Here is a 72,089-nt window from a genome sequence, read left to right on the forward strand (position 1 = left end):
TCTGCATCAGTCCTAGTTTGTGGTGGGTCTGCATTAGTCCTAGCTTGTGGTGAGTCTGCATCAGTCCTAGCTTGTGGTGAGTCTGCATCAGTCCTAGTTTGTGGTGAGACTGCATCAGTCCTAGTCTGTGGGGGGTCTGCATCATTCCTAGCTTGTGCTAGGTCTGCATCAGTCCTACCTTGTAGTGAGTCTGCATCAGTCCTACCTTGTGGTGAGTCTGCATCATTCCCAGCTTGTGGTGGGTCTGCATCAGTCCTAGCTTGTTGTGGGTCTGCATCAGTCCTAGCTTGTGGTGCATGTGCACCAGTCCTAGCTTGTGGTTGGTCTGCATCAGTTCTAGCTTGTGTTGGGTCTGCATCAGTTCTATCTTGTGGGGGATCTTCATCAGTCCTAGCTTGTGCTGGGTCTGCATCAGTCCTAGCTTGTGCTGGGTCTGCATCAATCCTGGCTTGTGGTGGGTCTGCATCAGTCCTAGCTTGTGCTGGGTCTACATCAGTCCTAGCTTGTGGTGCATGTACATCAGTCCTAGCTTGTGTTTGGTCCTAGCGTGTGGTAAGTCTGCATCAGCATTTGATACATCTGTGGCTGCAGAATCTATTTCCGTAAAAGATTGAAGGGCCATATACCTGTGGTCTGGAAGCCATTATTTGCCTTTAGCATCATTGATGGGCACCTCCAAACAACTATGCCAACTCATAGAAGGATACCCTTGTAGCATCCACCATCAGGATCCATTTATCGATTCCTTGTTGAAGTTGAAGGTGGACATCGTGATGTCATTATCTCTAGCAAGGATGGGAGTGTGTAGTGTCTATACGACTGTTGTGTCCATCTAGCATTTATTCGTTTTTCATGGTTTTGCAAATTCTATGAATACGTGAAGCCAGGTAATATCCAACTCTTCCAATCGAGACAGCTGGAGCACTTTTCATAAGGGTATGTGGAATCCTTTTTCATGGAAATACCATCATGGAAAGAATGCTCTTACACTGCCACTTTGAGGAGATTACAATAGATGTCTACAGATGGCTTGTTGAACTCTATGGCTCTCACCATGCTAGCGGCGTCTGGTTAGGGCCAGTTGCGGATTTTGATCCAATTCATCCACTCCGATCCAGCTTTTGTGGTTTCTCTGTTGAAGGCATGACCCAGACCATTTTTCTTAGCCAGTTCCCTGACCTTTGTAGTGTTTAGGCCGTAAAACGTGTCCTCTTTGTGTAGTATGTGAGTGACGAGTTTAGTTTCTAAAATATAAGTCTAACAATTGAATTTCAAACAATAACAAACTGACTTTGAGGTAAGTCATTAAAAGTAAATCTAGAGTAAACATCAGTGAAGGAATTGCATCGGATTTCAAGTCACACCTCGTCTTAATGCTGCAATTGACAGGAAAGTCAACAACTTCAGCTCACAAATCAAGTCTCCCTGGTTTTCGCACTGTTTAAGCTTATCATTTCAAGAGATTCTTCTCCAAGGCTGATGAAACTGAGGTGCTTGTGTTTGACATATACCAGGTTTCAAGCTGCTTGAAGAAGTTTCTGTTTTTAGAGAAGTGGTAAGGTGGGGATCTGTGTATCGGGCATGCAAAAGTTCAATGTGTCGCCCGTCAACCACTGTTGCCCATATGGAGCAAAGTTGGCAGTATAAATTGATTACCCAAATAAATACAGATACTGTCTTGCAGATCTCATTCAGGCTGTTGCTAATTCTGTTTAACTTTCTTTGATTCGTCTTGATAAGCAAGTCAATATGTCGTCGAATCTGTCGTCCCAACAGCAACATGCATGAAGCAATGCTTCAGTGGAATTTGGAGTAGTTTTATACTTGTAGGGAAATCTCGTAAGTTTAGTTTCTATGGTACCTTCCGACATCGGCATTATTCCGGGTTTTATAAATTACACTAGACAAATTGGCCTAGAAATCATCTTAGAAAAGTCAACGTATAACCTGAACCAAGTGGTCTGTGGTCATTCTCATGGGAGGAGTGGTGCTACAGAAGAACCAAGTGGTCTGTGGTCATTCTCATGGGAGGAGTGGTGCTACAGAAGAACCAAGTGGTCTGTGGTCATTCTCATGGGAGGAGTGGTGCTACAGAAGAACCAAGTGGTCTGTGGTCATTCTCATGGGAGGAGTGGTGCTACAGAAGAACCAAGTGGTCTGTGGTCATTCTCATGGGAGGAGTGGTGCTACAGAAGAACCAAGTGGTCTGTGGTCATTCTCATGGGAGGAGTGGTGCTACAGAAGAACCAAGTGGTCTGTGGTCATTCTCATGGGAGGAGTGGTGCTACAGAAGAACCAAGTGGTCTGTGGTCATTCTCATGGGAGGAGTGGTGCTACAGAAGAACCAAGTGGTCTGTGGTCATTTTCATGGGAGGAGTGGTGCTTCAGAAGAACCAAGTGGTCTGTGGTCATTCTCATGTGAGGAGTGGTGCTACAGAAGAACCAAGTGGTCTGTGGTCATTCTCATGGGAGGAGTGGTGCTACAGAACCAAGTGGTCTGTGGTCATTCTCATGTGAGGAGTGGTGCTACAGAAGAACCAAGTGGTCTGTGGTCATTCTCATGGGAGGAGCGGTGCTACAGAAGAACCAAGTGGTCTGTGGTCATTCTCATTGGAGGAGAGGTGCTACAGAAGAACCAAGTGGTCTGTGGTCATTCTCATTGGAGGAGTGGTGCTACAGAAGAACCAAGTGGTCTGTGGTCATTCTCATGGGAGGAGTGGTGCAACAGAAGAACCAAGTGGTCTGTGGTCATTCTCATAGGAGGAGTGATGCTACAGAAGAACCAAGTGGTCTGTGGTCATTCTCATGGGAGGAGTGGTGCTACAGGACGGACGTTTCTGTTTTCGTGGCAAACGCGCATCACGTTTTAATTTTTTCTCCCAATTGAGAATGAATGTTAGGCCCCTGCAAGCTGCAAGCTATACCTAGACGTGAAGAGAGAATCTATTCTGTAACTTGCTTTCTCTTGATCACCAAACACATCCACCACGAAGACTCAGTTAGTATCTTTTCTTGTAAAAAGGTCGTATGTCACGTATTGACTTTGTTGGCCATCTGTGGTGGAGACTGTGGGTTTGTCACTGGCGATTCATTAACATTTTCTATCAGAAAAACAACATCTGGACTGGGTTGGGTTGTTGGAGAAGGTCTGCATCGCCTTGCTCTGATCCCGGTCCGTATATCAGGTCATAATCATACGGAGAAAGGGTGACAGCATATCACTAAACTTAAGGGGGTGCCATTTATAAAGGGCTTGTGATCACGTACTGTTGTCACATGTCTACCAAACAGGAATACATGAAAACTTTTCATCCCAGACAGGGGGGACAGAGAGATTGTGTACTGTTGTTGGGGACAGGGACATGATGTACTGTGGTCATGGGACAGGGAGATGGTGTAGTGTGGTCATGGGACAGGAACATGGTGTACTGAAGTCGGGGACAGGGACATGGTGTATTCTTGTTATGGGACAGGGAGAATGGTGTAGTAAAGTCATGGGACAGGGACATGGTGTACTGTGGTCGGGGACAGGGACATGGTGTAGTGTGGTCATGGGACAGGGACATGGTGTACTGTGGTCGGGGACATGGACATGGTGTTGTGTGGTCATGGGACAGGGACATAGTGTACTGTGGTCATGGGACAGGGACATGCATATGGTGTACAGTGGTTATGGGACATGGGCATGGTGTAGTGTTGTCACGGGATAGGGAGAATGGTGTAGTGTGGTCATGGGACAGGGACATGGTGTAGTGTGGTCATGGGACAGGGACATGATGTACTGTTGTCATGGGACATAGACATCGTGTAGTGTGGTCATGGGGCAGGGACATGGTGTAGTGTGGTCATGGGTGCAGGGAGAATGGTGTAGTGTGGTCATGGGACAGGGACATGATGTACTGTGGTCGATGGCAGGGACATGGTATAGTGTCGTCATGGGACATGGACATGGTGTAGTGTGATCATCGGACATGGACATGGTGTAGTGTGGTCATGGGACAGGGGCATGGTTTACAGTGGACGGAGACAGGGGCATGGTGTACAGTGGTCATGGGTCAGGTACATGGTGTACAGTGGTCATGGGACAGGGACATTGTGTACTGTGGTTATGGGACAGGGACATTGTGAAGTGTGGTCATGGGACAGGGACATGGTGTACAGTGGTCGGGGACAGGGACATGGTGTAATGTGGTCATGGGACATGGACATGGTGTAGTGTGGTTTGGGACAGGGAGAATGGTGTAGTGTGGTCATGGGACAGGGACATGGTGTAGTGTGGTCATGGGACAGGGACATGATGTACTGTTGTCATGGGACATAGACATCGTGTAGTGTGGTCATGGGGCAGGGACATGGTGTAGTGTGGTCATGGGGCATGGACATAGTGTAGTGTGGTCATGGGACAGGGACATGGTGTAGTGTGGTCATTAGACAGGGACATGGTGTAGTGTGGGCATGGGGCATGGACATGGTGTAGTGTGGTCATGGGACAGGGACATGGTGTAGTGTGGTCATGGGACAGGGATATGGTGTAGTGTGGTCATGGGACAGGGAGAATGGTGTAGTGTTGTCATGGGACAGGGACATGATGGACTGTGGGCGGGGACAGGGAGAATGGTGTAGTGTGGTCATGGGACAGGGACATGGTGTATTGGGGTCATGGGACAGGGACATGGTGTAGTGTGGTCATGGGATAGGGACATGGTGTAGTGTGGTCATTAGACAGGGACATGGTGTAGTGTGGTCATGGGACATGGACATGGTGTAGTGTGGTCATGGGACAGGGACATGGTGTAGTGTGGTCAAGGGACAGGGACATGGTGTAGTGTGGTCATGGGACAGGGAGAATGGTGTAGTGTTGTCATGGGACAGGGAGAATAGTGTAGTGTGGTCATGGGACAGGGACATGGTGAACTGTGATCATGGTACGGGGACATGGTGTAGTGTGGTCATGGGACAGGGAGAATTGTGTAGTGTGGTCATGGGACTTGGACATGGTGTCGTGTGGTCATGGGACAGGGACATGGTGTAGTGTGGTCATGGGACAGGGAGAATGGTGTAGTGTTGTCATCGGACAGGGAGAAGAATAGTGTAGTGTGGTCATCGGACAGGGAGAAGAATAGTGTAGTGTGGTCATGGGACAGGGACATGGTGAACTATGATCATGGTACGGGGACATGGTGTAGTGTGGTCATGGGACAGGGAGAATGGTGTAGTGTGGTCATGGGACATGGACATGGTGTCGTGTGGTCATGGGACAGGGACATGGTGTAGTGTGGTGATGGGACAGGGACATGGTGTAGTGTGGTGATGGGACAGGGACATGGTGTAGTGTGGTCATGGGACAGGGACATGGTGTAGTGTGGTCATGGGACATGGACATGGTGTAGTGTGATCATGGGACATGGACATGGTGTAGTGTGGTCATGGGACAGGGACATGATGTACTGTGGGCGGGGACAGGGACATGGTGTAGTGTGGTCATGGGACATGGACATGGTGTAGTGGGGTCATGGGACAGGGACCTGGCTGTTGTGTGGTCATGGGACAGGGACATGGTGTAGCTTGGTCATGGGACATGGACATGGTGTAGTGTGATCATGGGACATGGACATGATGTAGTGTGGTCATGGGACAGGGAGAATGGTGTAGTGTGATCATGGGACAGGGACATGGTGTAGTGTGATCATGGGACATGGACATGGTGTAGTGTGATCATGGAACATGGACATGGTGTAGTGTGGTCATGGGACAGGGACATGATGTACTGTGGGCGGGGACAGGGAGAATGGTGTAGTGTGGTCATGGGACAGGGACATGGTGTATTGGGGTCATGGGACAGGGACATGGTGTAGTGTAGTCATGGGATAGGGACATGGTGTAGTGTGGTCATTAGACAGGGGCATAGTGTAGTGTGGTCATGGGACAGGGACATGGAGAACTGTGATCATGGTACGGGGACATGGTGTAGTGTGGTCATGGGACAGGGACATGATGTACTGTGGACGGGGACAGGGAGAATGGTGTAGTGTGGTCATGGGACAGGGACATGGTGTAGTGTGGTCATTAGACAGGGGCATAGTGTAGTGTGGTCATGGGACATGGACATGGTGTAGTGTGGTCATGGGACATTGACATGGTGTAGTGTGGTCAAGGGACATGGACATGGTGTAGTGTGGTCATGGGACAGGGAGAATGGTGTAGTGTTGTCATGGGACAGGGAGAATAGTGTAGTGTGGTCATGGGACAGGGACATGGAGAACTGTGATCATGGTACGGGGACATGGTGTAGTGTGGTCATGGAACATGGACATGGTGTAGTGTGGTCATGGGACAGGGACATGATGTACTGTGGGCGGGGACAGGGAGAATGGTGTAGTGTGGTCATGGGACAGGGACATGGTGTATTGGGGTCATGGGACAGGGACATGGTGTAGTGTAGTCATGGGATAGGGACATGGTGTAGTGTGGTCATTAGACAGGGGCATAGTGTAGTGTGGTCATGGGACATGGACATGGTGTAGTGTGGTCATGGGACATTGACATGGTGTAGTGTGGTCAAGGGACATGGACATGGTGTAGTGTGGTCATGGGACAGGGAGAATGGTGTAGTGTTGTCATGGGACAGGGAGAATAGTGTAGTGTGGTCATGGGACAGGGACATGGAGAACTGTGATCATGGTACGGGGACATGGTGTAGTGTGGTCAAGGGACATGGACATGGTGTAGTGTGGTCATGGGACAGGGAGAATGGTGTAGTGTGGTCATGGGACAGGGAGAATGGTGTAGTGTGGTCATGGGACATGGACATGGTTTCGTGTGGTCATGGGACAGGGACATGGTGTAGTGTGGTGATGGGACAGGGACATGATGTAGTGGGGTCATGAGACAGGGACATGGTGTAGTGTGGCCATTAGACAGGGACCTGGCTGTAGTGTGGTCATGGGACATGGACATGGTGTAGTGTGGTCATGGGACATGGACATGGTGTAGTGTGGTCATGGGACATGGACATGGTGTAGTGTGGTCATGGGACAGGGACATGATGTACTGTGGGCGGGGACAGGGACATGGTGTAGTGTGGTCATGGGACATGGACATGGTGTAGTGGGGTCATGGGACAGGGACTTGGTGTAGTGTGGCCATTAGACAGGGACCTGGCTGTAGTGTGGTCATGGGACAGGGACATGGTGTAGCTTGGTCATGGGACATGGACATGGTGTAGTGTGATCATGGGACATGGACATGGTGTAGTGTGGTCATGGGACAGGGAGAATGGTGTAGTGTGGTCATGGGACAGGGACATGGTGTAGTGTGGTCATGGGACATGGACATTGTGTAGTGTGGTCATGGGACAGGGACATGGTGTAGTGTGGTCTTGGGACAGGGACCTGGCTGTAGTGTGGTCATGGGACATGGAAATGGTGTACTGTGGTCATGGGACAGGGAGATGGTGTAGTGTGGTCATGGGACAGGGAGATGGTGTAGTGTGGTCATGGGACAGGGACATGGTGTACAGTGGTCGGGAACAGGGACATGGTGTAGTGTGGTCATGGGTCAGGGATATTGTGTACTGTCGTTATGGGACGGAGACATCGTGTAGTGTTGCTATGGGGCAGGGACATGGTGTAGTCTGGTCATGGGACAGGAGAATGGTGTAGTGTGGTCATGGGACAGTGACATGGTATACAGTGGTTGGGACAAAGACATGATGTGCTGTGGTCATGGGACAGGGAGATGGTGTAGTGTGGTCATGGGACATGGATATGGTGTAGTGTGGTCATGGGACAGGGACATGGTGTACTGTGGTCATGGGACAGGGACATGGTGTAGTGTGGTCATTGGACGTGGAGATGGTGCACTGTGGTCAAGGGATAGGGACATGGTGTACAGTGGTCATGGGACAGGGACATGGTGTACTGTGGTTATGGGACAGGGACATTGTGGAGTGTGGTCATGGGACAGGGACATGGTGTAGTGTGGTCATGGGTCAGGGACATTGTGTACTCTCGTTATGGAACGGAGACATTGTGTACTGTGGTTATGGGACAGGGACATTGTGTAGTGTGGTCATAGGACATGGACATGGTGTAGTGTGGTCATGGGACAGGGACATGGTGTACAGTGGTCGGGGACAGGTACATGGTGTAGTGTGGTCATGGGTCAGGGACATTGTGTACTGTCGTTATGGGACGGGAACATCGTGTAGTGTTGCTATGGGACAGGGACATGGTGTAGTGTGGTCAAGGGACATGGACATGGTGTAGTGTGGTCATGGGACAGCGACATGGTGTAGTGTGGTCATGGCACAGGGACATGGTGTAGTGTGGTCATGGGACAGGGACAATGGTGTAGTGTGGTCATGGGATAGGGACATGATGTACCGTTGTCATGGGACATAGACATAGTGTAGTGTGGTCATGGGACAGGGACATGGTGTACTGTGGTCATTGGGCATTGACATGGTGTAGTGTGGTCATGGGACAGGGACAAGGTGTAGTGTGGTCATGGGACAGGGACATGGTGTACTGTAGTCATGGGACAGGGACATGTTGTACTGTGGTCATGGGACAGGGACATGGTGTAGTGTGGTCATTTGACGGGGACATGGTGTAGTGTGGTCATGGGACAGGGACATAGTGTAGTGTGGTCATGGGACAGGGACATGGTGTAGTGTGGTCATGGGACAGGGAGATAGTGTGGTGTGATCATGGGACAGGGACATGATGTAGTGTCGTCATGGGACAGGGACATGGTGTAGTGTGGTCATGGGACAGGGAGATCGTGCACTGTGGTCATGGGACAGGGAGATGGTGTACTGTGGTCATGGGACAGGGAGATGGTGTAGTGTGGTCATGGGACATGGATATGGTCTAGTGTGGTCATGGGACAGGGACATTGTGTATTGTCGTTATGGGACGGGAACATCGTGTAGTGTTGCTATGGGACAGGGACATGGTGTAGTGTGGTCATGGGACATGGACATGGTGTAGTGTGGTCATGGGACAGGGACAAGGTGTAGTGTGGTCATGGGACAGGGACATGGTGTACTGTAGTCATAGGACAGGGACATGTTGTACTGTGGTCATGGGACAGGGACATGGTGTAGTGTGGTCATTTGACGGGGACATGGTGTAGTGTGGTCATGGGACAGGGACATAGTGTAGTGTGGTCATGGGACAGGGACATGGTGTAGTGTGGTCATGGGACATGGAGATAGTGTGGTGTGATCATGGGACAGGGACATGATGTAGTGTCGTCATGGGACAGGGACATGGTGTAGTGTGGTCATGGGACAGGGAGATCGTGCACTGTGGTCATGGGACAGGGAGATGGTGTACTGTGGTCATGGGACAGGGAGATGGTGTAGTGTGGTCATGGGACATGGATATGGTCTAGTGTGGTCATGGGACAGGGACATGGTGTACTGTGGTCATGGCACAGGGACATGGTGTATTGTGGTCATTGGACATCGAGATGGTGCTCTGTGGTCATGGGACAGGAACATGGTGTAGTGTTGTCATGGGACATGGATATGGTGTAGTGTGGGCGGGGACAGGGAAAATGGTGTAGTGTGGTCATGGGACAGGGACATGGTGAACTGTGTTCATGGTACGGGGACATGGTGTAGTGTGGTCATGGGACAGGGATAATGGTGTAGTGTGGTCATGGGACAGGGATAATGGTGTAGTGTGGTCATGGGACAGGGACATGGTGTGGTGTGGTCATGGGGCAGGGACATGGTGTAGTGTGGTCATGGGACAGGGACATGGTGTAGTGTGGTCATGGGACAGGGACATGGTGTAGTGTGGTCATGGGACAGAGACATGGTGTAGTGTGGCCATTAGAGAGGGACATTGTGTAGTGTGGTCATGGGACATGGACATGGTGTAGTGTGGTCATAGGACAGGGGCATGGTTTAGTGTTGTCATGGGACATGGATATGGTGTACTGTGGTCATGGGTCAGGGAGAATGGTGTAGTGTGGTCATGGGACAGGGACATGGTGTAGTGTGGTCATGAGACAGGGACATGGTGTACTGTGGTCATTGGACGGGGACATGGTTTACTGTGGTCATGGGACAGGGAGATGGTGTACTGTGGTCATGGGACATGAACATGGTGTATTGTGGTCATGGGACAGGGACAAGGTGTAGTGTGGTCATGGGACAGGGACATGGTGTAGTGTGGTCATAGGACATGGATATGGTGTAGTGTGCTCATGGGACAGGGAGAATGGTGTAGTGTGGTCGTGGGACAGGGAGATGTTGTACTGTGGTCATGGGACATGGACATGGTGTAGTGTGGTCATGGGACAGGCACATGGTGTAGTGTGGTCAGTGGACAGGGAGAATGGTGTAGTGTGATCATGGGACATGGACATGGTGTATTGTGGTCATGGGACATGGACATGGTGTAGTGTGGTCATGGGACAGGGAGAATGGTGTAGTGTGTTCATGGGACATTGACATGGTGTACAGTGGTTGGGGACAAAGACATTATGTACTGTGGTCATGGGACAGGGACATTGTGTAGTGTGGTCATGGGACATGGACATCGTGTAGTGTGGTCGTGGGACCGGGAGAATGGTGTAGTGTGGTCATGGGACAGGGCCATGGTGTAATGTGGTCATTGGAAAGGGACATGGTGTACAGTTGAAGTGGACAGGGACATGGTGTACAGTGGTTGGAGACGGGTACAATGTGTACTGTGGTTATGGGACAGGGACATGGTGTAGTGTAGTCATGGGACAGGAAGAATGGTGTAGTGTGGTCAGGGGACAGGGACATGGTGTAGTGCGGTCATGGGACAGGGAGAATGGTGTAGTGTTGTCATGGGACAGGGAAAATGGTGTAGTGTGGTCATGGGACAGGGACATGGTGAACTGTGTTCATGGGACGGGGACATGGTGTACTGTGGTCATGGGACAGGGAGATGCTGCACTGTGGTCATAGGACATGGACATGGTGTAGTGTGGTCATGGGAAAGGGAAAATGGTGTAATGTGGTCATGGGATAGGGACATGGTGTAGTGTTGTCATGGGACATGGATATGGTGTAGCGTGGTCATGGGCCAGGGAGAATGGTGTAGTGTGGTCATAGGACAGTGACATGGCGTAGTGTGGTCATGGGAGAGGGACATGGTGTAGTGTGGTCATTGGGCATGGACATGGTGTAATGCGGTCATGGGACATGGAGAATGGTGTAGTGTGGTCATGGGACAGGGATAATTGTGTAGTGTTGTCATGGGACAGGGACATGGTGTAGTGTGGTCATGGGAAAGGGTGGTGGTGTAGTGTGGTCATGGGACAGGGAGATGCTGTAGTGTGGTCATTGGACAGGGATATGGTGTAGTGTGGTCATGGGACATGGATATGGTGTAGTTTGGTCATGGGTCAGGGAGAATGGTGTAGTGTGGTCATGGGACAGGGACATGGTGTAGTGTTGTCATGGGACAAGGACATAGTGAAGTGTGGTCATGGCACAGGGACATCGTGTAGTGTGGGCATGGGACCGGGAGAATGGTGTAGTGTGGTCATGGGACAGGGCCATGGTGTAGTGTGGTCATGGGACAGGGACACGGTGTACTGTGGTCATTGGACATGGACATGGTGTAATGTGGTCATGGGACAGGGACATGGTGTAGTGTGGTCATGGGGCAGGGAGAATGATGTAGTGCGGTCATGGGACAGGGACATGGTGTACAGTGGAAGGGGACAGGGACATGGTGTACAGTGGTTTGGGACGGGTACTTGGTGTACTGTCGTCATGGGACAGGGAGAATGGTGTAGTGTAGTCATGGGACAGGGACATGATGTACTGTAGTCGGGGACATGGACATGGTGTAGTGTGGTCATGGGACAGGGACATAGTGTAGTGTGGTCATGGGACAGGGACATAGTGTAGTGTGGTCATGGGACAGGGACATGGTGTAGTGTGGTCATGGGACAGGGAGATAGTGTGGTGTGGTCATGGGACAGGGACATGGTGTAGTGTGGTCATGAGACAGGGACATGGTGTAGTGTGGTCATGGGACAGGGAGATCGTGCACTGTGGTCATGGGACAGGGAGATGGTGTACTGTGGTCATGGGACAGGGCGATGGTGTAGTGTGGTCATGGGACATGGATATGGTCTAGTGTGGTCATGGGACAGGGACATGGTGTAGTGTGGTCATTGGACATCGAAATGGTGCTCTGTGGTCATGGGACAGGCACATGGTGTAGTGTTGTCATGGGACATGGATATGGTGTAGTGTGGGCGGGGACAGGGACATGGTGTAGTGTGGTCATGGGACAGGGAAAATGGTGTAGTGTGGTCATGGGACAGGGACATGGTGTAGTGTGGTCATTGGACATCGAAATGGTGCTCTGTGGTCATGGGACAGGCACATGGTGTAGTGTTGTCATGGGACATGGATATGGTGTAGTGTGGGCGGGGACAGGGACATGGTGTAGTGTGGTCATGGGACAGGGAAAATGGTGTAGTGTGGTCATGGGACAGGGACATGGTGAAATGTGTTCATGGTACGGGGACATGGTGTAGTGTGGTCATGGGACAGGGAGAATGGTGTAGTGTGGTCATGGGACAGGGATAATGGTGTAGTGTGGTCATGGGACAGGGACATGGTGTGGTGTGGTCATGGGACAGGGACATGGTGTAGTGTGGTCATGGGACAGGGACATGGTGTAGTGTGGTCATGGGACAGGGACATGGTGTAGTGTGGTCATGGGACAGGGAGATGGTGCACTGTGGTCATGGGACAGGGAGATGGTGCACTGTGGTCATGGGACAGGGAGATGGTGCACTGTGGTCATGGGACAGGGAGATGGTGCTCTGTGGTCATGGGACAGGGACATGGTGTAGTGTTGTCATGGGACATGGATATGGTGTAGTGTGGTCATGGGTCAGGGAGAATGGTGTAGTGTGGTCATGGGACAGGGACATGGTGTAGTGTGGTCATGAGACAGGGACATGGTGTACTGTGGTCATTGGACGGGGACATGGTTTACTGTGGTCATGGGACAGGGAGATGGTGCACTGTGGTCATGGGACATGAACATGGTGTATTGTGGTCATGGGACAGGGAGAATGGTGTAGTGTGGTCATGGGACATGGACATGGTGTAGTGTGGTCATAGGACATGGATATGGTGTAGTGTGCTCATGGGACAGGGAGAATGGTGTAGTGTGGTCATGTGACAGGAACATGGTGAAGTGTGGTCGTGGGACAGGGAGATGTTGTACTGTGGTCATGGGACAGGGACGTGGTGTAGTGTGGTCATGGGACATGGACATCGTGTAGTGTTTGCATAGGACCGGGAGCATGGTGTAGTGTGGTCATGGGACAGGGACATGGTGTTGTGTGGTCATGGGACATGGACATGGTGTAGTGTGTTCATGGGACAGGGAGAATGGTTAAGTGTGGTCATGGGACAGGGACATGGTGTAGTGTGATCATGGGACAGGGACATTGTGTAGTGTGGTCACGGGACAAGGACATGGTGTAGTGTGGTCATGGGATAGTGAGAATGGTGTAGTGTGGTCATGGGACGGGGACATGATGTACTGTGGTCGGGGACAGGGACATGGTGTAGTGTGGTCATGGGACAGGGACAAGGTGTAGTGTGGTCATGGGACAGGGACATGGTGTTGTGTGGTCATGGGACAGGGACATGGTGTAGTGTGGTCATGGGACAGAGACATGGTGTAGTGTGGCCATTAGAGAGGGACATTGTGTAGTGTGGTCATGGGACATGGACATGGTGTAGTGTGGTCATAGGACAGGGGCATGGTTTAGTGTGGTCATGGGACATGGACATGGTGTAATGTGGTCATGGGACATGGAGAATGGTGAAGTGTGGTCTTGGGACAGGGACATGGTGTAGTGTGATCATGGGACAGGGAGAATGGTGTAGTGTGGTCACGGGACAGGGACATGGTGTAGTGTGGTTATGGGACATGGATATGGTGTAGTGTGGTCATGGAACAGAGCGATCGTGTACTGTGGTCAGGGGACAGGGTCATTGTGTTGCTGTGGTTATTGGACAGGGACATGGTGTAGTGGAGTCATGGGACAGGGACATGGTGTACAGTGGTCAGGGACAGGGACATGATGTACTGTGGTCGGGGACAGGGAGATGGTGAACTGCGGTTGGGGAAATGGACATGGTGTTCTGTGGTCATGGGACAGGGACATGGTGTACAGTGGTCTTGGGACAGGGACATGGTGTTCTGTGGTCTTGGAACAGGGACATGGTGTACAGTCGTCATTGGACAGGGACATTGTGTACTGTGGTTAGGGACAGGAACATGGTGCACTGTGGTCATTGGACAGGGAGACGGTGTACTGTGGTTTGGGTCGGGGACATGATGTACTGTGGTAAGGGACAGGGACATGATGTACTGGGGTCGTGGGGCAGGGACCTGGTGTACTGTGGTCATGGGACAGGGACATGGTGTAGTGTGGTTGGTGGCAGGGGCATAACATACTGTGGTCATGGGACAGGGACATGGTGTACTGTGGTTAGGGACAGGGACATGGTGTACTGTGGTCATGGGACAGGGACCTGGTGTACCGTTGTCATTGGACAGGGACATGGAGTACCGTTGTCATTAGACAGGGTTATGATGTACAGTGGTTGGGCACAGGGACATGGTGTTCTACGGTCATGGGACAGGGACATGGTGTACTGTGGCCTTGGACAATGGCCTGATGTACTGTGGTCATTGGACAGGAAATTGATGTACTGTGGTCATGGGACAGGAAAATGATGTACTGTTGTCATTGGACAGGAACATGGTGTACTGTGGTCATGGGACAGGGACATGGTGTATTGTGGTCATGGGACGGGGATATAGTGTACTGTGGTCATGGGACAGGGACATTTTGTACTGTGGTCATTGGACGGGGACATGATGTACTGTGGTCATGGGACGCGGATATAGTGTACTGTGGTCATGGGACAGGGACATGGTGTAGTGTGGTCATGGGACATGGACATGGTGTAGTGTGGTCATGGGACCTGGACATGGTGTAGTGTGGTCACGGGACAAGGAGAATGGTGTAGTGTGGTCATTGGACGGGGACATGGTGTACTGTGGTCATAGGAAAGGGACATGGTGTACTGTGGTCATGGGACGGGGATATAGTGTACTGTGGTCATGGGACAGGGCCATGGTGGACTGCGGTCATTGGATGGGGACATGGTGTACTGTGGTCAATGATGTGAAAATCCAAATGGAGTTAGAACAATGATTAATTTCAGGCTTGCCAATAATTCTAGACTTGAGTTGGATTCCTATATAAATTTATTCTCTTGGGTCTGGGAGACGGACTTATGTATGGTATGCCCTTCCACTAGCCGTACACCAAGACCGTGTGGAGTACCCTGTCTGTACTCTTCCAATGGCCGTACACCAAGACCGTGTGGAGTACCCTGTCTGTACTCTTCCAATGGCCGTACACCAAGACCGTGTGGAGTACCCTGTCTGTACTCTTCCAATGGCCGTACACCAAGACCGTGTGGAGTACCCTGTCTATACTCTTCCAATGGCGGTACACCAAGACCTTGTGGAGTACCCTGTCTGTACTCTTCCAATGGCCGTACACCAAGACCGTGTGGAGTACCCTGTCTATACTCTTCCAATGGCCGTACACCAAGACCGTCTGGAGTACCCTGTCTATACTCTTCCACTGGCCGTACACCAAGACCGTGTGGAGTGCCCTGTCTATACTCTTCCACTGGCCGTACACCAAGACCTTGTGGAGTGCCCTGTCTATATTCTTCCAATGGCCGTATCTCAAGACCGTGTGGAGTACCCTGTCTATACCCTTTTAATGGCCGTACTCCAAGACCGTTGGGAGTACCCTATCTATACCCTTTCGATGGCCGTACACCAAGACCGTTGGGAGTACCCTATCTATACCCTCCCATTAGCCGAACTCCCAGAGCGTGTACAATGTATATACCCGCCTATTCAATGTACCACTAAAATGGACGCTGTATATTCAGTCGAAGCAGACTGCGTGTACACTTTTAATACCTTCCTATTCGCCCTACCCATACAGCGAGTACTCTGCACATGGACTGTCTGATTGGCATTTTGTTTTGAATTTCCAACCATAGCAGCCGCTTCCTCAAGCAGCAGCCGACATGTGAACGTATTTCACCAGTTCTACACACCGTAAAACGACACTGAAAGCCAATGAGAGGAACACTACAAACCAACACGAGCCTAACTGTGAAGGGGTGAAACCTCCCGCCCCATAAGCGTCAGAATAAAAGAACATAAAACATCTACCACCAAATCAGACCGAAAATCAGCTTTCTCAGACCACATCATCAACTGCCCAATCACAACATCATGTGGGGCAATGACCAAGTCCTATCTAACCATTTCGATGACTTCCGGACCAGTGATTTAAAGCCAACTCGTCACCCCGAAGGCCCGGTTTCGATTCCCCACATGCGTACAATGTGTGAAGCCCATTTCTGATGGCCCCGTCGTGGTATTGCTAAAAGCGACGTTAAACCATACTCACTGACTCACTTCATAACTTCACCAAACGAAAACTAGCAGAAGCAGCTCAAATCCGCCGACAAAAGTCGTCAATAAACAGAGATCAAGGATACCTAATCCCGTCTACCTACAATGAATTGATAAAACAGAATGCTCTATGTATGTATGACCTCTAATCCTATCAGCATTGTATATTTGTACCATTTGCTTCTTTCTGTTGTTTCTGTGTCATCCTTTGTTGTTGTTAATCCCTTTGATGTCTACTCTCATGTTCTTTTTGTCAATCCTTATGGATGCATGTAACCCTGTAATCTGCTGTCTTACTTTACTCTTGCTTGACAACGGTATGAGGATCTACACCGAAACGTTGCATTATAATACAACACAGAAGTTGTCATCCAAACATATCTTGTCTTTACTGTTACTCTATATATACCCTTCCATTCGATATACCCATAGAGCGTGTACACTCTACAGATACCCTTCCATTCACCATACCCATAGAGCATGTACACTGTATAGATACCCTTCTATTCACCATACCCATAGAGCATGTACACTGTATAGATACTTTTCCATTCACCATACCCATAGAGCGTGTACACTGTATAGATACCCTTCCATTCACCATACCCTTAGAACGTGTACACTTTATAGATACCCTTCCATTCGCCATACCCACAGAGCGTGTGCACTGTATAGATACTCTTCCATTCACCATACCCACAGAGCGTGTGCACTGTATATACCCTCTAATTCGATATACCCATAGAGCTAGTACCCATATATACCCTTCGATTCGCCATACCCAAAGGGCTTGTGCATTGTATGGATAACCCTAGAGTGTGAGTGTACCCTTCAGATTATCTTCTAAATATTTATCTGTTTATACGAAGAAGTACTAAAAGTTTAGTTCCAACAAAATGTAGAAGTTTAAATACTTTATTGAAATGCATTTATACTTTTTGTACATTCAACAATTTTTGAAAGATGTCTTCAATTATTTTGCCTAATCAGGAAATAAACACTCAATAGTGAATGTAATTCGGTATTCAATATTGAATTTAGACGTTTAGCAAGTGGCAAATACAGCAAACATCGTATTGTCAGACGGTCCAGGGCCACCATGTCCCTTTATCAAAACTACATCTACTGTGGGGTGCTATTTTGACATCATGAATGACAAACCTGCACAGAAACTGATTTGATTATTTTCACCCCAGTAATGTCCTTCTCTATTGTGTAGTTCCCCTTCAAAGAGCGTCATACGACTATTGCTCAAATTATGGAAAGAGTTTTGTCGATTTAAAGGACCGACAATTTGATATTCTAAGGGGGTGCCTAAGGTTTCGAAATATGATTAGATATTTTGTTCAAGCTACAGCCTAGATTTTTCAAAAAGAAAAAAACAACCTTGCAACAACGTAATTTCTTTCACGGGAAATTTCTATCTTTTGCATCAGCCTGTAGCAGAATTATTTTCTTCTATGTCTTATGGGGACAATGTATTCGATAAAACCCCAGACCCCCCCCTCCGGCCCACCCCACCCCTCAAAATTTGTACGAACACGCATCCTTGGAACATCACGCATGCCGCAACTACAATCGTTTAACATATGTTCTAAACAATATGTGATAACCTTTATATCATGTGAACCAACTTTCTTTATTCATCATTAGTATATGCATGAGCATTCAAGCCATGTGGCTACAAACAACACATAGGTTTGTGCAGAAACTCCAGACACAAGACATCAGTGATTGGAACAGTTGACATGAGTCCTACCATTGGACACTCATCAGTACTGTTGTTTAATCGTGAACCAGGAGCTGATTGTTTCCACTGGGCACTCATCAGTACTGTTGTTCAATCGTGAACCAGGAGTTGAGTGTTTCCACTGGGCACTCATCAGTACTGTTGTTCAATCGTGAACCAGGAGTTGAGTGTTTCCACTGGGCACTCATCAGTACTGTTGTTCAATCGTGAACCAGGAGTTGAGTCCTCCACTGGGCACTCATCAGTACTGTTGTTCAATCGTGAACCAGGAGTTGATTGTTTCCACTGGGCACTCATCAGTACTGTTGTTTAATCGGGAACCAGTGGTTTAGTGTTTCCACTGGGCACTCATCAGTACTGTTGTTGAATCGGGAACCAGGGGTTTAGTGTTTCCACTGGGCACTCATCAGTACTGTTGTTTATTCCGGAATCAGGAGTTGATTGTTTCCACTGGGCACTCATCAGAACTGTTGTTTAATCGGGAACCAGGAGTTTAGTGTTTCCACTGGGCACTCATCAGTACTGTTGTTGAATCGGGAACCAGGGGTTTAGTGTTTCCATTGGGCACTCATCAGTACTGTTGTTTAATTGAGAACCAGGAGTTGATTGTTTCTACTGGGCACTCATCAGTACTGCTGTTTTATCCGGAACCAGGAGTTGAGTGTTTCCACTGGGCACTCATCAGTACTGTTGTTCAATCGGGAACCAGGAGTTGAGTATTTCCACTGGGCACTCATGAGTACAATTTGTTTAATCGGGAACCAGGAGTTGAGTGTTTCCACTGGGCACTCATCAGTACTACTGTTCAATCGGGAACCAAGAGCTGAGTTTTTTCCAATGGGCACTCATCAGTACTGTTGTTCAATCGTGAACCAGGAGTTGAGTGTTTCCACTGGGCACTCATCAGTACTGTTGTTCAATCGTGAACCAGGAGTTGAGTGTTTCCACTGGGCACTCATCAGTATTGCTGTTCAATCGGGAACCAGGAGTTGGGTGTTTCCACTGGGCACTCATCAGTACTGTTGTTCAATCGGGAACCAGGAGTTGAGTGTATCCAATGGGCACTCATCAGTAGTGTTGTTTAATCGGGAACCAGGGGTTTAGTGTTTCCACTGGGCACTCATCAGTACTGTTGTTCAACCAAAGACTACAGTATGCTGGACACTCTAGAAGTAGCCCAGATTTACGATAGTGGCCATCAGTTATTCGAAACGACCACTGGCGCATCAAAGCCGTTAATTTACCTTCCTGTTTGAAATTAAATTTCTGCAGTTTGATACAGACTTTGAAGCCTCATTGACCGTAACACCGTTAGAGAACAGTGTGATCACACAAGGTCGCTGCCCTGGCCACCTTTGTACCAACGACTAACGTGTTACAACCGCTGTAAGCTCAGGTTGCAATATAGGAATTTTCAATATAATAGTATTGGCTTTATGATATCTTGGTGTAAGTTAAACCTGGAATGGAACTGTCATCACATTGACTCTTTACGAGACTACGATGAACGATGAAGCCATCCTCTGGGCCTGCCTTACTGCTGCCCACAATGTCTACATTCAGCTGTCCGCTGGCTTGGCTTCAGTTTTGGACTCAAAACAACATACAGTTCCTTACTGGATAAATATTTACATATTTCCTTTTTTCTGTTGGATGGTGTCGATCATGACTGATAAAACATGCATGCCATGTTGCAGATTGACTGAAGTCCACTTGGCCATGTTTACGGAAAGTCTGTATTCAAACGGGTCATCTGGGCTATCGTCGAATAGGCATAGCGTGTCGGACATCTTTAAACATACAACTTTCTGGGCGTACCTGGAATGAAACAGGATAGATTGTTTAATATACGGTAAAGAATAACATTAACAGATTTAAAGAAACTATTGAGTAACCAAATATAAAACTGTTTGTATTCTGGATAAAAAAGTTTACATTCTCATGATTCGTTTCATAGTTATTCATATGTGTGTAAGGCTGGAATTTACCGGTACTAGATGAACAAGCTGGAACGGATCGTATAAGAGTTTTATTTCGAAAATATATTTTGTCATAAATATTTCAAAAGCATTACCAAACTTGTAACATAATATCGCGTTGAAAGGGTACATAGACTTTTGACGACATCCATTTCAATAAAGTGTGTAGTTTTTTTTCGGTTAAGAGATTCAAAATCTAACATCTGTCAAGAAAAATGACAAATGACATATTTGGGATTACTCCTAATGACATTACAAACAGATGCCTTCAAAGGAGTTGCATATTTGTTTTAGAAAACTTGCTGACAAAATGCTGTTGCCTTTCGAAAGCACATATGGCTGAAGGCAATAGGGACAAACCGAATCCCATTCTACATGCTTTGTGTCGTTATTCTGAAAGATCAATTCTTTATAATGTCATCCTTGGCAAATATTCAACAGTAACTTATACTGAATGTAGTGAGTATATATTTTGTTGCCACTGTGGCTGTGGGGAAGACCTCTAGATCTAGCAGGGACACAAATAGGCTACAACCCCTCTACAACCAATACAAGTTTTTCAAGTAGCTATTTTCCACACACATTTTTTTCACAGGATTAGTTTAGGTATTGTTTACACTACCCCGTGCCAATGTATTCAACCAATATTGTTAAATCTACTGCAGCACAAATATAACAGGTTCGTAGCAAAGCGGAAAGCACATACTGGACGAAATAAAGATAGCCTGTTTGGGGAACATGGCTGTTTATTTGTTAGTTTATTCTCCTATAAGACCCCGTATGCTTTACGCACTCCACACTTATCACGGAGGTTCTCTGTGCCCGGCTCTTCCTTAGTGAAATACACACTATCGCAATACATATTTATGTTTGGGGGATTTATGTGCAGACCCGTCAACCGTATCCCCGTGTTTTGTTTTGACAGCTGTTAAGGTCACAAGAAACGCTATGAGAGATCCGTTTATCAGAGAAAGTTAAATATGGCTGCTGCAATGGAGTCCTTTGTATGGGAAATTGCACGTGCTTAATTTGCTGTCCCACGTCGGAAGGTGTCCCTCAACCATGTCGGTCTCTGGTTTGAGTCCAACCTTCGCAGTTTATTGTTTTGGACATGTTTGATGTTTCTCGGTCTACTTTATCAGTTTCTTTACATTGTGATGTGGACACATGTTATCAATTCACATATACATGGGAGTGTAAAGTATATTTGTTCGTAATGAATGTGATTCTCTGAGTATTGAACCGCGAACATAATCTGTATAACGCCAATCACGGACGTACATGTATATACGTCTTTGCGCCAATCAATTTGAAGCAGGGCGTGTGGCCTCAGCACACCTATGTCATTTACAATATGCTGAGCAAAAACTAATAAGTAGAGACCGTGACCGAATGTGTAAAATCCCCATTAACACTTCATTGCCGACGCATTAACCAGCACGGTTCGTTCACTTATCAAGTGTAAATTAGTTGTGAGATTCCCCAAACTGAGCCCTTGGGCACCAATAAATCTAGTATTGATTATAAATTCTAAATACACTGCATTAAAAAACTAGCTATGTGGTAATTCCCATAAGGGCGTGCAACAGGCAATTTTTTGTCTGAAGCATAATTATTTTTTTCAAGCATTTTCGGGGACAAAATATTGTTTGCTGAGTGAGGCGTTAAACAACAAACAAACAAACGAACATTGATCAACAACAATGACAGTTTTGTTTTGGAATTAATAAGGAAATTTAGGTATCTTTGAGGGTAGCATCGGTAATGTTGACGACGTATTGGCAAGTTAATTGCTTTGAATTCTGCGATTTTCCTTTACACCATTTTGACTGACACAAACTAATGATTTCACCTGAGCCCTGTTTATCCCATCGTGTGTATATGTTACAAGCACTGTGTTACATGACTAAACCTTTTCACTTTGGCAATTTATGAAACGCTTAAATGTTTCAGTTACTTTACAAATTGAATGAAATATCCGTCCATTTAGTTTATTATGATAACGAATTCAAACATTTTGATGTTTAATTTCATCAACCAGTGACTTAATGATAGGATTAAAAGAAAATGAAAGTCAACGTACTTGTAATCCTAGCTAATTGTGATAATTTTAAACCATTTTGAACTTCTTAATATCTTTTAGTAAATACGTTAAATAAACGGACACTCGGTTTGTATAATGACAAATTGCCTTGTGTATTAAAATTACACATTGAGTATGCGACATACACGTCTACAAACGAAACGGCTTGTGAATTTTCAAATGGACGGACTGTCACGCAAACAGAAACGGACGTAACTGGAGTTTCCGTGTTCATGCCAAGCTAACAAACCTCTCATTAGAACACTTCATTCCATTGGACAACTGTTTTAATATCAAAATCATTGTATTCGAAGTAGCTGTCAAACTGATGCAAATCTACGCGCAGGACTCGAAAAGTAAAGTGCAGCAACCGCATAGTCAACGTGGCAACGGTAGAAATAAACTGAGTATCTATCAACATTTTAAGTTCACCTATGAAGCTGAGTGGCACGTACAGAGTTCCCTCCCCTGGTCGCAAAGACGTTCACTGACTCAACTGCGTTGTGGTGTGGCGCCTTTAAGAGTAGAAACAGGAAGATACGAAAACTTGCCATTTGTATAAAGGGTGTGTTTTACTTATAAAGAGTGTGTGGAGCATGACTATCATTTCTTGTTACACTGCCCTTTTTATAATGAAATTAGAGCACCATTATTAAGACGATGTACTCAAGTCTGTTATATTTTCAATGATTATTCTGATGTTGAAAAAGTGTCTTTATACTGATGTACTGTTCTTAGTTGCCAAGACCTGCAAACTTTTATGACAAATCTATTTTATATCATGGTGTGTAAATTGCTGTTGTCTGTTTTGGAATGTGTTTTGGTTTATTTAATGTTTTATGCGCCTTTTAGTAAATAGTTTTATGCAATTCGCAATTCCATTTAATAGTCTCTCATAACCCATAGACGGATGGCTCTGTGTTGTTTATTTTACTATGTCATTTATTTTAATATGTAAACAGAGGTGAGACTGTAACAAACAATCTGTCAGTCTGTCTTTCTGTCTGTCTTCGAAGAACTTCCCAACGATAACCAAAGGGAACTAGAATGATTCTGTTCAAAGCTACAGCAAATGAATGAAAACAAAAAGAAAATATCGTATTTACAACCGGTAAAAGTTACATAATAATTACAATATAAGGCAATTACCTTTTTCGAGGAATGTATCCACATAAAGGAAGAATATCCCATACATATGCAGCCGTATAAAGAAACTTGTTCAAAGTCTCTTTTCGGGATATTTTAACTCGAGTTCGTTTCTCAAATGATCACGGAAGTTTTTTTCAGGTGTTTCACATAGGTGTTTGATCTGCTGAGATAGTACACGTGACAAATATTTTCGTGAAGTTCTTTAACATGTCCATTAAGTCAGGTAAAAATGAGTGGGTGCAGGAGAATGGTTCCAGACAATTTTTGAGAAAATGGCCACAAATTGTTTCAAAATGGCCCCATGTTTAGGAGAAAATGGTCCCACAATTTTGAGAAACAAAACTAACACAAATCTGTGGTGACTTCGTTTATTTATCTTCATTTTACTATTGTTAAGACATTTAGACTACTTATTGATATTCTGGAATGTCACTATGTCAAATGGTTTCAAAGTCCATCTCCAACTCTTCCTAACGTTGTGGTATATGGATGCCAGTCTAACAAATGGGAGATAACCATGACAACAAGGGAGTAGAGATTGTTGTATCATATGCAGTATAATTAGTCATTGCTGTTGTGAGCATATGAACTGAACTTCATTGTTCATTGCAAAAATAATAAGAACACGTATTTGCCGTATATTAAAGAACATAATGGTACATACACATTTACTTTAATGGTTTGCTTTTGTTACGCCCCGCCCAAATGAAGTTTTGTTTGCGAAGCATAACTCATAAACCATTCAATATTTCTTTATGCAACTTTGTATACACATCAGGTATACACTGATCTGGTGCCTTGTGCTATTCAAAAATGATTTGTTTTACGTTTCCATGAGAACAAGTTGGACTATAAACGATGGTATGGGTCGTTTCCAGAGCATAACTCACAAAAAGTTCCTCATTTCTTTGTATCATGCAAATGCTTAACTGGTTGGTTTTGCAATTAATATGTTCTTTTTAGATTTTGCGTCAACAAGTTGAACTAGGGTTCAAATGGTGGTTTTATTTTGCGGGTTAGTCATCTGTAATTATGTCAGTCGTACTCACAGCCTTTTTTGGTAAAATGAGGTATAGGACATATTCATTGTATGATTGAGGCACATATTTAAAAGGGCGTGGGATATTGATGACTTTATCTTTTTGTTCAGTTTACATCCAAAAGTCGATAGTATACAATAACCATCCATGGTAAAATGGTGTTTCATTCACGGTTTCAAATAAATCAAATGTTTATTATAACAGGTCTATTGCAACCGTTCTTTTTGTCTGTTTTTTTAGGTTGAAGAAATTAATGAACAAGCGCCCTTTGTATTATCGACAGTGTTTAGACACCCGGGTTGAAGTCAGAGCCTTGTTCCCCTTTAACGATATACATGTATAGCCTGGAGTCATTCAGACAGACCAAGGGCTAATTTACAAACATCTATCAACACGCAGATTGATGACCAATCGGGTATCACATTACACTGAGATTCCTCTCACTCCGGCGCAGCGATGACTCAGTATTACACCACTGAGCACGATGTCACGAATCGATTGAACGCATGACACTATGGGAAGGAGAGTGTGAGCTTTCTGTCCGACACAATGGCGTGTGACAAAGGAAGACATCTCCTTTGCAGGCGAAACGATGTGTTACAGGTTCTACTACACAAAATCAGAATCAGTTGTTAGGCGAAGAAAAGTGTAGATTGAGAAATCTAGATTAGATGATATTGTGTACGACTTTTATGTTTTTAAATATACATCCACCCAGGAACCATGTTTTTCAATATTTAGTGCTGTCTTGTTTAACATGTTGACTTATGCCGAATTTGACCATTTGCAAGCAGGTGACATTTGTTGCGGGATTGGGGTTGATGTGTTTAGCTTCCTGTACTCGGAAAAGGAACTGGCTAAGCTAGCCAAAATGTGTGTTATTATTGCAGCGTGTTTACGTAATTTCTGTTGAATGACTTGTTATGTAAAAAAAACCAGTTATGATCTGACTTGCAGATTTGAACAAAACCCTCCATATAGTAACACTTTCTCCGTTCACCGATATGTGAAAGCTCTTCTGACCATGCCGTTGTTACAGGCACAGTACATGCAAATAGGCTATCTGCATATTTTCCTCTCATCCTCTCCCTACATATATAGTACTTGAAATAGTCACCAATATATCTGGTGTGTGGGCAGATTCAAATTTGTATCTAACGCCACACCCAAATCGAGGCAACGTTTTTTTCAAAGCACAAAGATTATCATATTAGGAAGAAATTTCCTTATCTACGTTTTTCATAAGCATTCTCAATCTTCCGTCGAAACATTTACATTAACTTTGATTTACTCATCCTTGCATGCTCCTACAAAGCACTTGTCAATTGTTTCGAGTTACGTGATTAAACTAAAGCAAATTAATTAAAAAACCTTTTTTATGGATGAGAGAATGGATAATGTCACACTGGACGTACAATAAACACGACCTATTCAAATTATAAACCACCCATGTTAGTGGTGTTTACATTATGTTTTAAACGTCGTTGTGCTTTATCTATTATAGTTCAGGACAAAACTATACCTTATTATGCAACACATTGTTTTTATCATACTCTAACAATAAGCTATGATCAACATTTATATCAATATACCAGTCATTATATATATGCATATATATTATGTACTTATGTCAAGAAGAAACACACATGTATGTATTTATGTACATATAAATTATATATTACATATGTATGCGTGCGTGCGTCATTTGTAAATACAAAATGTCAATTGAAATGTCATGAATTTATGGTGAAGTTATCGTTCAGAGTTCTCCGCTTTGAATGATCTTGTTGAACCTGATCTGAATTTGAGTTTGATCTACATTCAGCACTCTTTTACAGCGGAGATGAGTTCCAATATCACCATGCCATTCTTTTGTCCTTCTCAGTGCTGACTGTTTTCACTTATTACTGATAATTAATTCATCAATGGTTGATATCTGTCGAAGTAATAAACCAGAAATCTATTATTTTGTTTTTGCTGTGTTATGCTACCGTGAGCAATATTCCAGCCATAGCACGGGCCAGTACAAAGTCTTGACGAACCAGTCGTTGATATTATGAGCAACGTTGGGTCTTCAATGAAACAAGTAGTAAAATTGGGCTTGTCTCTAAAATGTGACCTAACTTATCACCAAATGTATTTGTTCAAGACAGCTTCCGGAAAACAGCCCCAGGCCTCGGTAAAATAAAAAACCTGCCATATCTTTTATGGAGAATTATCTAAACTGAGATTTCAAAAATCAAAACTAAGAACGTCATACACACGGAGAAGTGCATCCTCAATTGTCCAGGGATTTATTATATTTTTAGTGCTTTATTAGCTGAGTTCGTGCATCTAGGTACACTACAAATGGATCTAAGATAGGCCATACTTCGGGTTTCGCTACTGAACTAACGCTGGCAGTCGGCAGTCAGTATAATTAAACTGATTTGTCTAATCACTTTTAGCATCGATTTGCAAAGCTCGAAAGAACAATGTGAAATTGCCGAATAGCTTTGATTTGAGCCCGACCCGAATGGCATGACGCTAAAATACAATCAAATTACTCTGATGAGCGCGAGAAATTCTGTGCTTAGAGACATGAACGTTTGAGGTGGTGGTGTCACATCCAAAACGAAGCTGAGGTTCGCGAGATTTCAAAGCAGCTTGTATTAAAGGGGAATTATCTGAGCACAAATGCATCTTATGACACATATTATCCATAACAAATAGACATGACTAGGAAACAACCCAACCATTCCCTGCAATGTTAGACTGTTCGTCCACTGTATAAATTCCTAAATTTTCCTAAATAAAACTGCAGTGCACGGTCAGTTTCATTTCATAAGCGTAGTTTTCGTGCTTACACTTAGGCTACCCATATGTGTGAAATGATTAATGTCCAAGTAAGAAGTTTAACAATTGTATTAACAAATAATACACTCCTTATGTAGTATCTAGTATTCACGAATAAACGCGATGGCGCTTGTGATAGAAACAGCTGTTCATCTTATACAATATCCACCCCCTGAAGTACCTCATCCTGTTCATAGGATATAACTGGTCTTCGCATTATGGTATTTTGCAGTTCGATATAGTAGCCTGCTCATGGCGGAACTTAGATTTATAGTAGCGCTCTTTATGTATCCATAACTGAGTTGTGAAAAAAGTAGGCGTTACAGAGAGACGTAAACATCAAGTATCCCCTTTCGAAGTTTCAAGAGAATAGATAAAAGGTCCGTAAATCAAATTTGCTTCAGCTGCCAAATTCACAGACATATAACGGTTTAATTGTATCTCTCTCCTTTTATTTTCCACGCTTATCATCTTCATATGAAGTTCAGACATGATATCAAACCCAGAGTTGTAAGGTATATTTTTATGTCAATAATATTAATGTCTCTAATTTAAAAATAATGTTTTCACCTAGCTTGTGAATGGTTTATTACTACATTGCACAAACGCATCAATTCCTGGTTTTGTGGTCGTCAACTTTTAGAAAAACACTTCAAATTGATCTTGATTTTCAGAATTTCTGTTACTTTCTACTGAATTTTTCGAATTCTGAATATTAAACTGAGACAATAAATATGTAAATACAAATTCCGGTTTCCTCATTCCAATACAATGAAACCATCTCGACAGAGCCGAGTAAGTGTCATTGTACTGCACCTTAGGGTTCATTATTCCTTTTGTTCATTTAAGAAACTTCGAAAAGTGTTTTCATCCCTAATATACCAATACCAATGCTGAATACAGCAATATGTCGCCAAACACACAATACCCATGCTCCACACAGCGATATGTCGTCCCACACACAATACCCATGCTGAATACAGCAATATGTCGCCAAACACACAATACCCATGCTCCACACAGCGATATGTCGTCCCACACACAATACCCATGCTGAATACAGCAATATGTCGCCAAACACACAATACCCATGCTTGAAACAACGATATGTCGTCCCACACATAATACAAATGCTTGACACAGCGATATGTCGCCAAACACACAATACCCATACTTGACACAGCGATTTGTCGTCCCACACATAATACCAATACCAATGCTTAATACAGCAATATGTCATTCACCACATAATACCCATACTTCACACAGCGACATGTCCCGCACGAAGTAATATGTCATCCCTTTCAGAATGCCCATGTATTCTACAGCGATATGACGTTCCTCACAGAATACCCATTCTTTACACAGCAATATGTCGTCCCTCACAGAATACCTAAGCTTTACACTGTGATATGTCATTCACCACAGAATTATCATTCCTCACACAGCAATATGTCGTCAAACACACACAATATCCATGCTTCACACACCGATATGTCGCCCCCAACACACAATACCCATGCTTCACACAGAGGTACGTCGTCTCTCACAGGGAACCTGTGTCCAGACTTCTTCACCTGCGTGCACCCGGCGCTGTATTATATCTATATTTGGGCTTGGCAGTATCTGTTCCGACGAAGCTACGTTGAAGCGATACTACCGCTGTGAATGTGATTAATTTCCCATAAATTTAAACTGTCATGGGTAATAAATGTCTTATTTTGAAACGTATCAAGTGTAGAACAATTTACTAAACTCTGATATTGGTGCACCATAAAGCAAGTATAAATGAAAAATGAATACTTCTGGTTCATCTCTAATGGCCCGCCAGTAATTCATCTCCTATTTTCTCCCTGATCTCGTGAATCAAATAATTCAAATACACACACACACACACACACACACCGGACATATTTCTTGTACTTATTTTTGTGATACGATAATGAAGTCACACAGGAAGACAACTGAATACAGATACAGGAACTTTTGTTGTTGTTTCTACTGCAGAGCTGTTAGTGTGGTTATCAACTGACAAGTACGTGGAACTGAATATATTACAAGAAATACAAAATATTTCAAACAGTAGCTGACGAGGCTCGGGGTCATGACATAGACGCATTCATGTATTATCCGCTTATGATGCGAGTATGTTATTGAAGTTTGTGCCACATCAAGATGCATCACTCGAGACAAAATATTAACGACGTCACATAAAATCATTTGATGAAAAGAGGAGGCGATTTTTTTAACTAGTGGATATGACGACGCGCGGCAAGTAATGACAACACTCGAAAAATGAGCGTTATCGTGGCATTCATGTCCCGTATAGGCAAGCCGGTTAAAGTTATCGTCTTAATAACTGTTTGTTGGGGTCAGAGATTGTGCAGACATTTGGAAAATAGTAGTAGAGGCAACAATTGCTGATTAAGTTTATGCCTGTTAAATGCAGAAACGTCCAACAGACTAAATGCACCTAAAGTATACACTACATATCCGCACAATTACAATAAACTTGATATTGACTTTATACACAAATATTGCAAACTAATTCAAACCCATGGAACACTGGGTAAACTCTCGTCATCAAAACAACTGTAAGTCAACTTGCAACAACTGCGTATTCTTGGATCTGGCAATGTCCCTCTTGTGTTTGATGGCAATATTTTATACGTGTCCAGGAATTATTCTGACTAAATGGATACTAGAGAACACCTCCACGGTATAAAACAAAAGGGATAATTAAAAAATTAAAGATGACCTTGATGAAATCTTCCATTGCATATGTTCTGGATTCATTGCACATATTTCTATATAGTGTGCTGTCCTGTAGTTAGACAAGTGCTTCTTGGGTCAATTACATTACACGATGAGAGACTGATGACATAGATTTTTAAATTTATGAAGTAATATTATTTGTCTATAGCATTGTTTTGAGGCGGTAATCTTTAGGTTTATGAAGCAATATCCTACAACCATACACAATGATCCGTGTGTGCCCCTGTCACAATATGGCCACGTGTGCACCTTCTCGATCCACAGATCACTCTTGTTTCCCATGCTTAATTTTCATTATCCACATTTGGACTATCAATTATCAAAGTAGGTGTATTTTGATACAATTTACCGCACTAGCAATGTGTAATGTCCTCAACATTTTAACAGAATATTAAAAGATAATTCATTTCATCGTGGTGCGTTTTATCAATAAAAACAAAATTAAATGCCTACTGAAAACGTACTCAAATAATCAAATTATTGTATCTAAAATGTTTATGATAAGGATTGTAATTAAGAACAACTGACAAGAGGAACAAAATACTCGCGTATATCTTGTACAAGATTACTCTACTGAACATTATCCCTGTACATAAGTTTGTACTACTTTCTACAAATTGCTCAATATAGTTAATAAACAGAAAGTAAACAAGACTTCCTGAAAATTCATACATAAACGTTTATTCTATACAAGATCTACGAGGAGACATGACATAATTGTAACCCCAAACTTCCAACCTCTGTCTGTATACCACGACAATCCGCACATTATAATTACAGACTAACCAACATGTCCTACACGTTTCCACTTCTTGATATTTTCCCACGTCGACACATATAGTTTTGTCGCATTTCACTTCGTGTTTACGGTTCATTATAGTTACATCTCATAAATTCCCCACTTTCATCCAACTATGTGCGAGTTGGGAGAATGTTCACTCGGAACTCTTGCACTCCCCCTGCATTTCGTGCGTGCACACAAGACCAGCTTCCGCGCGCGATACAACTACATGTGGTGACCATCCACACAACACAAAGGTTTCGCTTGGATGGTTATACGAATGTATGCTTAATTATTGTGTTTCTATAATCGCTAGCAGACGCGGCTGCTGTGTTGAGGTTGTCCGACATGTTGGACAAGTGAACGTCTGACCATAACCAGAGAGGGCTGAAGGTGTAGAAGGATATGGTTAAGTCAACAGTACATCGCCGGTGTTTTCATCTGCCAAATAGTTGTGAACACAAATTTTTATTTTATACATTTCATCATCGTGTAATTGAACTGTTTTACTTCGTTTTGTTGATCTTAATATTTGTCACACTGCATAGTGTTCACTATTGTGACTATTATTCTTCATCGAGATTTTCAGCCTCAGACTGTACCCTTTACCTAGGTTTGAGGATGTTCGTCTTAAATCTTAAAAATTGGAAAACATATTCTTTTCATCAAACCCTACTTGTAATAAGTTTTGCAGTATTTCGACTAATGAAAGTTTTGTTTTATATATGGAACATTTTTTTCCAAAGGAATTATGAAACGCCGTAATAATCTGTGTTGATATTAGTGAGGTCGGAAATCTCAAATATTAAACAAACAAACGGGTTGATCAATGGAATTAAACAGGAATGATAACAAAAGAAGAAACAACCTTTTTGCACCTTCGATCTACAGTAAACCTACACTTTGGCTGTTCGTTCGTCAACTGTCCATACCGTGATGATCAGAATTTGTAAATTCCTTTCAATGGGTACACGCGGATTCAGTCTTTTTGAATATTCCTGAATAGATTTGTTTATGTTATCACACATGGTGTAGGTGGTTATTATCATGTAGCAGTCAGTACTGGCAGGTGAATGATGATGCAATATTATTGCTGATATGTATTGTGGAGATGAATATACGACGCCAGGTGTTCTCGATATAGATGGACAGAGTCAGAGTTCGGATACCGAAAGCGTGGAGGTGTCAATCAAGCGCTTGACCAGCTGTGATCGCCGTTCAAACATGTCTCGTGTGACAGTTAACATAGCAGAAAAAGTCTCTTCCTTTCAGTCTCCCCCCTGACAACTTCTTCCAGTGTATCTGGCGGTAATTATCCCCTATAGAATGGGGTGGGTCGTGAGGTACACCAATATATCTAAGTTCAACAGTGTATTGTCTACACAATAGAAGGGACTGTTGTCTCTTGAACTCAAGTGTGTCTGCTGTAGAAAAATAATAGTTAAGACAATTGTTTAGCACCAGAGAACTTTCTTCATTGCAATATACAAAGCGTGGGTCATCATTATATATTTCAGTGTATATTATTTTCATTATAATTAATTTAACTTGCAAAATGTTCCCATGAAGGCCATTTGTATTCCCAATAATAATGACCTTTCCTGGAATAATATTTTTAACTTACCTTACAGCTAGCAACATTCCTTTATTTTCAATACAGTACTTACCGCCCTGGATCTAGCAGCGCTGAGACAGAAAGTGCACACTGGTTTCGGCATAGGGTCCATGCTTCCCCGCAACATGGCTTGGTGTTTTACACACGGTTGGTCAAGACAATCAGTCCCGACCATAAGGACCGTATTTAGGTGAGCTATGTAACTCGCTGCTAGTCTTAGGGTTTCAATTTTGGAAAGTTTTCTATCTGCTGGTTCCGTTGGAATCAGAGTTCTTAGTGTGATAAAAGCAGTATTTACACTGTGTGTCCTGTCCCTCTCTCGTGCATTGGCGGCGAACCTTTGCGGAGGGAGACCATTATCCATTTCCAAATCCGCAGATGATTGCTTTCTTTTCCTGCTGGACCCATTTTTGCCTTTAGAAGTGTCGTCTGTAGAGGTACCACTTCCATTACTATCGGATAAATTTCCAGACCCTTCTTCAACTTTTGGTTTCTTGCTTTCCGAGCTCTTCTTTTTGTCATCTCCCATGTTTCCTCTTGCAAACGTCTCTCACAACAACGTTCCAAAACGTCTACACAATCTATTTACGAAATCGAACCATTCTTCTCTATATCAGATAAAAAAATGTAACACAAATTGATACAAATTCCAAAGAATTGTGACGATGCGTAATGACAGTGTTGGCAGTTCCATACATAAATATCCGTCTGAGGAAGCGCCCTCTATATGATATTAGCTTACGGTCATAGGTCAGGAGGAGGGGCTTAAGGGTAATCAATCATTTGAAACGGTGGGTGAAAACGAGAGGGCGGAGCTAAGGTTAATCACTTTGACAGACCCTTTCCTGAGGATTTTAGGGAAAATTCAAATAATGCTGATACTATCAAGGCCAATTTCTTCCCAACAATAAAGAGTGTTTCTATTTCTTTCTATTTGTCCATAAAAATAGTCTATGGTTGTGGAGTACTGTAAGCGTGTGTGGTAGTGATCCTTCACCCCGTCCTAGTGCTACTCAGTGATGGACTTGCCAGAGGTGTACTCTCATCGACTTTCACACTTCTAACTTTTGGGCCATATATCAGTGTTCTCTCCGTTACAATGCAACGAAAGCACATTCACAAAGGCATATAGATGCAAATATGTGTTCTCATCAGACCAGTAGATATGGTTTTATCATTGTTGGAGCATACGTTTTTGATGACCACTCAATCATCTAAATTTCGGGTTTGGAATCTTCTAAAGATATTTTCTGAAGGTCACACGTATAACAAATAAAGGAGGAAATGCAAGAGGTTCCTTAAGTATCATTTCAGATTATTTCAAGTTATGGCATTTCAATACATCTACTACACCTAGTTGATATACAAAATTCTTAGGTCTGCCAATAGTAATACAACGCCTAATTGATGTACTATAGGTCGTAGGTCTGCCAATCCATATACAACACCTAGTTGATGTACTGTAAGTGTGTGACCTGTCAATACATATACAACACCTAGTTGATGTACTGTAAGTGTATGACCTCTCAATACATATACAACACCTAGTTGATGTACTGTGGGTGTGTGACCTGTCAATACATATACAACACCTAGTTGATGTACTGTAAGTGTGTGACCTGTCAATACATATACAACACCTAGTTGATGTACTGTGGGTGTGTGACCTGTCAATACATATACAACACCTAGTTGATGTACTGTAAGTGTGTGACCTGTCAATACATATACAACACCAAGTTGATGTACTGTAAGTGTGTGACCTGTCAATACATATACAACACCTAGTTGATGTACTGTGGGTGTGTGACCTGTAAATACATATACAACACCTAGTTGATGTACTGTAAATGTGTGACCGGTCAATACATGTACAACACCTAGTTGATGTACTGTAAGTGTGTGACCTGTCAATACATATACAACACCAAGTTGATGTACTGTGGGTGTATGACCTGTCAATACATATACAACACCTAGTTGATGTACTGTAAGTGTATGACCTGTCAATACATATACAACACCTAGTTGATGTACTGTAAGTGTGTGACCTGTCAATACATATACAACACCTAGTTGATGTACTGTGGGTGTATGACCTGTCAATACATATACAACACCTAGTTGATGTACTGTAAGTGTGTGACCTGTCAATACATATACAACACCTAGTTGATGTACTGTAAGTGTGTGACCTGTCAATACATACACAACACCCAGTTGATGTACTGTAAGTGTGTGACCTGTCAATACATATACAACACCTAGTTGATGTACTGTAAGTGTGTGACCTGTCAATACATATACAACACCTAGTTGATGTACTGTAAGTGTGTGACCCGCCAATACATATCCAACATCTGCAGCTGGTTGATGCATCTGTAGGTATAGAAGTTGGTATGCTTTGGTCCTTTGGTCTTCCGATTGTTATGATATAATAAAACACCTCCTTAAACACCAAGCGTTTCATTCTAAATGGTCCCACTAACTATATATATATAATAAAAATGTATTTTTTTATCTTATCTGGTGTTGGTAAGACGTTGGTCAACCAAACATAGTCCCTAAACATACCCAATCAAGGAAAGTGGTGTTCTTTCCCATTCTGATACAATGCACTTCATCAGCTCCATACCCATCCATACGCTGTAGTGTGGTGTGATGTCTGTAACATGTGTAACAAGGCAAGTATCTAATTGTTCATCGTGGGTTTCATTTGTATTAAAGGAAGACAACACGAGTATAGAAGCAAGGGGACGTTAGAGAATCATTTAGAGGGAGTAATAAACACTAGCACAGCCTTATCGCGCAACGGTTGTAATCTCCTCAAAGTGCATAATAATGAGGCATTAATTAAACCAGTATTGTAGGCACTTCCTCTGTAACCCCCTACCCCCGGCGGGAGGGGGTCTCAGCAGCGCGCATGAGATACCGCCAATGATAAAGGGGGCGAATGCCGGACGGGTGAGTGAAGAAGGCGGTGCTGTAATCTAATTAAGATTAAGATCGCAATAGACGAATTGTTTCACACTACCGCAATGAGACTCATCAGATCGTCACCTTTCCATATCTTTTTCTCTCACTGTTCACAATATAATTTTAAAATACAACTCTTCCAACATATTGGGACACAGGAATTGCGTAGACTTTGTGTTACAGAGACGCAAAGTCCATAAAGCCTTCTGTCGGCTGACTGATCGAAGTTTATTATATGAACATTCGCCATGTTCAAAATAAAAATAGTGCAGATATACATTGTTCACAGTAAATTGTTCACTCAGAATGTTCACAATAACAATAGTGTAAATATACATTCAAAATAACCTGTGCACTCAATATGACAGACAGAGAGACAGAACTGACTACAATCAAATCAAATACATGTAGTTCGTTGGATAAAATATGATGCAATGATACAATCGGTATATACATATGTATGGAAAGAATTTAGAGAAATTGCTGGCGTCTTTTAAAACATTTCTCAAGAAAAGCATGCTACTTTACAACAACGAGATTTTTGATTGGTTGGAATAGAATGTTGTCCCATGCCTAATCTTAGATCGGTATAGAAATGACATTCTGGGAGAAATGGTATTCCAGATAATAATGTATTACAGAAGGATTGGTTGGTTGGTTTGTTGTTTAACGCCGCACTCAGCAGTATTCCAGCTATATGACGGCGGTCTGTAAATAATCGAGTCTGTACCAGACAATACAGCGATTAATGTCATGAACATCGATCCACGCAATTGGTATCGATTACATGCATGAACCAAGTCAGCGAGCCTGACCACCCGATCCCGTTAGTCTTCATTTTACGACAAGCATAGTCACCTTTTACGGCAAGCATGGGTTGCTGAAGACCTATTATACCCCGGAATCTTCACGGGTCTATTGCATAGGGAGCATATAGTGGAAGAAGCTACCTTCAATGTGTGCACGGAGTAGTTTCCTTGGTTTGATGTGTCCAGATACCTATCGGCTCACCTCTGTCCTGAACACATAGTTAGGTTTACTACCTAGGATATACACAGGTAAATACAATAGTTGACACACCTGAACAGAAAGTGAAGAAAACCGGGAAGCTATATAATAATGTGTGGAATCGTGTTTTAAAGAAGAGACTAGTATGTAATAACACGCCATTCAGGATAGAAGCAGATGTAACTGGAGTCTTTTGGCGAACACACAAGAGTATGTGTTTTTAGTAAAAGTACATCGGATGTGTACATTATAGCGGCCAGGAGTGTTTTCACTTCATTGTGCAGGCAGACTGGAGTGTAGGCATTGTAGTATCAGGCAGACTGGAGTGTAGGCATTGTAGTATCAGGTAGACTGGAGTGTAGGCATTGTAGTATCAGGCAGACTGGAGTGTAGGCATTGTAGTATCAGGCAGACTGGAGTGTAGGCATTGTAGTATCAGGCAGACTGGAGTGTAGGCATTGTAGTATCAGGTAGACTGGAGTGTAGGCATTGTAGTATCAGGCAGACTGGAGTGTAGGCATTGTAGTATCAGGCAGACTGGAGTGTAGGCATTGTAGTATCAGGTAGACTGGAGTGTAGGCATTGTAGTATCAGGCAGACTGGAGTGTAGGCATTGAAGTATCAGGCAGACTGGAGTGTAGGCATTGTAGTATCAGGCAGACTGGAGTGTAGGCATTGTAGTATCAGGCAGACTGGAGTGTAGGCATTGTAGTATCAGGCAGACTGGAGTGTAGGCATTGTAGTATCAGGCAGACTGGAGTGTAGGCATTGTAGTATCAGGCAGACTGGAGTGTAGACATTGTAGTATCAGGCAGACTGGAGTGTAGGCATTGTAGTATCAGGCAGACTGGAGTGTAGGCATTGTAGTATCAGGCAGACTGGAGTGTAGGCATTGTAGTATCAGGCAGACTGGAGTGTAGGCATTGTAGTATCAGGCAGACTGGAGTGTAGGCATTGTAGTATCAGGTAGACTGGAGTGTAGGCATTGTAGTATCAGGCAGACTGGAGTGTAGGCATTGTAGTATCAGGCAGACTGGAGTGTAGGCATTGTAGTATCAGGCAGACTGGAGTGTAGGCATTGTAGTATCAGGCAGACTGGAGTGTAGGCATTGTAGTATCAGGCAGACTGGAGTGTAGGCATTGTAGTATCAGGCAGACTGGAGTGTAGGCATTGTAGTATCAGGCAGACTGGAGTGTAGGCATTGTAGTATCAGGCAGACTGGAGTGTAGGCATTGTAGTATCAGGCAGACTGGAGTGTAGGCATTGTAGTATCAGGCAGACTGGAGGGTAGGCATTGTAGTATCAGGCAGACTGGAGTGTTGGCATTGTAGTATCAGGCAGACTGGAGTGTAGGCATTGTAGTATCAGGCAGACTGGAGTGTAGGCATTGTAGTATCAGGCAGACTGGAGTGTAGGCATTGTAATATCAGGCAGACTGGAGTGTAGGCATTGTAGTATCAGGCAGACTGGAGTGTAGGCATTGTAGTATCAGGCAGACTGGAGTGTAGGCATTGTAGTATCAGGCAGACTGGAGTGTAGGCATTGTAGTATCAGGCAGACTGGAGTGTAGGCATTGTAGTATCAGGCAGACTGGAGTGTAGGCATTGTAGTATCAGGCAGACTGGAGTGTAGGCATTGTAGTATCAGGCAGACTGGAGTGTAGGCATTGTAGTATCAGGCAGACTGGAGTGTAGGCATTGTAGTATCAGGTAGACTGGAGTGTAGGCATTGTAGTATCAGGCAGACTGGAGTGTAGGCATTGTAGTATCAGGCAGACTGGAGTGTAGGCATTGTAGTATCAGGCAGACTGGAGTGTAGGCATTGTAGTATCAGGCAGACTGGAGTGTAGGCATTGTAGTATCAGGCAGACTGGAGTGTAGGCATTGTAGTATCAGGCAGACTGGAGTGTAGGCATTGTAGTATCAGGCAGACTGGAGTGTAGGCATTGTAGTATCAGGCAGACTGGAGTGTAGGCATTGTAGTATCAGGCAGACTGGAGTGTAGGCATTGTAGTATCAGGCAGACTGGAGTGTAGGCATTGTAGTATCAGGCAGACTGGAGTGTAGGCATTGTAGTATCAGGCAGACTGGGGTGTAGGCATTGTAGTATCAGGCAGACTGGAGTGTAGGCATTGTAGTATCAGGTAGACTGGAGTGTAGGCATTGTAGTATCAGGCAGACTGGAGTGTAGGCATTGTAGTATCAGGCAGACTGGGGTGTAGGCATTGTAGTATCAGGCAGACTGGAGTGTAGGCATTGTAGTATCAGGTAGACTGGAGTGTAGGCATTGTAGTATCAGGCAGACTGGAGTGTAGGCATTGTAGTATCAGGCAGACTGGAGTGTAGGCATTGTAGTATCAGGCAGACTGGAGTGTAGGCATTGTAGTATCAGGCAGTCTTGAGGGTAGGCATTGTAGTATCGGGTAGACTGGTGTGTAGGCATTGTAGTATCAGGCAGACTGGAGTGTAGGCATTGTAATATCAGGCAGACTGGAGTGTAGGCATTGTGGTATCATGTAGACTGGAGTGTAGGCATTGTAGTATCAGGCAGACTGGAGTTTAGGCATTGAAGTATCAGGCAGACTGGTGTCTTGGCATTGTAGTATCAGGTAGACTGGAGTGTAGGCATTGTAGTATCAGGCAGACTGGAGTGTAGGCATTGAAGTATCAGGCAGACTGGTGTGTTGGCATTGTAGGATCAGGTAGACTGGAGTGTAGGCATTGTAGTATCAGGCAGTCTTGAGGGTAGGCATTGTAGTATCGGGTAGACTGGTGTGTAGGCATTGTAGTATCAGGCAGACTGGAGTGTAGGCATTGTAATATCAGGCAGACTGGAGTGTAGGCATTATGGTATCATGTAGACTGGAGTGTAGGCATTGTAGTATCAGGCAGACTGGAGTTTAGGCATTGAAGTATCAGGCAGACTGGTGTCTTGGCATTGTAGTATCAGGTAGACTGGAGTGTAGGCATTGTAGTATCAGGCAGACTGGAGTGTAGGCATTGAAGTATCAGGCAGACTGGTGTGTTGGCATTGTAGGATCAGGTAGACTGGAGTGTAGGCATTGTAGTATCAGGCAGACTTGAATGTAAGCATTGGAGTATCAGGCAGACTGGAGGGTAGGCATTGTAGTATCAGGCAGACTGGTGTGTAGGCATTGTAGTATCAGGCAGACTGGGGTGTAGGCATTGTAGTATCAGGCAGACTGGGGTGTAGACATTGTAGTATCAGGCAGACTGGTGTGTAGGCATTGTAGTATTGGGTAGACTGGAGTGTAGGCATTGTAGTATCAGGCAGACTGGGGTGTAGGCATTGTAGTATCAGGTAGACTGGAGTGTAGGCATTGTAGTATCAGGTAGACTGGAGTGTAGGCATTGTAGTATCAAGTAGACTTGAGGGTAGGCATTGTAGTATCAGGCAGACTGTTGTGTAGGCATTGTAGTATCAGGTAGACTGGAGTGTAGGCATTGTAGTATCAGGTAGACTGGAGTGTAGGCATTGTAGTATCAGGTAGACTTGAGGGTAGGCATTGTAGTATCAGGCAGCCTGTTGTGTAGGCATTGTAGTATCAGGCAGACTTGAGCGTAGGCATTGTAGTATCAGGTAGACTGGTTTGTAGGCATTGTAGTATCAGGCAGACTTGAGGGTAGGCATTGTAGTATCAGGCAGACTGGGGTGTAGGCATTGTAGTATCAGGCAGACTGGAGTGTTGACATTGTAGTATCAGGTAGACTGGAGTGTAGCCATTGTAGTATCAGGCAGACTGGGGTGTAGGCATTGTAGTATCAGGTAGACTGGGGTGTAGGCATTGTAGTATCAGGTAGACTTGAGGGTAGGCATTGTAGTATCAGGTAGACTTGAGGGTAGGCATTGTAGTATCAGGTAGACTGGGGTGTAGGCATTGTAGTATCAGGTAGACTTGAGGGTAGGCATTGTAGTATCAGGTAGACTGGAGTGTAGCCATTGTAGTATCAGGTAGACTGGGGTGTAGGCATTGTAGTATCAGGTAGACTTGAGGGTAGGCATTGTAGTATCAGGTAGACTTGAGGGTAGGCATTGTAGTATCAAACCCAACAAGTCATTTCCTGTAACAATGGTGCTTTAATACAAAATGGACAAAAAGGTATATTGATATCTGTCAAGTATTATTGTGTTCATAACGGTTGTATATTTTCTCCGCATAAAGACTAAAATTGATACAATTAACGTTACAACGTACTAGTGAATGATTGAGTATGGTTTTACGCCGCTTTTAGCAATATTCCAGCAATATCACGGCGGGATACAACGTACTATACATGCTTGGCCACTCTGCTAAGTATATCTAAACGTAACGACATATTCATATTAAAGGTATCAGAACAGATTTGCCATATACTTTGAAATACATGTGTTTTTATCTGTAATGTTTTTGGAAAGGTTTAAAGGGGCGAAAATCGAACCATGGGTTCAGATATCATTGGTCGTCATATAGCTGGAATATTGCTGAGTGCGGCGTTAAACAACAAACAATGAAGATCACATTGAGGTAAAGGCAATAGGGGGAAGCAGAGAGGTGACCAATCGTTGTAGGGGCGATGCTTGCACACCTGTCTCACATTGGTGAAAGTTACGTGATCCACTTACCGATCTGTGTTGATGTTTGCTTCAGAGTTGAAGCTACACTAACTAAATAGCTATAAACAGTGAAACCAGCTTTCTTCACTAGGCATTTGTTATCTGTAGAATCATAAAGTATCGATCAGCTTTAATTTGATAAGACAGTGGACTAAGTTTACTATTCTATAAATATTGTAAAGTCTTGTAAATATTTTGATTTGCCAAAACGTATCGTGGAAAGATACATAGACTTGCTAACTGTATCTCGTATTTTCATGTTACTGATACATCATACAAATATATTTTTTTCCGTAGTTACATCAATGTTGTTTCATTTATTGCTTATTAACAGAGATTACCTTGCTAATGATTATAATCTGTGTAATAGTTTAATTTTTACCCTGAACAAGAACTTATTTTATTAACATTAAGTCTGTATGGTACGGTGTGCCAGCAGTAAGACATTTATTTAGCTACAGTGTTCGATATGCATCCCGCGTGTACTCCCTAAGACTAACACTATGAAAACATGTCTCTAAAATAATTGTGTTTTTCTTTGCAAAAGAACCTCACCTCTTCTTATATTTAGCTATACTATATTTGGTTTAGTTATATCTGGACTTGGCTAGGCTTTTGGTGAAGAAATAAATAAAAAAATTAAGAAGTTATCAATACCCCACTTTACAGTAGTTGGTCGGCGCTATAAGGCAGACATAATGCCGATGCGACGTTTAATTTGAACTCACTCACTTACTACAGTAGTTGGAGTGGACTAAACCAAAGCCTCTTGGGCAGATATTCTATTGCTTTATGTCCCAATATCTCATTAGATAAATCGAATTTGATTTTTTAAATTTATTCCTATAACGAGAGAATGGAACTAAGCATGCAAAAATAAAATTGAAAGAGCTCTGCAACCTCCCACACGGAGACACGTGACCGAGGGGTCTTGTCTTCATCTTCCTTTTATACCGGAAAGACTGAACACTATTTTATTAAGCACTAAACAGGCTCATTTACGCACCAATAATAGCGACGCCCAAACTTTGCCAAAGTTTTGCCCGAGCGTCATACAACCGCTCACCGAGACTTCTACCGAGTTACTGTATTTACCTTGCGTCACACATAATGCATAGAGACAGATTCTCTCCGCCAACTATGTCGATACATCGAAGCTGAATGTCATGTTGGGATTTCCTTTTTTTTAAATGAATGAGATTTTTTTAAATTTTATACTACCGCCACAGATAAATCCAAGATAAGAAAATATGAAACTTTGAAATCCTACTGCACGCATCTATTCAGGTGGCACAAAATGGCGAAGTGACAGCTTTTCATGAAATAAATGACTTTATGAAATTATTTGATGCTGAATTGTGGTTGTGATATCAAAACCATGACCGTTTCATAAATATCTCCTGTGGAGTGGACGAAAGGTCAGTGATAAAATTTATCGCAGCCAGTTATATCTGGACGGTAACACACAATGAATATACATACATGCGTTGTCGTATAACTACATATTCACTGAACACACTTCAGTTCTGTATATTCTCGTCTTGAAATATAGGGAATCTACTAGTAGGTTAAACTGATTTTCCCTATGGAGAGTTACAATTGTCAGTAATTGTAAGCACAACTTGAAAACATGTACCGCTGGGGTCCTAATTAATAACAAGTTGTTGCAATGTGATCAAAAGTCTTGCGCATGGGGCCGCTACTTAGACACTGCAGCCAAACTAGAAACACTCTTAGCAGGTGCCCCCTGCAGTGGTGAACGGAGAGAGGGCTGACCAGAGCCAACATATCACCCCATGTGTAACACGTGGCTGGAGCTACACTACAGATCAACCTGTACACCCCGTCATAAGGATTTTCACTCCCCCACTGGCTTACTAAAGGATTACCTTTCAGGGCTAAACCTATACGTGTACAATGTCCATTTTGTTTAGACGAGCAAAACTATTCCAATGGATTCTGTTTATGTAGTCATAAGGCCTGTAGTACATCATGTACACACACCATATTTTTACAGTAAACCAACAAACTGAACAATGAAGAAGACTTAATTTCCATGGTCATTAATGAGAGTGATCAATATCGTAACACTGACTTATACATACTGGTACTTTCAGCGGTTCCCGACAATCAAATTATGGGACAAAGGAATTAGAAATTAAAATTGCAAGGTCATCAGTTTGTAGAAGTTTACAATTTTACAAGTTTACGCATCAGATAATACTTTGGCAAATATTTTTCCGTAAATCTAAAAATATGTCGTGACGTTCGAGTGCTGAACAGTTACGAAGTTAAATAGATGTTATTGCTATGAGATGAAATTTCGCGTGAAATGTTTAACTTAAATTCTGAGAAATTATATTCACTTGGACTGATTTACTTCACGGTACCATTCTTGTTGGTATGTGTCTTTACATAGAAGTTTGAATATCTTCATTTATATATATCGCTGACATCCTGTGCGTACCAAACATGACCAAAACCACTCTAAAAAGCCAATTATAATCACCTGCCTCGTCGGGCCGTTTCAGAAATTCATAACAATGTTTGGAGTATCTTGGTGAAAATTGTGTGAATAATTCTTATCCAGTATGAAAGTACTCTACACTGAAAATTTATATCTAATGAAAATAGCCCACACAATGCCAAAACTATATTATTGGAGGTTTTATAGGTTCTTCTTCTTCTTCTTCTTCTTCTTCTTCTTCTTCTTATTCTTTACTCATCAAAGCAAATAGAGGGAAACCTAATTCCATATATGATGGGAATGCGAATTATACGCGACGGTTACATATTCACAAGATAAATACGTTCGCCGTGCTTTTCCTCTAGATCATTACGCCTTGTGTTATTTATTACCAGACATGATTTTATTAACGAGGTACTTTAGGTTCTATGGATTTAAAAATGCAATCATAGTGGTACCAGGCTGGTGGACCTGAAATTGACCTGTGTCGGGGCTCTAGTGCCCATGTGCCGTCAAATGGGAGGCGTTATAGAAATTACGTAACCGGTCATAAATGATATAAATATATCCAGAGATTGTGCGTCAATCTACAGTCGTATAAAGATGTGACTACTTTCTGTCGTGTTTAGCCATGTCTTACTCCAGTCATGTATAGCTGTGTCCACTTCAAGTCATGTATAGCCATGTCCCACCCAAGTCATGTATAGCCATGTCTTACTCCAGTCATGTATAGCCATGTCTCACCCAAGTCATGTATAGCCATGTCCCACTCCAGTCATGTATAGCCATGTCCCACCCAAGTAATGAAAAGTCATGTCCTACTCCAGTCATGTATAGCCATGTCTCACCCAAGTCATGTATAGCCATGTCCCACTCCAGTCATGTATAGCCATGTCCAACCCAAGTAATGAAAAGTCATGTCCTACTCCAGTCATGTATAGCCATCTCTCACTCCAGTCATGTATAGCCATGTCCCACTCCAGTCATGTATAGCCATGTCCCACTCCAGTCATGTATAGCCATGTCTTACTCCAGTCATGTATAGCCATGTCTCACCCAAGTCATGTATAGCCATGTCCCATTCCAGTCATGTATAGCCATGTCCCACCCAAGTAATGAAAAGTCATGTCCTACTCCAGTCATGTATAGCCATGTCTCACCCAAGTCATGTATAGCCATGTCCCACTCCAGTCATGTATAGCCATGTCCCACCCAAGTAATGAAAAGTCATGTCCTACTCCAGTCATGTATAGCCATCTCTCACTCCAGTCATGTATAGCCATGTCCCACTCCAGTCATGTATAGCCATGTCTTACTCCAGTCATATATAGCCATGTCTCACCCAAGTCATGTATAGCCATGTCCCACTCAAGTCATTGTGTAGCCATGTCTCACTCCAGTCGTCTATAGTCAAGTCCCACTCCAGTCGTGTATAGCCACGTCCACTCCAAATCATGTATAGCCATGTCCCACTCCAGTCATGTGTAGCTGTGTCCCGCTCCAGTCATGTATAGCCATGTCCCACTCCAGTCATGATTAGCTGTGTCCCACTCCAGTCATGTATAGCCATGTCCCACTCCAGTCATGTATACCCATGTCTCACTCCAGTCATGTATAGCCATGTCCCACTCCAGTTATGTGTAGCCATGTCCCACTCCAGTCATATATAGCCATGTCCCACTCCAGTCATGTATAGCCATGTCTCACTCCAGTCATGTATAGCCATGTCCCACTCCAGTCATGTATAGCCATGTCTCAATCCAGACATGTATAGCCTTGTCTCGCTCCAGTAAGGTTTAGCTGTGTCCCATTCAAGTCATGTATAGTCATGTCCCACTCCAGTCGTGTGTAGCCATGTCCCCCTCCAGTCGTGTGAAGCCATATCTCACTCCAGTCATGTGTAGCCATGTCCCACTCCAGTCGTCTATAGCAATGTCCCACTCCAGTCATGTTTAGCTGTGTCCCACTCCAGTCGTGTATAGCCATGTCCCACTCCAGTCATGTATAGCCATGTCCCACTCCAGTCGTGTGTAGCCATGTCCCCCTCCAGTCGTGTGAAGCCATATCTCACTCCAGTCATGTATAGCCATGTCCCACTCCAGTCGTGTATAGCAATGTCCCACTCCAGTCATGTTTAGCTGTGTCCCACTCCATTCGTTTGTGGCTATGTCCCACTCCAGTCGTGTGAAGCCACATCTCACTCCAGTCATGTTTAGCTGTGTCCCACTCCAGTCGTGTGTAGCCATGTCCCACTCCAGTCGTGTGAAGCCATATCTCACTCCAGTCATGTTTAGCTGTGTCCCACTCCAGTCGTTTGTAGCCATGTCCCACTCCAGTCGTGTGTAGCCATATTCCACGTCTACTACAACATATTGTTGTGCACCTCTCCTCCTGTCTCCTATACCATATTTCTGCGCCCTCTCCCTTCGGTCTACTACAACATATTGCTGTGCCCATCTCCCCTCTGTCTGGTACAACATATTGCTGTGCCCATCTACCCTTTGTCTACTACAACATATTGCTGTGCCTATCTACCCTCTGTCTACTACAACATATTGCTGTGCACCTCTCCCCTCCGTATACTACAACATATTGCTGTGCCAGTCTCCCCTCTGTCTACTACAACATATTGCTGTGCCCATCTCCCCTCTGTCTACTACAACATATTGCTGTGCCCATCTCCCTTCTGTCTACTACAACATATTGCTGTGCCCATCTTTCCCTCTGTCTACTACAACATATTGCTGTGCCCATCTCCCCTCTGTCTACTACAACATATAGCTGTGCACCTCTCCCCTCTGTCTACTACAACATATTGCTGTGCACCTCTCCCCTCCGTCTACTACAACATATTGCTGTGCACCTCTCCCCTACGTCTACTACAACATATTGCTGTGCCCATCTCCCCTCTGTCTAGTACAACATATTGCTGTGCCCATCTACCCTCTGTCTACTACAACATATTGCTGTGCACATCTCCCCTCTGTCTACTACAACATATTGCTGTGCCCATCTCCCTTCTGTCTACTACAACATATTGCTGTGCCCATCTCCCCTCCGTCTACTACAACATATTGCTGTGCACCTCTCCCCTCTGTCTACTACAACATATTGCTGTGCCCATCTCCCCTCCGTCTACTACAACATATTGCTGTGCCCATCTCCCCTCTGTCTACTACAACATATTGCTGTGCCCATCTCCCCTCTGTCTACTACAACATATTGCTTTGCACCCCTCCCCTCCGTCTACTACAACATATAGCTGTGCCCATCTACCCTCTGTCTACTACAACATATGGCTGTGCCCATCTCCCCTCTGTCTACTACAACATATTGCTGTGCCCATCTCCCCTCCGTCTACTACAACATATTGCTGTGCCCATCTCCCCTCTGTCTACTACAACATATTGCTGTGCCCATCTCCCCTCTGTCTACTACAACATATTGCTTTGCACCTCTCCCCTCCGTCTACTACAACATATTGCTGTGCCCATCTCCCCTCTGTCTACTACAACATATTGCTGTGCCCATCTCCCCTCTGTCTACTACAACATATTGCTGTGCACCTCTCCCCTCCGTCTACTACAACATATCGCTGTGCACCTCTCCCCTCTGTCTACTACAACATATTGCTGTGCACCTCTCCCCTCCGTCTACTACAACATATTGCTGTGCCCATCTCCCCTCTGTCCACTACAACATATTGCTGTGCCCATCTCCCCTCTGTCTACTACAACATATTGTTGTGCCCCCTCCCCTCCATCTACTACAACATATTGCTGTACCCATCTCCCCTCTGTCTACTACAACATATTGCTGTGCACCTCTCCCCTCTGTCTACTACAACATATTGCTGTGCCGATCTCCCCTCTGTCTACTACAACATATTGCTGTGCCCATCTCCCCTCTGTCTACTACAACATATTGTTGTGCACATCTCCCCTCTGTCTACTACAACATATTGCTGTGCACATCTCCCCTCTGTCTACTACAACACATTGCTGTGCCCATCTCCCCTCTGTCTACTACAACATAATGTTGTGTCCATCTCCCCTCTGTCTACTACAACATATTGCTGTGCACTTCTCCCCTCTGTCTACTACAACACAATGCTGTGCCCATCTCCCCTCTGTCTACTACAACATATTGCTGTGCCGATCTCCCCTCTGTCTACTACAACATAATGCTGTGCCCATCTCCCCTCTGTCTACTACAACATATTGCTGTGCCCATCTCCCCTCTGTCTACTACAACATAATGCTGTGAACATCTCCCCTCCGTCTACTACAACACAATGCTGTGCCCATCTCCCCTCTGTCCACTACAACATATTGCTGTGCCGATCTCCCCTCTGTCTACTACAACATAATGCTGTGCCCATCTCCCCTCCGTCTACTACAACATATTGATGTGCACCTCTCCCCTCTGTCTAGTACAACATATTGCTCTGCCCTCTTCCCACCGACTACCACAACATATTGCTGTGCCCCTTTCCCCTCTGCTTCCTACAACATATTGCCCACCTTCAAGTGATACCCACACGTACAGGAGCGAGCGCATAATTCATCGGGAGTCAGTCAGTGAGGGAAGTGGAACGCATGATGATGTGATAATGACTCCTTTGAAGTATTTGGGGTGCCATTTTCTTTCCATCTCTTTTGCCAGGTGACGAAAACATGATACCCTTTGTCAATTGGTGGAACAACATAGGGGGAAGTCACGTAGAAAGGAGGTTCTGATGAATTGTTTTAAATATCACATATATCTTTGAAAGCGCAGCTGGCCAGCATCCCGGACAGGTTTGGTCAGCACTGTTTTTATTTACAACTGATGCGAAATCTGGGGAAAACTCTCATAACGTATCAAAAGAATAATGTTTGTAAAAGCTGCTTACTAAAACGTGATTTTTGTTTGTTTTAATGCGACATGTCGAAGTGTCATATCAAAATTTAAAATCTTATAGGGGTAACAGTTCTGCACATACACGATGTGGAATCATGCAGACTCTTTATTCGTTTTCTATTCCATTTTAGTTACCTTTGGCGCCGATATATCACATACACGATGTGGAATCGTGCAGACGCTTCATTCGTTTTCTTTTCCATTTTGGTTAACCTTTGGCGCCGAACAACTGTTGCTAGTTGAAAAAATGTTGGTTGGTACTGCTAGATTAACACTGAAGGATCACTAGATACTCAAGCATAGCCCCCATGTTAGGCAATAGAAATCAAACACAAATAGTCTTGACAACCAAAAACATAATGGTAAAAAACATATATGGGCACTTGTTTCTGATCAGACATTTTAATTTACCCAGCTATAATCTCCTTACTCATTGGGAAACAATCACAATATCACAGCTGAAACATATACGTCATCACAATCAGAATACACAGTACTCAATGCACTATCCGAACCAATGGTCATGACGTCTTTGTTTTCGGGTGAGTCACTGTACGCAGAACAGTGCAAGAAAACAATATTACACGTGAGTGTTCTTTATAGTCCTGAAAACAGGTTAATGACAAATCCTACTTTATTTCTAAAACACTCTATCCGTTTGGCCCTCAATCCAGATCGGGTAATCTCACTGGTTGATTTTCAACTGTTAAGATCAACTAGAATTAGTTGTCTCGATTTCAGGTTAGAAGTTTCATCGAGTGCATTTCATCTTTTGTGGTCGCCAGATAATAGATTTCTATCATCTAAAAATGACTCTTTTTTCGTTATGACGCTTATATTATACACTGTTCTCTCTGGAGGCAGTTCTACTTCTTTACTATGAGGGGAAGATTTAATTGCCTTTTTGAAATCCCAGCACAGGTTTCTCCCGGCTCTTAAGACCATATTTTTGGTGAGCCGTCGTTTATGACTTTTGCATATGGCGCCGAGAACCCGTCACGCCGACTTAGGGCGCATGCGTCACGCTCCGGCGCCTCCTGGCGTCGTCAGGTGTTCAAACCAGTTGGCTTCAACCAGGCTCCAAAACAGAAGCTCCGAACATTGGCCAGGAATATATGTCTGTGTGTTGTAAATTTTAATTCAAACATGAAGACGTTTCGTGTCGAATTCAAGAGTTTCATGATAATAAGAAAGAACAAGTTTTTTTGCAAACGTTACTTTATTTAGTTCTTTTATATGAAATGCACACAATAATAGTATATTATATGTGTTGTTCAATGTTTTTGCTGGCCAATATAAATCGTTCTTTATGTTACATTGACAGCAATATATGAACGATATCTTACTAATAAATGCCATCTTGGTTATATGGTAAGGTCGATAAAGCATTGTCCTTTTGAATTGAGAGCATAACTGAATGAAAACATAATGTCTGATATGTAATGAGTTTATATGCGATGTAGTTTATTCGACTATTTCGCAAACAGGATTGAGAGAAAAAGAATATGTTTTGTGTTCATTAGAAAGTGGTCACGTACAAACATTCCCAAAAGTTTTAATGAACTGAAAGAAAGTAACACTGAGCGATACCCGTAGTTTAGAATAGTAAGGAGTAAAGTTTCCCTGGTGTGAATAGGTGTAGTGAAAGGAAGATAAGACATCACATAAGGATAGCTAACCGGGTTTATAATTATTGTACTAATAATGACAACATTACACATTTATAAACCGCGTGCCTACTACAGCCTTGTCATATATTAGGCCCTGGTATTTCGAAATTGCTGATACAAGCAAATCTTTCCATATGAGATTATCAATGTTTAGACACATGCATATGTAACATTGTCATTATAAGTACAATTATTAGTACTTTCCTTAATGCATGTACAAATATCTAATAATCTAATATCATCTTAAGTTATTAATCATATATGAACATGGTAAAGATGAGAGTATACCTATGCATACGTAACAATTTTGTGTTTACCCTTTACATTGTAACATTCATCCCAATATACATGATATTCTTTGATCCCGAAACTCCCTTTGCAGTGCCCCTTCCTAAATATCGGCTGTCCCCCGGGACAGCAACACCATTCTGACTGCAGTACCACCTGTCTAGAAACTAGCAGTTTATCAGTTGATGAGAGTTTCATAACACTTATTGACACCCCGTCTGCTTCGGTTCTCCTCACACTCAAGCATGTCATTAGGAAAACATCCCCAGCTTATCACAAAGACATACAGATCGGTGTCAACGTTTTCCTTCCTTCTCCAGCATTTTCACCAAGAATGGCATTCAATATTTTTTTCGTGTGTGTCATTTGTTTAAGTAATGGGGGTGAATTGTTAAAAATGAAGATCACACAGACAATAGCAATGAAGACACGCTTGACTATAAGGACTTCGCCCTCTTATTCGTTTACTACGATGTTTCTATACAGTTAGTAGTGAAATATGTTCGGGGAACAGGTCACACTGAAAGGATAAAATATGCCACGTCTTTATAGACACTACATCTTCTAAATGCCACTAACAAAATATCAGACATTTCAAAGAGCAGTTATATGAATTAAGTAAACAATTACGCAGCGCCATTTCATTAACCAGTGGCTATATTAACTGCCTCTAAACCCAACTCACAACACACTACAGACACACGGACACTATAAACACGCACGTACACCTACATAATATAAATTCTCTGAAAAAAAACAGTCTGATTTTTGATGTTCATCCACCCATTGAGTGGGTGAATTGTATCACCGGAGCCAGTAGTTGTAGCTGTGTACTTTGACAGCAGCATCACCTACTTCACTGTATTAGTGCTGGCCGAGCAGTGAGGCCGGCGACAGCTCGAGGTTCCCACCACCACCCACCCACATTTAGCAATGAAGGCTTGGGCTGACAACAGCCAAGACTCACAAGACGAAGAACCAACCAGGAAGACGACTGGTAAAGTCATTGTACATCTGCCAGCAACCAAAAGGGCATTTTTATATGGCACATTTATAGCGTGTCACAAACGGGAGTCGATGAGCAGTCATAAGGAAACAATCTCCGGCAGCACCTGAAGCTACTCCCCAGCATCTGTAAGGTAGTCAGCATCAGTATTGCAGCAAAACACTATAAAAACCGACAAGCTTAATTATCGAGGGACTCATGGCTATTTCTCCAAAGCAGTAGATCGGAAAAATGATGTTATTTTCACATAAGAGGGACATCAAACACAAGCAGGTGTTACAACAGAAACTATCATCTTTTTCTACCCTACACCTTTTATTACGATGAGGTAACATGGGTTTTCTATAAGTACGCACTCATTGTAGCCGTCAATAAACAAAACATAAGTTATATACGTAAATAGCTAGCGCTGATTCATTTGCAAATAATTCATTAAAAGTAATGAAAACATAAAGTGGAGAATCTGTTCTGTTCTGAACCCCAATTCAAAATAAGCCTCGCGTGTGCACAATGCCTTCAAGAGAACAGTGCGCACATACATGGTTAACCTGATATATGAGACTACGGATCTATATAAGGGACAGGAAACAGGTAACCAGCAGTGTATACAGACCTATAACATGAAACAGATGACAGCAGTGTATACAGAACTATAACAGGAAACAGGTAACCAGCAGTGTATACAGACCTATAACATGAAACAGATGACAGCAGTGTATACAGAACTATAACATGAAACAGATGACAGCAGTGTATACAGACCTATAACATGAAACAGATGACAGCAGTGTATACAGAACTATAACAGGAAACAGGTAACCAGCAGTGTATACAGAACTATAACATGAAACAGATGGCCAGCATTGTATACAGAACTATAACAGTTAACAAGTGACAACAGTGTATACATAACTATAACAGGAAACAGATGACAGCAGTGTATACAGAACTATAACAGGAAACAGATGACAGCAGTGTTTACAGAACTATAACAGGAAACTGATGACCAGAAGTGTTTACAGAACTATAACAGGAAACAGATGACAAGCAGTGTATACAGAACTATAACAGGAAACAGATGACCAGCAGTGTATACAGAACTATAACAGGAAACAGATGACAGCAGTGTATACAGAACTATAACAGGAAACGGATGGCAAGCAGTGTATACAGACCTATAACATGAAACAGATGACCAGCGGTGTATACAGACCTATAACAGGAAACAGATGACCAGCAGTGTATACAGAACTATAACAGGAAACAGATGACCAGCAGTGTATACAGACCTATAACAGGAAACAGATGACCAGCAGTGTATATAGACCTATAAGAGGAAACAGATGACCAGCGGTGTATACAAACTTAAAACTGAAAACAGATGACCAGCAGTGTATACAGAACTATAACAGGAAACATATGACCAGCAGTGTATACAGAACTTAACAGGAAACAGATGACCAGCAGTGTATACAGAACTATAACAGGAAACAGATGACCAGCAGTGTATACAGACCCATAACAGGAAACAGATGACAGCAGTATATACAGACCTATAACAGAAAACGGATGACCAGCAGTGTATACAGAACTATAACAGGAAACAGATGACCAGCAGTGTATACAGAACTATAACAGGAAACAGATGACAGCAGTATATACAGACCTATAACAGTAAACGGATGACCAGCAGTGTATACAGAACTATAATAGGAAACAGACGACCAGCAGTGTATACAGACCTGTAACAGGAAACAGATGACCAGCAGTGTATATAGACCTATAAGAGGAAACAGATGACCAGCGGTGTATACAATCTTAAAACTGGAAACAGATGACCAGCAGTGTATACAGAACTATAACAGGAAACATATGACCAGCAGTGTATACAGACCCATAACAGGAAACAGATGACCAGCAGAGTATACAGAATTATACCAGGAAACAGATGACCAGCAGTGTATATAGAGCTATATCAGTAAACAGATGACCAGCAGTGTATATAGAGCTATATCAGTAAACAGCTGATATTGCAGTGTACACACAACTATAAGAGGACAGCTGATATGCAGTGTGACAGGACACATATGGCCTACAGTGTATAGGGAACTATGGCGTGACACGTGACATGTAGCGTAGTGCAAAACTCTAACAGAGTAGGACTGATGTGTGGTTCGTAGCAAAATAGAGCTGATTTGGTGGCAGGACACAGATGACATGGGGTGTATACAAGACTGTAGCAGGACACAGATGACATGTGGTGTATACAAGACTGTAGCAGGACACAGATGACATGTGGAGTATACAAGACTGTAGCAGGACACAGATGACATGTGGTGTATACAAGACTGTAGCAGGACACAGATGACATGTGGTGTATACAAGACTGTAGCAGGACACAGATGACATGTGGTGTATACAAGACTGTAGCAGGACACAGATGACATGTGGTGTATACAAGACTGTAGCAGGACACAGATGACATGTGGAGTATACAAGACTGTAGCAGGACACAGATGACATGTGGTGTATACAAGACTGTAGCAGGACACAGATGACATGTGGTGTATACAAGACTGTAGCAGGACACAGATGACATGTGGTGTATACAAGACTGTAGCAGGACACAGATGACATGTGGTGTATACAAGACTGTAGCAGGACACAGATGACATGTGGAGTATACAAGACTGTAGCAGGACACAGATGACATGTGGTGTATACAAGACTGTAGCAGGACACAGATGACATGTGGTGTATACAAGACTGTAGCAGGACACAGATGACATGTGGAGTATACAAGACTGTAGCAGGACACAGATGACATGTGGTGTATACAAGACTGTAGCAGGACACAGATGACATGTGGTGTATACAAGACTGTAGCAGGACACAGATGACGTGATGTATACAAGACTGTAGCAGGACACAGATAATGTTAAGTATTTGAAGAATATGGGAAGATAGAACCTTTGGTTCTATTCTTCTGATTCTGACATGTCAAATACGCCATAATTACCTCCAAATTATTCATCCCCTGACTGTCATTATAAGAGAAATTAGCACCAGCCACAACAGCACTGATGAATGGTAACTAAATGGATTATATGTATTCACACGTTATGTTATCACTTTGTCTTGCTACGTTTACTGTGCGTTACCGACACCTGTTCATGACGCAGATGCGCCTACAGTAGTCATGTATGTATGGTACACTGAAGTCCAGACAAAATTTCGTCCAATGGTATACATCAAAAACTGCTTGAGGTGGTGGCCATAGCTGTAGGGCAGACTGTAGGACAATTCCTTTGTTTTATGTGCCGGCACGCACTGTTACCAGCACACCATCGCAGGTGCGACACCTGTGCAGCACATGCAGTCTAGCATCCACACCTGTGAAGCACTCAGAGCTTACTTGGGACACCTGTGAAGGAAGTCAGCAGTGCATCTGTCTGGCAACTAACCAGAAAGTATCGTCCTAGTCGTTTTCGCATACCATGTCCTTTAAAATAGGTTATTTTGTTTCCGTGATTGCACCTCAATAAAATGTTTGAACTGTCCATAGAGTGATGTAACGGGAAGTGACCAGGGCAATAGAGACACAAATGTACAAGCACATGAAATAATAATCTGAACCATATATTGCCCTACAGCAGAGACCATATCGGTAATATATTCAGAAGCTATTGTAATGGGTCAGTTCAACTGGTGCCTTTGAAGAAATAAGCGCAAATTATCCTATATGTTGACAAAGAGCTTCAAATTCTTACTAACACCTATAAATTTCCCCATATCAATGTGGTCATGTCATGATTGCCTCAACATTCTCCCGTGTAGATATTGTGGGTTTAGGGTAAGATATACGGCCCTTTCGATAAACATATGAAAAGGATTACTTGAATTTTTCTTCAAGTAAAAGTGGCGTTGGTGCATGAGCCATGACCAAATTATCTCAGTTGAAAAAACTCAGAATTATGAAAAAATAATTATTTATGTGTTTAATAATACAATTTATACAGCATCTTTTATTGATAACGCGACATCTGCATATATTTATTTTTATCACTTGGCGTCAGCTGATAGATGGGATATTTGCGGAGTAGACGAAATATGCAAAGTTTTAAATGAAAACTGTATATTTACTATGTGATCAATCCTTTAACAACAACTCACCCCATCGATTTAATAATGGCGGACCTATTAGGTTTTGCATTTCCGACTGACCCAAACTGGGAAACGTGGAAACGTAGACATCACCTTACATCCTTCTTCGAAATTTGTATACATTGTATCTACAAATAGTGTGAAAACTTGTCACTTTCATATATATGATGTTATTTTGTACTTTTTGTCGCTTCTCATCAATAATTTAATCTAATATTAAGCGCTCGACACTGACGCCACACCGGGACCTCGGTGTTCCACATGATAATCCAGATGTACCTCAACCATAAACTCAACAACACATTATCACATGATTTTGTCTGGATGCTATGTAAAAGGTCTGCATTGTCCTGCTTCAGTCACATTTATTGCATCAACTCAACTTGTGGGTTTCTTATAAAAGAAAAACTGGTTACGTCAAACACATTTTAGGTGTAAGTCCGCTTTTCAGGTGATACACGACGACGACGCTGATTTTATCTATAAATCTACATTCTCTTCAAATCTGTAATTCTTTTCAAATATCGGTTTAAACAAGCAGAAACAGGCGTGCTGTTCGCTGAGTGTAGTTCCAATCCAAGTATTTAACATACTGACTTCAATGGCAGAATGGAATCTCACATATGGTTACTACAAAAAAATTCTCGTAAATCATAATGCAACAATACACGAGCTTCGGCATTTTCTTGAATTCTTTGATCTTGTGTCCTAAGGGGTAAATTTACAGGAAACAATTGCAGTACTGTTTGATGATTTATCAACACTTTATCACAGAGGTTGTTGCTATGGAGATAAATACCCGAGCAGACAGTTGTTTAGGTCGTAAACCAAACTATTTGTGCTTACCCATGCAGATGACATTCAGTTGCAACTACGCTGCTTAGTCTGAAGACATCGATCAGTTGTAAATATAATCTGTACAGTATTTCTTCCTGAAACAAAACACTTGTCTCACACATTCCAAAGTGTACTCTCTCTCAACACAACACGCTAGACTCACACATTCCAAAGTGAAATCTCTCTCAACACAACACGCTAGGCTCACACATTCCAAAGTGTACTCTCTCTCAACACAACAGGCTGGACTCACACATCCCAAAGTGTACTCTCTCTCAACACAACTCGCTGGACTCACACATTCCAAAGTGTACTCTCTCTCAACACAACACGCTGTACTCACACATTCCAAAGTGTACTCTCTCTCAACACAACACGCCACACAAACACATTCCAAAGTGTACTCTCTCTCAACACAACACGCTGTACTCACACATTCCAAAGTGAACTCTCTCTCAACACAACACGCTTGGCTCACACATTCCAAAGTGTACTCTCTCTCAACACAGCACGCTAGACTCACACATCCCAAAGTGTACTCTCTCTCTCAACATAACATGCTGCAACCACACATTCCAAACTGAACTCTCTCTCAACACAACACGCCACACAAACAGATTCCAAAGTGTACACTCTCTCAACACAACACGCTAGACTCACACATCCCAAAGCGTACTCTCTCTCAACACAACACGCTACACTCACACATTCCAAAGTGAAATCTCTCTCAACACAACACGCTAGGCTCACACATTCCAAAGTGTACTCTCTCTCAACACAACAGGCTGGACTCACACATCCCAAAGTGTACTCTCTCTCAACACAACTCGCTGGACTCACACATTCCAAAGTGTACTCTCTTTCAACACAACACGCCACACAAACACATTCCAAAGTGTACTCTCTCTCAACACAACACGCTGTACTCACACATTCCAAAGTGAACTCTCTCTCAACACAGCACGCCACACAAACACATTCCAAAGTGTACTCTCTCTCAACACAGCACGCTAGACTCACACATCCCAAAGTGTACTCTCTCTCTCAACATAACACGCTGCAACCACACATTCCAAAGTGTACTCTCTCTCAACACAACACGCCACACAAACAGATTCCAAAGTGTACTCTCTCTCAACAAAACACGCTAGACTCACACATCCCAAAGTGTACTCTCTCTTAACACAACACGCTAGACTCACACATTCCAAAGTGTACTCTCTCTCAACACAACACGCTAGACTCACACATTCCAAAGTGTAATCTCTCTCAACACAACACGCCACACAAACAGATTCCAAAGTGTAATCTCTCTCAACACAACACGCTAGACTCACACATCCCAAAGTGTACTCTCTCTCAACACAACACGCTAGACTCACACATTCCAAAGTGTACTCTCTCTCAACACAACACGCTAGACTCACACATTCCAAAGTGTACTCTCTCTCAACACAACACGCTAGACTCACACATTCCAAAGTGTACTCTCTATCAACATATTACGCTGCACTCACACATTCCAAAGTGTACTCTCTCTCAACACAACACGCTAGACTCACACATTCCAAAGTGAAATCTCTCTCAACACAACACGCTTGGCTCACACATTCCAAAGTGTACTCTCTCTCAACACATTAACACGCTAGACTCACACATTCCAAAGTGTACTCTCTCTCAACACAACACGCTAGACTCACACATTCCAAAGTGTACTCTCTCTCAACACAACACGCTGTACTCACACATTCCAAAGTGTACTCTCTCTCAACACAACACGCCAGATTCACACATCCCAAAGTGTACTCTCTCTCAACATAACACGCTAGACTCACACATTCCAAAGTGTACTCTCTCTCAACACAACACGCTGTACTCACACATCCCAAAGTGTACTCTCTCTCTCAACATAACGCGCTGCAGCCACACATTCCAAAGTGTACTCTCTGTCAACATATTACGCTGCACTCACACATTCCAAAGTGTACTCTCTCTCAACACAACACGCTGTACTCACACATTCCAAAGTGTACTCTCTCTCAACACAACACGCTAGACTCACACATTCCAAAGTGTACTCTCACTTAACACAACACGCTGTACTCACACATTCCAAAGTGTACTCTCTCTCAACACAACACGCTGTATTCACACATCCCAAAGTGTACTCTCTGTCTCAACATAACACGCTGCAACCACACATTCCAAAGTGTAATCTCTCTCAACACAACGCGCTAGACTCACACATTCTAAAGTGAAATCTCTCTCAACACAACACGCTAGACTCACACATTCCAAAGTGTACTCTCTCTCAACACATTAACACGCTAGACTCACACATTCCAAAGTGTACTCTCTCTCAACACAACACGCTAGACTCACACATTCCAAAGTGTACTCTCTCTTAACACAACACGCTGTACTCACACATTCCAAAGTGTACTCTCTCTCAACACAACACACTGTATTCACACATCCCAAAGTGTACTCTCTCTCTCAACACAACACGCTGCAACCACACATTCCAAAGTGTACTCTCTGTCAACATATTACGCTACACTCACACATTCCAAAGTGTACTCTCTCTCAACATATTACGCTGCACTCACACTTTCCAAAGTGCTCTCTCTCTGTGAACATAACACATTCCAAAGTGAAATCTCTCTGAACACAACACACTGCAACCACACTTTCAAAAGTGTACTCTCTCTGTGAATATAAGACGCTGCTCCCACACATTCCAAAGTGTACTCTCTATCAACATATTACGCTACACTCACACATTCCCAAGTGAACTCTCTCTCAACACAACAAGCTGCACTCACCCATTCCAAAGTGTTCTCTCTCTCTCAACATAAAACGCTGCACTCACACAGTTCAATTTTCTATGGTCAACCCAGCACAACACACTGTACTTGTTTCTAGATTTTTACTTTCCTTGCTTAGAGTTTGAAGAATTAGGGATTCAGCAAACACATCGTTTTGAGGAAGTTATGTGAAACCCAATACTCCTATCAGGTGCGCTGGGTTGGCGTGTTTGTTTTTGACATTCAATACACCGAATTTCCATTTCTGTTCTTGAAAGAAATCGTATCGCTGGAGCAAAAATAACATATCAATGGTAAAGAAAACATGTCGTATTTGTTACGAGTGACCTCATTGACTGAAGTTGTACAAGTAACGCTGTTTCTTCCTTTCACAGCTCTGAAACCGAAAACGAACGTGTTGACCTTTACTTGTTGTTTCAACCCAACAAGGATGACCGTAGTGCACTTCCATATTTTCTTTCGTATCTACTGCAATGGCTTACGTTGCTCTAACAGACACAACGATATAATTTCCATTTGTTTTCTTCAAAAGACAGTGTCGCACATAGTCATCCAGGGCCACCAATTCCTCCATTGATCGAAACTTCTTTGAGATATAGTTCGGCATGGTACCTTCATTTTGACTGGGCGAGCTTCCACACAGAAGGGTCATCAACATTAACAACACACTGGAGATTACGAGTACATCTGTCTGATACGTAGTGAATAACACATTTTGGCTCAATGAACCGTGTCAATAGTCATTGCAACGACTTATTGTCAGTATTTAAACTAAATGCACGAAGTGTACGTTATAAGTAAAATATCTGAGTTACGCTTCTTCTGATAAACACTTCGTTTGTTTCACCGAGTCACATTTAGTTTATGTAAGTAATGATATTTTGAAACGAAAATAAACTGAGGGGCAAAAGAAAGTATACCGAATATGTTATTTTATTGAAAATTGAAAGAATTTGATTATGGCTATATAACCATCACTCATTCCTGCAACAGTTTGTAAAAAGTAATGTGGCTGGGTAATTTTGTTTAAAATTAAATTGGTTTAATGAAGCCTGGGACAAGAAAGGAATGTGCAACCACGTGATCCCTATCATGTTTATAATGTTGTAAATTTGTGCCGAGTACAATGTATTGAGTTACAAAGATGAGACATCAAGGATACCCATCGGTATTATGAGAGTTTATTTTAATATTTAAAAATATATTTTAAAAGTAAAACCTTAAGGAAGTGTTCTTTGAGTGTTGACTAAGCGCCAGTATGTTTTGGATATAATATCGCTAGCTATAAGTGGTATCAATACAAACATGGTGTCTATTAAAAATATCACATCAGTAAGTTATATTCAAGAAATGGTTGCGTAATATATATCCCGAGTCTCAAGAGCTAGTTGCCCATTGTCATATCCAATAATTGGAAATGATGAGGTGAGTCATTGACCCGTGAATTGTGCAGCTTCGATACATTGAATACCTTGATAGAAACCCAAGGTGAGAGGAATGAGTGGAGGTATGGTGATGTTATATTATCACTTTTTAACGAACATTTAAGGAGTTTGTCAATATGTATAATCCAACAAAAACTGTACTTTTTCCTTACATGTGGACCCGTGAAGATCAGTGTTAGGATAGGTCTTCAGCGACCCTTGCTTAACGTAAGAGGCGACTAACTGGATCGGGTGGTCAGGCTCGCTTACTTGGGTGATGCATGTCATCGTATCCCAATTGCGTGGATCGATGCTCATGATATCAATCGCTGGATTGTCTGGTCCATACTCGATTATTTACAGACCGCCGTCATATAGCTGGAATTGTGCTGCGTGCGTCGTTAAACAATAAACAAACAAACATGTACACATTCTAAAACGGGTAATAGCTGATGTTTCGCCACCATCTACTATATTCAGACTTAAAGACCAACCTCATAAAACAGTCGTATTTGAAAAGACGTGTAGTTAGGAATTCGCTCGTTCAGTTACCACCAGACAGGTTTCCAAACAGGAGTTCTATAACCATGTGTGAAAAGCAGTTAAAACCAACTTATATATGGTTTCAGGTGATACATTTAATTTTTTTATAGCTGGGGCAGAGAGGGCTCTAGAGGCTATCGTTTAGTGGATTAGTGTTGGAATGATTACTGAATGAAATAACAAACTGACACCAAGCTCGTTTTAAAACTATAAACTATCAGAAAAAAAATGTTTTTATTAACTGATTCTATGAACGTTCTTATTCATTGTCAAATGACACTCTCGATTGTATGACCAGATTATGTCTTTTTGCCGATTTTTCTAAATGTTTAAATACATAAGTAACAGGGACAATTAGTGGATAATACTTTTATATCCGAGTAAAACAAAACTATCCATGTGTCTAATAACAATATTTCAGTTGAAGCTGATATTTTATGTTAAAATAGTTGAAAATGTAAAATGCGTTTATGCATTTGGAACATATATAGAAAGCAAAAAAGTGGAAACTGGTCTTCCAAAATAATATTCTCGAGACATTAACGTTCATGCTGAGTTGTGAAACTCTACACATACATAATCATTTTACAAAAAGACCAAATTTTATATAAGAAACTTTACAGGGGTGCACATGGGATTCTCATTTATTTAAATTTACCTGCGGAAAAATATTAATCCATGAACTCATACAATTGTATATCACAATCCATTAGAAGACATGTTATACATGGTACGCCTTACAACACCACCTCTCCCTACTACACCATCACTCCCTATTACACCATCTCTCCCTACTACATCATCTCTTCCCACTAAACCATCACTGCCTACTACACCATCTCTCCCATCTACACCATCTGTCCCTACTACACCATCTCTCCCTACTATACCATCTCTCCCCACTACACCATCTCTCCCTACTACACCATCTCTCCCTACTACACCATCTCTCTCTACCATCCCTACTACACCATGTCTTCCCACTACACCATCTCTCCCTACTACACCATCTCTCCCCACTAAACCATCTCTCCCCACTAAACCATCTCTCCCCACCACACCATCTCTCCCTACTACACAATCTCTCCCTACTCCCCAATCTCTCCCTACCATCCCTACTACACCATGTCTTCCTACTACACCATCTCTCCCTACTACACCATCTCTCCCTACTACACCATCTCTCCCTACTACATCATCTCTCCCTACTAAACCATCACTGCCTACTACACAATCTCTCCCTACTACATCATCTCTCCCTACTAAACCATCACTGCCTACTACACCATCTCTCCCCACTACACCATCTCTCCCCACTACACCATCTCTCCCCACTACGCCATCTCTCCCCGCTACACCATCTCTCCCTACTACCCAATCTCTCCCTACCATCCCTACTACACCATCTCTCCCTACTACACCATCTCTCCCCACTACATCATCTCTCCCTACTAAACCATCACTGCCTACTACACAATCTCTCCCTACTACATCATCTCTCCCTACTAAACCATCACTGCCTACTACACCATCTTTCTTTTCTACACAATCTCTCTTTACTTCATCATCTCTCCCTACTACACCATCTCTCCCTACTACACCATCTCTCCCTACTACACCATCTCTCCCCACTACACCATCTCTCCCTACTACACCATCTCTCCCTACTACACCATCTCTCCCTACAACACCATCTCTCCCTACAACACCATCTCTCCCTACTACAAAAACTCTCCCCACTACACCACCTCTCCCTACTACACCATCTCTCTTTACTTCATCATCTCTCCCTACTACACCATCTCTCCCCACCACACCACCTCTCCCTACTACACCATTTCTCTCTACTACACAATCTCTCCCTACTACACCATCTCTCCCCACCACACCATCTTTCTTTACTACACAATCTCTCCCTACAACACCATCTCTCCCTACTACACCATCTCTCCCTACTATACCATCTCTCCCTACTACACCATCTCTCCCTACTACACCATCTCTCCCTACTACACCATCTTTCTTTTCTACACAATCTCTCTTTACTTCATCATCTTTCCTTACTACACCATCTCTCCCTACTACACCATCTCTCTTTACTTCATCATCTCTTTCTATTACACCGTCTCTCCCTACTACCCCATCTCTCCCTACTACACCATCTCTCCCATCTACACCATCTCTCCCTACTACACCATCTCTCCCTACTACACCACCTCTCCCTACTACACCATCTCTCCCTAATACACCATCTCTCTTTACTTCATCATCTCTCCCTATTACACCATCTCTCCCTACAACACCAGTTCTCCCATCTACACCATCTCTCCCTACTACACCATCACTCCCAACTACACTATGTCTCCCTATTACACCACATGTAGTGGCAGACATGTAGCACAGTAGACAGTGTTAGTTATGTAACACAGTAGACAATGATAGACATGTAAGACGGTAGACAGTGGTAGGCATGTAAGGCAGTAGACATTGGTAGACATGTAAGACAGTAGACAGTGGTAGACATGTAACACAGTAGACAGTGGTAGGCATGTAAGGCAGTAGACAATGATAGACATGTAAGACGGTAGACAGTGGTAGACATGTAAGACAGTAGACAGTGGTAGGCATGTAAGACAGTAGACAGTGGTAGACATGTAACACAGTAGACAGTGGTAGACATGTAAGACAGTAGACAGTGTCAGACATGCAACACAGTAGACAGTGTTAGACATGTAACACAGTAGACAGTGGTAGGGATGAAAGACAGTAGACAGAGTCAGACATGTAACACAGTAGATAGTGGCAGACATGTAACACATTAGATACTGTTAAACATGTAACACAGTAGACAGTGGTAGACATGTAACACAGTAGACAGTGTTAGACATGTTACTTAGTAGGAAATGTTTGACATGTAACACAATAGACAGTGATAGGGATGTAAGACAGTATACAGTGTGAGACATGTAACAATGTAGGCAGTGACAGACATGTAACACAGTAGACAGTGGTAGAAATGTAACATAGTAGGAAGTGTTAGACATGTTACACAGTAGACAGTGTTAAACATGTAACACGGTAGGAAATGTTTGACATGAAACACAATAGACAGTGGTAGGGATGTAAGACAGTAGACAGTGTGAGACATGTAACAATGTAGGCAGTGACAGACATGTAACACAGCAGACGGTGTTAGAAATATAACACAGTTGACAGTGTTAGACATATAACACAGTTGATAGTGTTAGACATGTAACACAGTAGACAGTGGTAGACATGTAGCACAGTAGAGAGTGGTAGGCATGTAAGACAGAAGACAGTGTTAGACATGTAACACAGTAGGTAGTGTCAGACATGTAACACAGTAGACAGTGTCAGACATGTAACGCGGTAGGAAGTGTTAGCCATTTAACACTGTAGACAGTGGTAGGGATTTAACAAAGTAGACAGTATCAGACATGTCACACGGTAGATAGTGACAGACATGTAACACAGTAGACAGTGATAGAAATGTAACACAGTTGACATGTAACATAGTAGACAGTGTTAAACATGTTACATAGTAGGAAATGTTTGACATGTAACACAGTAGACAGTGGTAGGGATGTAAGACAGTAGACAGTGTGAGACATGTAACAATGTAGGCAGTGACAGACATGAAACACAGAAGACAGTGTAAGAAATATAACACAATATAGACAGTGTTAGACATATAACACAGTAAGTAGTGGCAGACATGTGACACAGTAGACAGTGATAGAAATGTAACACAGTTGGCATGTAACATAGTAGGCTCTCGTAGACATGTAACATAGTAGACAGTGTTAAACATGTTACATAGTAGGAAATGTTTGACATGTAACACAGTAGACAGTGACAGACATGTAACACAGCAGACGGTGTTAGAAATATAACACAATAGACAGTGTTAGACATGTAACAGTAAGTAGTGGCAGACATGTAACACAGTAGACAGTGGTAGACATGTAGCACAGTAGAGAGTGTCAGACATGTAACGCGTTAGGAAGTGTTAGACATTTAACACTGTAGACAGTGTTAGACATGGAACACAGTAGACAGTGGTAGGGATGTAAGACAGTAGACAGAGTCAGACATGTAGCATTGTAGGCAGCATGTTTGACATGTAACACAGTAGACAGTGGTAGGGATGTAAGACAGTAGACAGTGTGAAACATGTAACAATGTAGGCAGTGACAGACATGTAACACAGTAGGCAGTGACAGACATGTAACACAGTAGGCAGTGACAGACATGTAACACAGTAGACAGTGTCAGACATGTAACACAGTAGACAGTGTCAGACATGTAACACAGTTGACAGTGTTAGACATGTAACAGTAAGTAGTGGCAGACATGTAACACAGTAGACAGTGGTAGACATGTAGCACAGTAGAGAGTGGTAGGCATGTAAGACAGAAGACAGCGGTAGACATGTAACACAGTAGACAGTGTCAGACATGTAACATAGTAGGAAGTGTTAGACATGTAACACAGTAGACAGTGTTAGACATGTAACACAGTTGACAATGTTAGACATGTAACAGTTAGTAGTGGCAGACATGTAACACAGTAGACAGTGGTAGAAATGTAACATAGTAGGAAGTGTTAGACATGTAACACAGTAGATAGTGTTAGAAATATAACACAATAGACAGTGTTAGACATGTAACAGTAAGTAGTGGCAGACATGTAACACAGTAGACAGTGGTAGACATGTAGCACAGTAGAGAGTGGTAGGCATGTAAGACAGAAGACAGTGGTAGACATGTAACACAGTAGACAGTGTCAGACATGTAACGCGGTAGGAAGTGTTAGACATTTAACACTGTAGACAGTGTTAGACATGGAACACAGTAGACAGTGGTAGGGATGTAAGACAAAAGGGATTTAACAAAGTAGACAGTATCAGACATGTAACACTGTAGGCATCGGTAGACATGTAACACAGTATGCAATCGTAGACATGTAACACAGAGGACAGTGTTAGACATGTACCACAGTAAACAATTTTAGATATGTTAGACAGTAAACAGTGGTAAGGATGTAACACAGTAGACAGTGGTAAAAATGTAAGATAGTAGACAGTGTGAGACATGTAACACAGTATGCAATCGTAGACATGTAACACAGAGGACAGTGTTAGACATGTCACACGGTAGATAGTGACAGACATGTCATACAGTAGATAGTGATAGACAGTGATAGAAATGCAACACAGTAGACAGTGTTAGACTAGTTACACAGTAAGTAGTGACAGACATGTAACACAGTAGACAGTGATAGAAATGTAACACTGTAGGCATCGGTAGACATGTAACACAGTATGCACTCGTAGACATGTAACACAGAGGACAGTGTTAGACATGTACCACAGTAAACAATCTTAGATATGTTAGACAGTAAACAGTGGTAAGGATGTAACACAGTAGACAGTGGTAAAAATGTAAGATAGTAGACAGTGTGAGACATGTAACATTGCAGTCAGTGTTAAACATGTAACACAGTAGGCACAAGTAGACATGTCACACGGTAGATAGTGACAGACATGTCATACAGTAGATAGTGATAGACAGTGTTAGAAATGCAACACAGTAGACAGTGTTAGACTAGTTACACAGTAAGTAGTGACAGACATGTTACACAGTAGACAGTGATAGAAATGTAACACTGTTGACATGTAGACATGTAACATAGTAGGCACTCGTAGACATGTAACACAGTAGACAGTGTCAGACATGTAACACAGTAGGAAATGTTTGACATGTAACACAATAGACAGTGGTAGGGATGTAAGACAGTAGACAGTGTGATACATGTAACAATGTAGGCAGTGACAGACATGTAACACAGCAGACGGTGTTAGAAATATAACACAGTTGACAGTGTTAGACATATAACACAGTAAGTAGTGGCAGACATGTAAGACAGTAGGCAGTGGTAGGGATGTAGCACAATAGACAGTGTTAGAGATGTAACACAGTAGACAGTGTTAGACATGTAACACAGTAGAGGATGGTAGGCATTAAAGACAGTAGAGAGTGTTAGCCTTGTGACACTGCAGGCACTGGTAAACATGTAACACAGTAGGAAGTGTTAGCCATGTAACACGATAGGAAGTATTAGTTATTTAACACTGTAGACAGTCTCAGACATGTAACACAGTAGGCAATCGTAGACATGTAACTCAGTAGACAGTGTTAGACATGTAATAAATTAAGTAGTGTTAGACATGTAACACAGTGGACAGTGGCAGACATGTAACACAGTAGACAGTAGACATGTAAGAAATTAAATAGTGGCAGAGATGTAACAGTAGACAGTGTTAGACATGTAATAAATTAGGTAGTGGCAGACATGTAACACAGTAGACAGTGTTAGACATGTAATAAATTAGGTAGTGGCAGACATGTTACACAGTAGACAGTGTTAGACATGTAATAAATTAAGTAGTGGCAGACATGTAATACAGTAGACAGTGTTAGACATGTAAGAAATTAAGTAGTGGCAGAGATGTAACAGTAGACAGTGTTAGACATGTAATAAATTAGGTAGCGGCAGACATATAACACAGTAGACAGTGTTAGACATGTAATAAATTAAGTAGTGGCAGACATGTAACACAGTAGGTAGTGTTAGACATGTAACAAATTAAGTAGTGTTAGACATGTAAGACAGTAGACAGTGTTAGACATGTAACACAGTGGACAGTGGCAGACATGCAACACAGTAGATAGTGTTAAACATGTAACACGGTAGACAGTGTTAGACCTGTAACAAATTAATTAGTGGCAGACATGTAACACAGTAGGCAGTGTTAGACATGTAACAAATTAAGTAGTGTTAGACATGTAAGATAGTAGACAGTGTTAGACATGTAACACAGTGGACAGTGGCAGACATGCAACACAGTAAATAGTTTTAAACATGTAACACGGTAGACAGTGTTAGAGATGTAACAAATTAAGTAGTGGCAGACATGTGACACAGTGGACAGAGACAGACATGTACATTGTAACACAGTAGATAGTGTTAAACATGTAACAGGGTAGACAGTGTTAGACATACAACAAATTAAGTAGTGTTAGACATGTAAGACAGTAGACAGTGGCAGACATGCAACACAGTAGATAGTGTTAAACATGTAACACGGTAGACAGTGTTAGACATATAACAAATTAAGTAATGTTAGACATGTAAGACAGTAGACAGTGTTAGACATGTAACACAGTGTATAGTGGCAGACATGTAACACATTAGATAGTGTTAAACATGTAACACAGTGGACAGTGGTAGACATGTAACACTAAACATGTAACACGGTAGACAGTGGTAGACATGTAACACAGTAGACAGTGGTAGGAATGTAAGGCAGTAGACAGTGATAGACATGTAAGACAGTAGACAGTGTTAGACATGTAAGACAGTAGACAGTGATAGGAATGTAAGACAGTAGACATTGGTAGACATGTAACACAGTAGACAGTGGTAGGAATGTAAGGCAGTAGACAGTGATAGACATGTAAGACAGTAGACAGTGGTAGGAATGTAAGACAGTAGACAGTGTTAGACATGTAACACAGTGGACAGTGGCAGACATGCAACACAGTAAATAGTTTTAAACATGTAACACGGTAGACAGTGTTAGAGATGTAACAAATTAAGTAGTGGCAGACATGTGACACAGTGGACAGAGACAGACATGTACATTGTAACACAGTAGATAGTGTTAAACATGTAACAGGGTAGACAGTGTTAGACATACAACAAATTAAGTAGTGTTAGACATGTAAGACAGTAGACAGTGGCAGACATGCAACACAGTAGATAGTGTTAAACATGTAACACGGTAGACAGTGTTAGACATATAACAAATTAAGTAATGTTAGACATGTAAGACAGTAGACAGTGTTAGACATGTAACACAGTGTATAGTGGCAGACATGTAACACATTAGATAGTGTTAAACATGTAACACAGTGGACAGTGGTAGACATGTAACACTAAACATGTAACACGGTAGACAGTGGTAGACATGTAACACAGTAGACAGTGGTAGGAATGTAAGGCAGTAGACAGTGATAGACATGTAAGACAGTAGACAGTGTTAGACATGTAAGACAGTAGACAGTGATAGGAATGTAAGACAGTAGACAGTGGTAGACATGTAACACAGTAGACAGTGGTAGGAATGTAAGGCAGTAGACAGTGATAGACATGTAAGACAGTAGACAGTGGTAGGAATGTAAGACAGTAGACAGTGTTAGACATGTAAGACAGTAGACAGTGGTAGGCATGTAAGGCAGTAGACAGTGACAGACATGTAAGACAGTAGACAGTGGTAGGCATGTAAGGCAGTAGACAGTGACAGACATGTAAGACAGTAGACAGTGGTAGGAATGTAAGGCAGTAGACAGTGTTAGACATATAAGACAGTAGACAGTGGTAGGAATGTAAGGCAGTAGACAGTGATAGACATGTAAGACAGTAGACAGTGGTAGGAATGTAAGACAGTAGACAGTGTTAGACATGTAAGACAGTAGACAGTGGTAGGAATGTAAGGCAGTAGACAGTGATAGACATGTAAGACAGTAGACAGTGGTAGGAATGTAAGGCAGTAGACAGTGTTAGACATGTAAGACAGTAGACAGTGGTAGGCATGTAAGGCAGTAGACAGTGATAGACATGTAAGACAGTAGACAGTGGTAGACGTGTAACACAGTAGACAGTGGTAGGAATGTAAGGCAGTAGACAGTGATAGACATGTAAGACAGTAGACAGTGATAGACATGTAAGACAGTAGACAGTGATAGACATGTAAGACAGTAGACAGTTATAGACATGTAAGACAGTAGACAGTGTTAGACATGTAAGACAGTAGACACTGGCAGACATGTAAGACAGTAGACAGTGACAGAGATGTAACAAATTAAGTAGTGGCAGACATGTAACACAGTATACAGTGTTAGACATGTAACAGAGTAGACAGTGATATAGATGTAACACTGTTGACGATGTTAGACATGTAACACAGTAAGTAGAGGCATACATTTAACACAGTAGGCAGTGTTAGACATGTAACACAGTTAGTAGTAGACATGTAACACAGTAGGCAGTAGGTTGCCAAGTCACACATTGTGCCATATGACTAGCTACACATACTCCCATCTACTGAAGAATATTGAAATTGTTCATTATAGTTTGAAACAGTTTCAAACAGTGTTAGTTATAGTTAACATAGAGAAGTATGGAGCAACAACGTAAATAGGAACTCAAGCAGCTTGTGCACACATTTCCAAAGAAATAAAATTACGCTTCAACGACCATATTGTTAAATAGAAATGTGTGCCTGTTACTCCGATGAAAATGTGAATGTTTTATCCAAGTATGTCCGTTTAGAGTTCAAACTTATTTATCATAGCACGTCCAGGCCTGAAGAATGAGTAGATAACAGCAAGACGACAAAAACGGTGCTCATAAGAAATGAAAAATGTGATATTTACGACAAATGAAGGTGTATTTTTTCAGCATGAGGTATTTAGCACAACACGTGGTTAACGAGCTAGTGTAAAGAGAATTCCCGTTGTCCCCAGATTGTCTTTCAGTAGAGGCAGTGCAGAAAGTCGAAACATTGTTGAAACTGGAAAAAGAAGGTAGTTTGGTGCATAGATGTCTGTTTGGGGTGAGATAAAGATGGGGTTGGCAAAGAGTGGTGTAGTGGGTGGGTTGAATGTCAGATGAAGTAGGACGAAGGACAAGCAGATCAAAGGGTAGATGCGATGGTTCATGTGAGTGTAGATTATTTTCAGAACATCCAGCATGTGCTGCGAACGATTTTATGTGTGAACCCAATGGGTATTATACTTTCTTCTATCATTCTCAGAATCAGATTATCTTTATCAAATAATGGCCAGGCCTACCCCAGAATATCGTGCTTTCCTTAAACAACAGGTCGAAATACTCTAATTGAAATATTGTGAATTAACGTAATATTGTGAAATAACTGAAATATCGTAAAATAACTGAAATATTGTGAAAGCGTTTTAAACTCCCTCACAAACTCCCTCACCCTTAAAACTATGAGCCGCCATTAACCTTATGTCTGTATCGCGTACTCTGGCGTAAATGCTGGGTAACTAGGTGACAACACAAATCAGCTGCATTTCTAGTTACACCATCATTAAATGGAACAAGCTGAACCAGTCAAGAGCTCATGTGTTTCCCAGTACAGGTGAAAATACAGGAAAAAAAGCTATAACTCAAGGAAGGTTGCATATATTTGACAGGAGGGACAAACTGACATGGTGCTATTATTAGAGGTTTCTTTTTCTTTTCAGTGCAAGCAGTGAATGTCTTCTGTTCTGACTTCTGCCTATAGACACTCCCATGTACGGATTACTTGCTTCCACATACTTCTCATATTTCCACTGAACATGTCACTTAACATACAGCACACATCGTGTGATAATAAAGATTTGGATCGTCACAGTTATATACGGATTACTTGTTACAACATACTTTTCATATTTCCACTGAACATGTCACTTAACATACAGCTCACATCGTGTGATAATAAAGATTTGGAACGTCACAGTTATATACGGATTACTTGTGACCACATACTTCTCATATTTCCACTGAACATGTCACTTAACATACAGCACACATCGTGTGATAATAAAGATTTGGATCGTCGCAGTGATATACGGATTACTTGTTACCACATACTTCTCATATTTCCACTGAACATGTCACTTAACATACAGCACACATCGTGTGATAATAAAGA

The 72,089-nt window shown here is 42.7% G+C and overlaps 1 protein-coding gene across 1 annotated transcript; it reads right to left on the reverse strand.

Annotated features, from left to right (window-relative positions):
- Positions 1–18,412: 18,412 nt before the first annotated feature.
- LOC124127681 (transcription factor 15-like) lies at positions 18,413–33,243 on the reverse strand. Its single transcript, XM_046491084.2, has 2 exons — positions 32,607–33,243; positions 18,413–20,115 (listed from the first exon to the last, which is right to left on the reverse strand). Exons 1-2 carry the CDS (start codon positions 33,081–33,083, stop codon positions 20,056–20,058), a joined length of 537 nt encoding a protein of 178 aa, XP_046347040.1. The 5' UTR covers positions 33,084–33,243; the 3' UTR covers positions 18,413–20,055.
- Between the last annotated feature and the right edge of the window lie 38,846 nt (positions 33,244–72,089).

Source organism: Haliotis rufescens, unplaced genomic scaffold (genome assembly GCF_023055435.1).
Source record: "Haliotis rufescens isolate VD_foot unplaced genomic scaffold, xgHalRufe1.0.p SCAF_10, whole genome shotgun sequence".
NCBI lineage: Eukaryota > Metazoa > Mollusca > Gastropoda > Lepetellida > Haliotidae > Haliotis > Haliotis rufescens.

Coding starts and splice junctions, on each gene's coding strand:
- LOC124127681 (XM_046491084.2), bottom strand. CDS start 33,083: ATGGGAGATGACAAAAAGAAGAGCTCGGAAAGCAAGAAACCAAAAGTT. Junction 20,116..32,606: donor GCGCTGCTAGATCCAGGGCG/GTAAGTACTGTA, acceptor GTTTCATTCCAG/GTACGCCCAGAAAGTTGTAT.